The sequence below is a fragment of the Danaus plexippus genome (genome assembly GCF_018135715.1).
Source record: "Danaus plexippus chromosome 9 unlocalized genomic scaffold, MEX_DaPlex mxdp_26, whole genome shotgun sequence".
NCBI lineage: Eukaryota > Metazoa > Arthropoda > Insecta > Lepidoptera > Nymphalidae > Danaus > Danaus plexippus.
This window is the reverse complement of record NW_026869848.1, coordinates 3,684,618-3,756,706: the sequence shown is the minus strand read 5'-3', so window position 1 is coordinate 3,756,706 and position 72,089 is coordinate 3,684,618. Positions and strand designations below refer to the sequence as shown.

Below are 72,089 nucleotides of genomic sequence, written 5' to 3'. Positions count from 1 at the left end.
ATCTTTTGTTGTTAAAGAAAACAAAAATGTTTTTACTTACAAGAACAGAGCTGAGGATGGCAGGTCAAGGTTCAATTGGATCTTTCGTAGCCGTAATTGAGCTCAGTGGAGCGCAATCATTAGTTCGGAAGTTTTAATTAGCTGCTTAATCCTTATCATAACTTAAATTGATAATGCTCAGTAATCTTTGAGTATTTCTTTAGTGGTACGAATATTCTTTAAGTATTAGTTATTATTTTCCTAACCTTATATAGTGATGGCTTTATCTTATTTAGAATCATTAACAAACGTATATATTCTCGATACATATATACACAAATCTAAAGACGAGAATTGAAAATACTCCGGGTATTTCTATACTATTTGTAGCTCTATTACTTTTACTTACAAAAAAGACGATGAAGGTGGATATAGCGCGACCAGCTCGAGGCGCCAATGGTTGGTAGATATGAGTGCGCAACCATGCATGCACAACGCGATTCCAAGCACGATAGTAGTTTGAAAAGCGGGAGGTGGTCCACCAGTCCTAGAAATAATTATAGAAATTACTACTAAGTTAAAACAATGTTTAGGTAGTAGTAGTAAATTTAAAAGTACATTTTAAAAAGGTACATCCGGAATATGCTATAATATAAAATTACATTTAATTGCGTAATATTCATTTAATTACACTACACAATTAAATTCCATACAAAACTGATAGTCAAGATACCGAGGTTTTGTGTTAATTTACGCAGTAAGGTAATTAATATAAACATCTTGATCAAATTTCTGAGTTATAAGTTTCATTTAATACATTTACTTAGAAAGCCCTTAAAATGGATGACCTGAAAATAGTTATTCAAAAATGCTTTTCAATATATTCTTCCTATTAATCGTTAGTTTCTATAATTGCCATACTTATTTAGAAGGGTTTGAGATCTTTGAGACCTTTAAGATCTTTGCATTAGGCAGTTAGGCTTTAGTTAAGCTCAGCTCATTTAAATTAGATTTCGGGGAGTATTTAGAAAGCTTTACTGAAATTGCATTTACGTAGGTACATAGATGGTTTGTCCCCTTATGCCCCTTACTTATTAATTTAAATAAACTTTACAGTTAAATTTAAATAAACAATTGAAATGCGAATGAATAACAAATATTTTTACACACATCGTAAACCGAAACTGAAAAGAAATTTGGGTAAGCTACACTTACTTGCTAAATAAATAAGCACGTTTAAAAGTTTCCAAATTTCATGTGTAGTACCAAAAATTACTTTTGAATTAAATATCGCCTAGTCTCTTTTTAAACAGAGCGTTTTACATTTATAAAAGTGTTAAAAAAACGGCGCCGAAGAAAATTTTATCCTTAAAATTAACATAATAATATATTTCCTAGAACTATTTTTAAAGCTGTAAAAATTCTACTACGGATATCCTACCAGTAAGAGTCGAAAGGATGAGTCGGATGTAACCAATCCAAGAATAACCCATTCTCTGTCTGGCTAAAGACTTAGGGCAACGCTTTTATACACTTCCGCATTTCCATTAGCGAGTAAGTTTTTGGAACACAAGTCATCCCAAATTGCCTTCTTGATTTTTAGCCAAAGTGATAGATTCGACTTTAGATCACTTGATACATCACATTACTGTACATGTACCTAAACATTACGTGTATGTCACTAAATTTACTGTCTTAAGTTTAAAAGTTAAGTACCTCGTAAAACAGCCTGTCTCCGAATGTGAGCATTTCAGCAAACGCGTTATGCCAGGCGTGCAAGAGGAGATAAAAACCACAGAGGAACGATATCACTCCCGGCAGTATACAAGCGAACATACCTCGGACCACCAAACCAGCTTCCACCTAAACGTCATGAAACATTGATCTTTATATAAGTAATAATAATTTTCATACATTATAAATAATAAGCAAAATGTTACCGTTGGTTCCTTCCCGTAATTAGACCAATATGGTAATATAAATCGTTCCCATAGAAAACTATTGTAAAATATTATGGCCGTAACTTCTAAGAGGTGACCAACAACTACGCCCCATCTAACTTTTTTGGTTCTGAAAAAAATAATAATTGAATTTTACATTAAAACCAATTGAATTTCAGCCTAGGTTTTATGAAATAATAAAAAGCAACGTTATTTTTGGTGTTTGTATTATATGAAGAAAGTTTTTATGAACTTTGAAATGTAATCACGTGGTTTTATTGTTTGAGGCCTTTCATTTATCTTATACCTTTTGTTTTACTGTGTTCTGTTTCAGTAACGTTTTTCTGAAAATGGAGTGCTATTATTCTACTCAAGTCTTTCTAATACAGGTTTTAAATGTTGAAACTTAGAAAAGGTCTAATATTCCTAACAAAAGATGCAGTTGTCAGATTTCTAGGAACTAATAAGTGATAGTGTATGCAAGAATAATATAAAATATGCTTTTTTTTATGAGTTGCGTTAATAAATAATACGTTTTAACTTACCTGGGATAAACATCTTTGTAGATTAACGTTGGTGCGAATAAAAAGTAAACATAATGAGAAAAAGAAGGTACTGGTTTTATTCCGTTGTTACATCTTTCAGCCAATGCAACAGCTACAGAGCACATTTTCATAGCAAAGCGAAACTAAAATTAAAAAATACACATTGTACATATTTTTAAATAGTAATTTATAACTTAAGATTAGGTAGAGCTTTGAAACTATTTTATATCATCTGAGTTATGGGGTCGATTAAATAATCTTTTAATAAAAAAAAAAAATAGAAACTTAGCATTATCAGATATATTTTTACTTCGAATGTTGTCAAGCCAAAGCCTTTTAAGAAGTTCAGGTGCAAAAAACGAAGTATCTCTGGAGTTCTTTGTTAAAAGCCAGCTCGCAAGAACCAAAAAAAGTTCGATTCGAGTTGAAACACTTATTGCAATATTTCTTTTGAAGTTACTTATAAAGAATTATGGATTTATGAACTCGAATGTATAATGTATACATGATTAAATGTTTTTTCTTTAAAATATAAGAATTAATCAATAAACCAAATTATATCATTTATAACCGCTATAACCGAGTGGTTCATGTGGTGTAATTCAGCCAACGAAATTAGTGTCGGCTTGTAATCATTGCTCAGACATAAATCGCAAAAGCAGTGTTCATTAGGGCGACATTGTAATGAAATAAATGATGTAGGAGAAGGACGAGGGTGGTATCAGGTGGCTAGAAGGTGGTAGGTAATGGAATTTCGGTAGACCCAGCCGGCACGATGTCGTTATTTACAGGTCTAACTCGCGGCACTGACGAGGGTCGCTGATTTATGTAACATTTCACTTTCGACACCGTTTTGCTGTTTTATTCTACAATGCGTTTTTCTTAGACATTTTATTATAATTAAAATACATTTAAATTTATTTATCTTTATACGGGATTGTAATAATAACGAACTTGTTGTATATCGTGTGATGGTTGATATGAAATTAACTTCCGTTTGATTAGATTTTTTAGTTGCTTTCTCCTTATAATACAAATGTTAGGTTTATTTATGTTTAACAAAAAGAAAAGATTGACCTAAAAGATTATCTACATCCATGGTTCTGGTTTATTATTAACATTTGCCATTCAATCTTTTTAAATTCTAGGAAGCTAGTTAAATCCCTGCTATAAAACTCTCTCGTGATCCGTCGGTCACTTAATGCCGGGCGAATGGAGTCGTGACCTTAAAGCGTAATTAAAATTTGTATTCTTTTCTTGACGGGGTCATTAATATCCTACTCATACTGTAATTTATCATAGAAATATATTTTTCAAATCAAAACTTTAGAAGCAATAGCTGAGTGGCGTAATTATATTGGCTAACAAGTCACAAGTAGGTGCTTATCAATTTTATATGGGCTAATGAGTTTTAAGGTTAATAAAATGAATAGACAGACAAGTAAAAAAATCAGACGTAATTGGTAACCTTTAATGAGCTTAGGTTGTCGAATTGGAATAGAAAATTATTCAAATAAAAGTAGAAAGTAAAGTTTCATGAAACAAAAAGTTGATTTTGTTCCAATGTTATTGATCGACTAAAATACGAGAGTGCGCGGTAAAGTTCAAGCTTGGAAGACGTGCAATTAAGAAATATGGCTTATCAGTCTACCATTGAAGTTAAAAGTTTAAAAGTTAAAAAATATTGTGCTCTTTACCTTTGTTTACAGTTTTTTGACATTGAAGGAAGTCGTTGTACTTTCAAACCATTTACATATATAATTTAGAAGATTTTCATTTTTTAATACTTTAGTAAATATATTTTATGAAGCAGTTAATCAGATGAATTTTAGTAAACTTTGTAATTTGGAACACAAATTTTTCAACGAGGGTTTAAATCCTTAGTTATTCTTCTGGTCAAATTTTTGTTAAAATGTTTTTAGCACACAAATGGTATTTTTGTTAATAAAAACCTATTGCTTGTGGATATTGCACATGTATCGACTCTATTTAAATCTTTAATAGAATAACAAAATAAATAGTAACTTTAAAATTATATCATAATACTAACAAATATATTGCTGATTTCCACCGATGTAACAGTCGCGTTTTGGAGCTGTTAATAGAAAGGTAATATCTATTTTCGAAGACAACTTAATTTCATGTACTATATTTAAATAATCTACTAACGTGTTAGTCAGTACATACTATAATTTTTCTATACCTTTTTATGTAACACACCCTCTCATATTTGGTTTAAGCATTAAAGATTTTTTTACTCTCTAAATATTTTCTTATTAGTCATGCGTGTAACTAGAGTATAAATTTCAAATTTTCTGCATATAATATTATTTTTAGACTAGAAGCCCCGAGTCTACAGCAGACCCTGGAGCAGTAAAATAATGAATCTAAAGTAAATATAATCTAAAGATGTTTGGCCCTTTGCGCTCCGTTTATTCGCATATATCATGCTCGTATGGGAATCAAATCTTAAGGAGGATTCCCCATTGGACGAGATCAAGGGATTGATTGATTGTTGAAATGATATTTGACAAGAAACAAGCTAATGTAGCACGAGAGTAGGAAATATATATAGTTATTAATGTTTACATAAGATTATTTTCTTAGAAATACAAAGTCCGTCGTATTATAATGATATTATAACAAAAACTCTCAAATGTCACATTTTGTTATGACCTTATATTACAGTTGATAAGTACATTTAAAAATATATCTCTAAGTTTAGTCAGCAAGTAGAATATTGTTGGCCTTTAAGAAGTATACACAAAGTGCAATGACATATTGCAATAGTTTGTTATATCTAATAATCATGAAATAACTTTCTTAATAATATATCAACAGTATGTAGCGAAGTTGTAAACAATTACCAAATAAAATTAAAGCAATCGTATGAAAACTACCATTTAAATAACTGTAACTCACTTTAACTAACCATTTCACAGGTGACCACTGTTGACGAACCTAGTGCCAGGTGTTCTTTGGCCAGGTCCCACACAGGTACTCCGATGAGTAACAATTCCAGGAGTACTACACCAGTTATTCCAACTATTGACCATATTTTGCAAAGCACTATAACAAAAGATTCATTAAATTTTTCCCATGACACAATACATTAAAAATTTTTTGAGGATCCTAGATTACAATGATAAAAATTTCTTGTTTTCTATAGTTGGATATAACCAAAAACTTAAAAAATATCTGACTAAATAAAAAAAACATTACAATTTAATAAGATCACGTTCTCATGAAATTATGATTTTTAGTGGAATGTTGAATCAAAGTGTTTGTCAGGAAGACATGAAAGGCTTTGTTTTTATCACGTTTCATCAGGCCTTTCACATTTCAGGTTCAACACCCATGTATAATGTTTAATTAAAGGCCATGTTGAAACTGTATAAGCTCTTCAGTGGAGTGTGTTCTGTTAGGAGGCGTTGTATGGTCAACCAAGTGACTAATTGGATGCGAAGCGCAGTGGCCTCTTGCAACAAAAGGCCTCGAGCCCTGAGAGTGACCCTTGCATCCTACACTCAACACCCCTGTATGCTGTCGGACTCAGCGACGCGTAATTTCAAATATTTTTATGAATAATTTTCCTGTACAAAACGGAGATTTGTACATACGTTTGATGTATAAAATATTGAACATTCGTTTAATATTTAAAATATATTTTAATTACTCTGCACTTACTTTATCTTTTGCTATATTCTTTTTTGTATAAGTTGTATTTGGGTTATACTTATGAATAATAGAATTTGCTATAGTAGTGTAAGTTACAGAAATATTGATATTTTAACATGAGCTATCTACTTCGGCCTTTTCCGTAATTCCTTTTGTAGTAGAACATTATAAATAAAACTAGTGTATTAGCTTAGTACATTTGAGTACAATATGAACGATACTCATAGAAGCCAATTTATGAATCGATAGAAAATGCAAACTTTTAACATTAAGGTTTCCCTATAGCTATGAATATGTGAGTCCCTGTCTATTATATTATTATATTTACCACGAAAACATAAATGATAAGGAAAGTAATTTTGTCTTTATTTCCTCATAAAGTGATGTGCGAAGGATTTTCGGATACCTAATATAATAAAAAAGTATATAAAATTAATAATATTTTTTTAATCACTGTGATACAATTTCATGATTTCAAAGTTCGTAAATCTATCGTAAACACTTCTTATCGATCATGATTAGTATTTATTAATTCTATTTTGCTATGAAAATCTGTGTCAAAATAAATTTGATGATATTGATATTATCTCATTAATTAACTGTTAATCTACCTGTGTTATCTTTGATTATTTTTCGCACAGCTGCGTACAATCTGATCCCTGGATAGAAGATCAGGACGATGGCTAGTTGGAACAACCATAGCCTTGCTCCCCGACTTATATCGCCGAAGCCATATACCACCGACGACACTCCGATGTTGATTCTTAAAAAAATATGTATAAATTCTTATTAATTGTAATTAAAAAAGCAAGTCTTCCTAATTTTAATACCAACACTGCTACTGTCCAATTACGATGGATAATTTCTAAAAGTCCATTAGCCGTCGTAATTGGACAGATTGAAATTGTTATGTCAAAAACATTAGTATGTGTTTCCATATAAATTTAAGTATTGGAATAATGCTATTTTAATAAAAAATTCCTCTCGGACATTCCTCCCCAAGCTTTTAGGACCCTTATTGATCCTTTAAGCTTTTCATTAGCATACAGATGGGCAAGGGCGACAGATTTAAGTGGCTATTTAAAAAAATACGGAACAAATGAAAAACGTTATACAGAGTTTAAAACTAAGATAACGAGATTTATTTACAAGAAAGGTAAAATAAATTTTATTTCCTAGTCCATAGTCCATGTACAAGTTATAAGAAAGCTATTAAAGAGTTTTTATAATACATATGTATGTATGTAACACCTAATAAGTCATATTATACGTATAGCATATAAAAATCTCGTTATAAATTATAGTATATGTTTCAGATTTACCTAAAGAACCATAACATATAAAACTTTATCACATAATAGAATCAGTCAATTCGAAAAATCTAATCATTTTTGTATAAAATTAATAATGATAATGTTCTACTTGCTTTCCAGTTTCAATGAGATCGTATATGACCGTATCACACAACAGTATTAGGAGTATTACGACAAATATGTGGTAAATGGCTTGTATATGTAAAGACTGCTCGAAGAGGACCGTCAGCGGCGACTCCCGACACACAAAATCTGGATCTTTAGTCTTCTCATTATGTGATGAAACATTTTCTATGATATTTGGAACGTTCTTTGTTTTTCTTAAACTCATTCTTTATCTGTAACGAAGAAATGATATTAGATACATAGATATTTTATTTCTCGTAATTAATTAAAAGAAGTAATTGGTCATAAATCTTTACATAACAGATTAGATGAAACGGATTAATTGATTTAATAATTAACACAAGGCAAATATGAAATAAATTTGAAATATTTTATCAAAATCTCCTTATCCCATTATTCCCAAGTAGGGTTGTTGAAAGATTAATCAAGTGATATTAATCCCTTCATTGAATTTTGTGCTACAAAATAAGCTCTGGAGGAAAGATCGTAACTAGTTATTAAATAATCACATACCACTTGACGTCCTCACTTTTAATTAATTTGTAATGTTTTTTTAAGTTACCCAGAGACAATGTATCAAGCCCAAGTGAAAGAAGATTTTTTTTATTTCAATGTAATTTATCTCGCACAATTTATCACCAACCTTTTCGAGGTCAATTAAACAAATACAATATTTAATTATTTAACACATTGTTGTTCCCACTCTGAAGAATATCAAGCAAACAAAACGTGTTTGGAAAGCAAATTGAAAATTAATACATTTCATAAAACACGAGTCCGAATATACTCTGTTATTTTCATTGATGACCCAATTATACACGGCTAGTTACGAGTTGCGAATGAACTTTGTCTTTGCACTATTGCGGGTTGTCAGAGGTCATAACAATATATTATTATATTAATAAATTCACAGATATTTGTTCACTTGATATGACTGCTCTGACAATAATAAATCCTATTGGAATATTTATCACAATTCGACCAAATGTTTCCTTACTATCATTCTTCCCTACTCCAATAGATTACAAATTACGATAAATCTATGCTATCGACCGATTAAATAATCAATTTTTTTTTTAATTAACCATTAAATTTATTTTTGTACATATATTTTAATTACTTGTTAGAGTGAATTTATGAAGGGCTATTTCATTGTTTAAGTTGTTTTTTATTATTTATTATATAATAACAGTAAAAACAATGCCCAATATATCGTGTGTCATTTTAATTCTTAGTCTCTGTAATGTAGGTGTAACTTGTAAAACAAAAACAAGAGTCATTTTCCAGAGTAATATGTATGTAAGAATTATTAATTAATTTAATTAACTACATATTATGAATATTTAAAGACTTGAATTTCTTTAGGTTTAACGACAGTAACATAAATGAACAAATTAATGATTGTTTCCTCTGAGAAATTAAGCTTAAGAGCTGTTAACGTGTAAAGTAAGGATAACAAATAATATTCAATAAAAATTTTGACTAAAAGATGGTTTTAAAATGTTCTTAATGTCATTTAACATGTAACTGATAACTTCTTTGTGTATTGTTAGTATATATTAGAAAAGTCACCAAATAATATTTAGAGTCAATTGACCATAACATGAAACACAGGTCAAAGCTATCTCATTTGAAAATGAAAATTTGTAAAATTTCATTTATATAAACATTCAGTTTTTGTTATTGTCCAGCAGTTATGTCGGTAATAGTACTACAGATAACTTATAATAAATGATAGTTTAATAAATTTACTAGTATATTACATATTCCTTTGGGTAAACTAAGAACTGTTCGACCTATTCTATCACAGATTTCTTAATGATATTTTGACAGTACGTGATACTTTATGTACCTCTGTTTTTTATTGCATTCATATTTTCATAGATTTTTTAAAGTTTTTTTTATTTTTTTTATTTACTCATTTATAGTTTCACCATTTAAAATAACTATTCATATAGGTTTATAAAAAAATAAGGAAAGAACTTGGAACAGGCAGGAATACTATAACGTTTGTTAAAAATAAACTTATCATCTCTCTCTAAATCTGTCAAAGGAGACCACTTAGTTTACGTTTATTTCTCTCAAATAACTCTAAATTTTCACAATGACCTTCAATATTTTGAGTTCCATGAGCACTTATTTTTTAAACCCGGGAACTGCTTTTTAAATATGTCAATTTAATGGTTTTTGAATTGAAACTTCGTTATGCATTCTTAACTTAGGAGTAAGTTCATGAATACGTGACGTAGCATTATGAAATATTTAAAATATTACTAATTACATAATAACTTCAGACAGAAGGTCAATTAAGTAGGAATTGAATAAAGTTACTGACTTTTTGGAAGGTCTGAGTATCGCGTTTTTATAAGATATACTTAATGGCATTTCATTTTTTGTGTAGGTAGTTCTAAATTTTAACCTTTGTGAACAAAAGTATTTCTTAAAGGTCACTTTCAGTCTTAGGGGTTTCCCTTGGCTCTTTCCCCCATTATTTTTGAGCAATTTCACAGAGGGTTTTTTTAAAGGCTTTAGTGTCACAACTTTTGGCAAGTTTGTATTATTAATGTAATATATTGAGAATTCCTACACTTTACCACTTCCGAGGAACACAGCATTGTAACTTGTAACTCTTGAAAGTCTTACCAGTTAAATATGAATACTGCAGAAGCGACATCAATTATGGCATTATTTTGACTTGGGCCATGACTGTTCTATATAGTTCTAACATAGGCTACACCTATGGGAAACTGCTTGTTATGAACGTAAACTCCATTATAATTTCAAATTTGATTTTCATAAGACCAAGATCTTTTCATATGTAACGTATATTTTCCTAATAATTTTTGTTTTGTCCGGATCAACATTTACCATTTACATTACTGACAGCATTATTAACTAAATTAGGACTCACGTCAATATTTTCCCTCAACTTTTGCTGCTATTTTTTTATTACACCTCTTCCAGTGTAGCAACTACAGAAGCGACACATTTGATTTTTTCATACATTCACAATCTTTTTTTAGTTATCTATTTGCTACACCTGTACGGTTTAAGTTGGGAAATGGAAAGGGATGTAGGCAGGGTAATATTTAAAGATTTTTTGTAGGTAAAAAGTAAACTTTATCATCCGGTAGTTTTCTAAGCGTTTTTATTAATCCATTTTCACTTGAGTCGTATTTGATTTTTGTGTTATAATCTAGAGGGGAGTAAGTCGCGGTCTTTTCTTTAGTAATATCTAATCTTATTTCATTTGGTAACAAAATAAAGTCATGTTCATTTATGTTAATACATAGTAGGTTTAACGAATATGAACAGATCATCCTACGAATTCGGCACATTGAAGTAACCTATAAAATTGTTTTTTTCAATGTTTGACAGTTTTTTATAAAGCAAATTTTCCCTCTAAAGCGAAATCTGTAATGAAAATAAATACAAATAGTTACCAAATATAAAATATAAAATTTTGACTAAAAAATCGTAATTTTCATACTATAATATTACGCATCTTCCTTTTTTACGTAAATCAAATAAGACGTTGTTTTGTGTATAGCTGTGACAACGCATTAGGATCCGAAAATGAAAGTGAAAGCTACAGTTATAATTACAACGATTCATATTTCATATCCATTTAGTCTAATCAATATTTTTAAAGGATTGGAAATTGTACAACTTCGTATTTATAAGAAATATCCCATCCTTGTTTTTCCTTCCTTTGATCACCTTGGTGGAATTGGTATACAAAATATTTCAGTTTTACTAAGGTTTATACTCAAATTCTAATTGTGTTCTAAATTTGAATCTTCTATATCTGCTAGTGGTTTAGAGTTTTATTGGTCGTCAAGTCAGCGAGTGAGTGTTTGTCAAAGTTAAGGAAGTTTGCCTTGTTATAATTCTTAAATTACTGGTTTAATTTTAGTGATAATAAGTGGGTAGCAGGCATAGCAGGCATTGTTTAAACATGTTACCCGCACTGGTATTAGTACTGCTAAATTTTAAGAAGTTGTCAATTTTGTTATTATAAATTGCGTTGGAATAAGCATGGATTGCTTCGAAAAAATGATGGCCTAGCTTACTTTATGGCGAGAAGATTTAGTTCTCTGTCATATCGTTGCTTTTGATAAAGTGATTTTTTTGTTTTATCTTTGATATAGTTTTGTTTACTGAATACTCAGAAGTCAAGATAAAAAGAAATATATTCTGCTGTTATTCTCAATTCTGGATTAAACAGTTTGTGAAAGAACAGATTTGAAGTCAAAGAACTTTACACGTTTCGCTGAAAGCGGTTCCAACCACTGATATAAAATATGACGAGAGAGATTGATTCAGAATTGTAGTTCGATCTGCACAGTGGTTGGTATATCTGACTTATTTTCTCATGTCTTACTTAATTTCTTTTTAAAATCATAACAATTGTTCACAAAGCGTTGTAACTTGTAATAGAATTAAAATTAAAGACATACTTGACTTTGTCATATAAAATAAGTTAATTAATTCTCCATTTAGTTAGTTGCACATATTTTTATATAATTGGTTAAAAGCAAGTATATAAATCTTCAATAATTTTATCGTCTTGTTATCGACATGAACATTGACTTAAGTTGACTGCATGATATCGATAATTTAATTAGCATTTTTTTATAAACAATAAAAGATAATGGTGAAGACAGATGCTTTAAAATATTGTTCAAGAGTCAAATTAATTTTCACACTGTCTTAAAAATAAAACTATAACGGATTTTTTTTTTTAATTTTAATCTTTAGTTTATGTCGTAGGTATACCTACATGTTGTTTTAAAAAAATAGTTTGCATTAACATCTTTGTAATTTCCTCTTTGGTACAATAATTTTATTTGATTTTATAAATTGAACACAAACAATAGTAAAATCTTATAATTCCGATACAAATTATATTATAACCATCTACAAATTCTAATCTTAGGATGAGCACAAACGTTCTTAAAGATATCAATCGTAACTTTATATACATATGTACTAACTCGCTTTATTCTGCAGAATAAATAAATAATAATAAATAAATATACCGATCAAAATTTTACGGTTTCTTACGTCTCTTTTATCACCTTATATATGAAACACTCTTAGCCGAACCCGTGATATATTGTTTTTATTTTATGACTTCCTTTATATCACGCAATAACTAAATCACATCTGCTATAGGTCGTATTCTAGGTATTTATAACTAAACAATAGCTATGGTTCCTAAATCTGATTTTTATATATGCTATTAATTCTGTATTTAATACTAGGTTAGGGTTGGGTATTGAGCTAGGGTTTGATTAGCAGTATAAACACGGTATTTAATAAAAAACATAAATATTCATTGTATTATAATCGCAGGTAATATCGCTTGTAAATCTCTTCTCGAAAGACTGACACAAAACCGATGTAGTGACACATTTATACACAATAATCCGATTACTAGAATATTCCAACCATTCACGTTTGTTTTGCAACTTGTTTACAAACATTAAAGATAGGAATGTTCTATTAAACGTATAGTGAATAGTTTCGCCTACTCGTCATGAGATGGCGCTGCCGCCTCAATGTCAAGAATATTCAACAATATTCGCTAAGCCGCTCTTTAAGCAGGCACGATACTTCTCCCTTCACTACATGCTCGTCCTGCGCATCATTAGACACGTGGTAACCCGCCAGGCGATCCACGTAGACGATCTTCGTCTTGCTTCGGAAACTTTTCTGAATGGATAGGTTACGTCATAGATTCTAGTTACAATTTAGTACTGGCCAAAAAATTTTACTTTTAATTTAGGAGATTTCCTGTTGCCGCGAGCTAGGTTATGAAGCAGCACTAGCAATCCCTCATTGAATCGACTGGTATTCGTTTTCCCTACATAGCCATACATACGTAGCTTTAAATATTTAGAAAGTAATAGGGAATCAGTACAGTAAGTATGAAAATATATCTAACACTGTAACTATAGATCGGACGTTCGTTCCGTCAACCGCTCTTCCAACCGATCAACCAACAGTATATACAATATACAGAAAACACCAATAGTATTACAAGGGTTGATTGAAAAGTTCGCGGCCTCAAGAAGAAAACAAAATAATTTACTTACAAAAACATTTTTATTTCTCAACATAATCTCCACCTAAATCAATGCATTTCTTCCATCTGGTTTGCAAGGCTTCTAAACCGGTTTTTAAAAAAAATGATTCTTGAAGGTCTGCAAAATACTGGTTCACAGCGAGTTCAACTTCTTCATTTGAAGAAAATTTCTGCCCACCAAGGTGTTTTTTTAAGTTAGGAAGCAGATAAAAGTCGGAAGGTGCCAAATCAGGCGAATAAGCTGGGCGGGGCAGCAGTTCAAAACCACAGTCGCGAATTTGAGCCATCGTTTCGACAGACGTGTGAACGCGTGCATTATCCTGGTGAAACAACACTTTCTTTCTCAGTAATCCCGGACGTTTTTCCTTAATTTCTTCACGTAGACGACGCAATAAGGTGCAATAGTACGTTGAGTTTATTGTTTGGCCTTTTGAAAGATAGTCTACCATTATTATTCCACGAACATCCCAAAAAACAGACGCCATCACCTTGCCAGCCGATAAAATTGTCTTTGCTTTCTTTGGAGTCGGTTCATCTGATTTTTTCCACTGCTTGGACTGTTGTTTGGACTCTGGCGTATAGTGGTGAACCCAGGTTTCATCCATAGTGACAAAACGGTTCAAAAAGTTCTGCGGATCAGCTTCAAACATCTCTAAACAGTCGCGAGAAATTGTTAAACGAACTCGTTTTTGCTCGACTGAAAGCAGTCTAGGCACCCATCTAGCGGATACCTTAGAATATCCGAGTTCATTGATAATGATGTTTTGTGTTCGCTCATATGAAATGCCTATAATGTCTGCTATCTCCCTTATAGTCAATCTGCGGTTTTCCAATATGAGATCGCACACTTTATGGATGTTTTCTTCGGTCGTAGACGTTGTAGGGCGGCCGGAGCGAGGGTCATCTTCAACGCTCTCCCGTCCACATTTAAATTCTGCTACCCATTTTTTTACAGTGCTATACGATGGAGCAGATATTCCCCTAATGTTTTTGTCATATCATCATGAATCAGTTTTGGCGTTAATCCCTTCTTAAACAAATAATTGATCACCGCACGGTGCTCAATTTTGTCCATTTTCAAAAAACTGCACGTTTGGCTTCGTTTAGCACGTTATAACTTAGAAACCACGAATACTACGATAACAAATTTTTATACTGTGACAGCTAAAGAGTGTGTAGACCTAATGAGGGTAATATTGTAAATATAAAATACACGTAAGTATATCAGGCCGAGAACTTTTCGATCCACCCTCGTACTTATAGTATTGGTTAGTTAGTTCAATTACTTACCAATTTGACCAATATATTTGAACATCTTAACTATTTACCAACCGATCTAACAACTAGTCGAGCGACCGGTCGTCCAACTGATCTCCCAACCAATCTATCAACTAGTCGAGCGACCGGTTGTTCAACTAATCTTCCAACCGATCTACCAACTAGTCAAGCGACCGGTCGTCCAACTGATCTACTAACCGATCTATCAACTAGTCGAGCGACCGGTTGTTCAACTGATCTTCCAACCGATCTACCAACTAGTCCAGCGACCGGTTGTTCAACTGATCTACCAACCAATCTATCAATTAGTCGAGCGACCGGTTGTTCAACTAATCTACCTACTAGTCGAGCGACCGGTCGTCCAACTGATCTACCAACCGATCGAGCAATCAATCTATCAACTAGTCGAGCGACCGGTCGTCCAACTGATCTACCAACCGATCGACCAACATATACCCATAGTCGACCAACCTATCTTCCAACTATGTTGTCTCATAAAATCTAATCCCAGGATGCAATTATCAACGATATCAGCCGCGATGAGCTTTTGCTGGTATATGCTGTTGCTTAACTGCAGTTCTACCCTCTTCTCATTTAGGGCAGGTATGTGCTGACCAGAAGTTATTACTAAATTACAGTGGTCGTATCGGATCGTAGAGTTTAAAAGGAGCCGAATTGCTAGTTGGGAGCTAACAGCAGTTCTGGAAGCTTTAGTAGTCAATATCAGCCTCAGTGATGTTCCATTGACTGCGCCCTCGATGATCAAGATGTTTCCATCATGAGCCTGTGAGATTGATACTAGCTTCTCTTCGATCTGTTTCCGCTTTATTCAACTAAGTGACCCCTTTCCCCACAGCCGAAATATCTAGGAATATACTGTCTGATCTTTAAGTTGCGCCCGGAACACATGTTCGAGGTCTCGTCTCCATAGCTCACGTTTCCATAGCTAACCTCCAAAGCCTCGACCAGCTGCTCGTAGGTGACTTCTTTCCCTAATGCCTCTAGTATGGTCAAAGTTTCGTCTCGGGATCTAAGGGGAGTGCGGTCATTGCCTGAGTTTTGTTCCATCCGTTGGCTTTCATGACATCCCCAAACTGGTTTTTAAAGGCCAATAACGAAGATTTGCCGTCAAAAGGTGGCACCTTAAATCGACCTTAAACGATAGGAATGTTCTAGTAAACGTATAGCTAAAAGTTTTGTCCACTCGCCAAAAGATTGTGCTGCCGCCTCAACAAAATATCCGCTCATTAAGACTTAACAATAATTGTTTTTTTTTGATTCTCGAGGTATATTGTCTCCCTTCTAATATACACGAGTATGCTACTAGAAATAACATTTTTGTTATTATGTCGTGGACTAGTTAGATAATCAGAAAATCGACATAAATCAGCTGTGGCAGCTACATATGTTTCATTCGATAAGTAATAAGGAAGACATAAGTTTTGAGTCTTTGTCATTAATGCCTTACATTAGCTCCTAAATTAATAAGAGTGACGAGGTGTCATGATGATTTTTATAGATCATATTCTGTGGTATGTGATTTCCCTGAAATTCGTAAAAAGATCTTATTTTTGTTGAATAAGACATATTTTCTTTAAATAAACAGATTCCAATCATCTGTGACTTTTGTAAAGTAAAATTAAATATGTATTCAGGATCACGGAATTGTTCTCGAGAAAATATATTCTGCCACTGTTGGTTACGAATTGTAACCTGGTGACAATTCTTATTGGATTCGTGAGGGGATCTCAGAAGGTATTTTTAATATTAAAATATTTTCGATTTTACTATTTCTCAAATTTTTTCGGTAAAAACAAATATCTTAATATAATTTATTATTAAATAACAAAAAGCGAATGTACTTTATAAAGTATCATTTGGTTTCGTAATAGAAACTGAAAGAACAGACACAATAAAAGAGTTAAAGAAAAAGGATTAGCTGAATAATAAGAATGTTTATTTATTAAAATAATTATTAAGAATATTTATTGACAATATTCACTGTTTCTTCTCCCGTACAGATAAAAGGACTAGGAGTTAAAAAGATAGCAAAATACATATAAAAAGATCTTATTAGGTTACTATTTCGAATATTATTAAAAACGTGTTTTAATTAAACAAATGTTTGTGTACATAATTGAATACTTTAAGCAAAATTAACCTCTGGGAGCGACTTTAACGCAGACGCCACTGAGACACTTGAGGGGTTCTTTGCATACAGCTGACGGAGTCTCTCCCAGCTCTTTACTGTAAACCTTGCAAGCTGCTCCTTCAGCTAGAAAATACACAATATTGATATTTTAATATACCAAAAGTAGTATCATTTGTACTTTCCGTATTCCGTATTCAAGCGGGTTCATTTTTATTCTAAAATATATGTACATATTATCATGTTCAATGCGAATTAGATCCTTTCATGCAGTCATGATTATATGTCTATTCTAAAAGTTTTATTTTCAAACGATCACTCCAATTTAAATTTTGTGGAAAATACGATAAAAAATCACTCGTATATATATTAAATTTTCGACATAAACACATCACTAGGCTGCATCACCCCTCATAATATTCACTTACATAATAATGTTACGCAAGCAGGACAGCAAGCACATTTGCCAGCATGGTTGGCGCGGTACACGGAAGGCGAGCGGCAACTTGATGCTGCAATCTTATTAGAGCAGGGGTTCTGTTTGCAGTAACTAGAGCCGCATACTAGGTCACCATATGCAAGTGCCAAAAGGCATGAAAGAAACGCTAAAATGATAACTGGTTTCATCCTGAAACAGAAAACTTTGTTTAGACTTTCAAATATTAACTTTTAATCCATCTATATAAAACTAGAGAAAATACATAACTCATGTCTAGTGTATAGCTTTCAGTTGGTTATATTATAATAAGCCCACAAAACTATAACCAAGCTGACTTATAAAGCTGATGTTGAAAATAACTGGCTGTAGCACGTGGGTTGAGTAACATATCTTGTTTGGTACGTGGCTAACAAAATATTGTTAAGTAAACTAGCACATAATTACTTGAAAACAATTTGTACATATTTGCCAAATTATGTTTTAACCCAATTAGCCCTTAAAATGACACTTCGAAATCAACGAATCCTTAGAAAATTCTAAGTTTCTAATTGGCATATTAGTCAATTTTTAAAAATAAAATTCAACAGTAATATACATATGTATGTAAATAATTTTTCTGCCGACTGAGAATATTTATAAAATCATAATTAATTTTAAAGACTTACTTGAATAATTCTACAAAGGTTTTCGTGTGACCGACGATGAAACTTTCAAATTGAATGGCACAAGGAAAGAGTATTTAGCCAATTATATAAATATGTCTAGATAACCTCGAACCCCTGTTTACGTGTAAGTATAATGTCACGAACCCACTTTATCTTAATTTCTTAAGAATTCTGTACCTATAAGCTACATTTACTATCTATCTTCATCTTCTTAGATTTACAAATCATTCTCAACCAGTTTGTGATTCTACGAGAATATATTGTGTCTATGTTTTGATTAGGTAAATATAAAAAGATTTTAGTTAAATTTAATGTATTTATTAGTTTCTTCTTCTGTCCTTCGTTTAATACTTTTTATAGAATTCTCTCAAATTATCCTTCTTCATTCTTACTTATTTAATCTTAATTCCAATTCCCAATAACAATAACAATTTTAAAGTGAATTGCGTTCTTTGAATGTAAAAGAAAGTACGGGTAGGAAAAGCAAGGCAGTGCTTTAAAATTTTATAGTCCGTTACATTTAGAAACCTTTTTCACTTAGCAACATTGATATTATACATCAATAAATTTATACAGTTTACATAATACCTTTATCGATAAATAGACAAAATGTCTTTAAATCCACATATACATTTTCTCAATTTCGAAGAAGAATTGCGCATTGAATCACGGATCTTGTAAATTCCAATTATATAAAATAACATATTTCTTCGAAAGATATGATTATAAACCGTTGTTTATTATTCCTTTTTTAAATGTAGCCGGAACCGACGACTAGCTGACAAGTCGGGTTATCTTTTATCTTTAAATCAAATGTTTTTAAAATTTGAAACAACAATATAGCGATGGCATTGCAAATATTGTACATATACATATATATTTAAGTAAGATAAGTTTTATTTCAATATATGTATATAGATATATGTATATAGTATATTTATTAAATACAGTTGCTTTAAATACAGATAAATAAATTTAAAACAAATTTATTTACTTTATTTAATGTATTATATAAAAGAGTTCTTTAAAAAATAAATGCCGACTTTGTAAAGAAACTAAAAAGTAAAAAGTATATTCACTGGAAAAAAAATGGAGTTTAAAACACTAGGACAAAGTTCCATAGTTTTAGTCATTGTTCGTTCTATATCCTACATTGATACATATATGTTGTTTGAGATAACGGCGCCTTTGATCTTAATTGTAGTCAATAGTGGGTGAGCTTAATGACATCATAGCTTTACTTTTTTTTTTATTTGATAAATCTTTAAACTATTTTTCATTAAGGTACCGTCAGCCAATATCGCATTAACAATTTCATGTTATCTACAAGTGCAAACTTCTTATTTGTGTAATTTTATTCATTAAAGTGCTGTTTGCAGGAAAATCAACATTCTCTCTGTGATAGATTTAATTGAAAAGTAGTGTACGCGTATAAGTGGGAAATGTATTGAAACTGGACATGAGACAACTCAAGGATAAAATTATCAAAGGAAATAATATAAATATAGTTTATATATTAGAATAAAACATGCTTAAAGCGAGTGAAAAATGCTAATACTAATATCTAGAAAATTATAAAGAATTTTTTGATATTGTATCACAAAAAATCGATTGCCCAACTTAACAGCAGGTGCAACGGTTCTTGGCAGAGGAGTTCTTGGTTCTTGACAAAAGAACCGTTGAGGAAACTGTTGATTTTTTTTTACCTTTGACAATATTCTGACAATAGATAAAAGTTGCTTTTGAAATATATTAAAATAATCTTTGAATTTTGATTTAAACATCGACGGAGAATAAATTGAGTCAAAACAAGCCTCATACTGGCACTTTACTTATATTCGAGTAGTATTTTTAAATCACAATTATCGTCTTGTTCAGAGAGCATAATTAGAAATTGTTCACTATTCTGTTTTTATTTCAAGGGTATATGGAATTTTAATAGGAAAGGTAGATTTATAAAAATCAATGTGAATTGGATTTTTGAAAATTATAATTGCTAAATCTAAAATACCTACATTATTTTTACCCACCCGAGATAGTGACCTTAGGGGCATTGTATGGATATTTATCCATACACAATGCTAATTTTAGCATTTTACATGTGATGTTACTGATTCACTTACTTCACCTAGGGAACCAAACAACGAAGCAATCATTTAGGCTCACGTATAGGTTGTAAAGTTTACGTAGTTATGCCATTTGTACTATAATATACGTTTTAGTTGTCGTAGTTATCTTGGAAACTGTGGCGTGACCTGCATTTATATAACTTTGTTTTGTATTATGCTCTTAACATTTAATCATATTTTTTAATTAATTTAAGCCCATCAACGAAACACAGACTTTTATTTTCACTACGTAAATTAAACATTTAAATAATATTTACGGTTAGAACTCTTTAAAATGACTTAATGTCTTTAAAATGACAAATGGGTATATATCACCTGAGAATATACCTTTTTTGATAGGTTTTTTTTAAGAGTGATCTTCGTTTCGTATCTGATAACGCTAACACGAACTAGTCAAACATGAAGAAGATTAAAAGTTTCAGACTAAGAAGATTACAGCAAATCGGAAATCGTTGAACGTTAACGACTTTCGCAAGTCGTTAAATACATTTCGCGAACCTAATATACGGTGGGTAAACATAATAATTTTAACTGCAAAATGTTTTCACTAAATTGTTTTTGTCAGTCTTACTTAAGGAGTGTCATCAACGATTGGCTTCTTATACTATGAAGTCATTTATAATTTTACTAGATATATATTTAAGTAAAAAGTGTAACTTTTTCATGTACAATTTTTTTTTATTCGTATGTATTATATGAGATTTTTTTGTTTGCTTAGTTTATTCGACTTTAAAGGTAACATGAACCGCTGGTTACCAAGAGAAATATATATTATAAGTTATAAGTTAAATATATATTATAAGTTAAATATTTTATTCTTTTATGTACCGTACTCCTCTTTAGTAACTTGCATGATATTCTAGACAGCCAACTGTTTTAATAAAAGGTTTTGTAGAAACACCTGCAATAGTAATGAAGAGTGGCTACTGACAGTTATGAACATCTGTAGTCCCATATATGGTTTTGGGATAATGGAAAATTGGAAAGAAAAAATTTCTTCTTACAGCTTTCTCACCAAAAACAAAGCTAACAGAAATTTTAATATCTATTTCATGATGTACCATGCATAGCTAATATTTAATCAAAACATTATTCCTATTTTGTAAATCCTGTCAATGTTATAATATTCTGTTCTATTAGAGCATCTTTCAATCAAAAGTAATACGAGACAGGTACACGAAATAATCTAGCCATTAAAGTATTAAATTACGCATGAGTATAGCTTTATTACTTTGCAAGCAAGTCAATAGCGATGGCAACTTCCTTTGTTGGCATAGCTTCCCAAGAAGACGGAGTATTAGTTAATGGATAACCTAAATCAGTATATTCTTTAATGTTCTTAAAAATATTCTTTAAAAAAGACGTAACAATACATACTTTATCCCAATTAATTAATGATACAGTAGCTATTTCGAATTTGTTACCAAGACTGTTGTTTATGTTTATGCATTTCAATAAAATTATTCTTAATACACTTATGTTTTTATTGCTGCATTATATTAAGTTATTATGAATGACTGTATTATTTCTAAGACTTCAAGTATACTCGACAATGTCGTTAATATTAAAAGATTCAATTATTCAGTACAATGGCGTATAGGCGTAACCTTTGACATTCTCCTGCAGGTCTCGGGCCCTAATGGACTTTTATGTGTCATATAATAAAATTTGTGTAAAAGTCTGAGTGCCAATTGATAGATCGTGTTACAAGGAAAATATATGTCAATGGCCTAATGTTATCTGTATAAAGACATCAATAAAATACACCAAATCTGTTTTAGAAGAGCATGACCATCGGCCATTGAAACATTGACCTTATTCAAGGGCAGACATCAAACAAATACAAACGAAGGGCCGAATGTAATGCTAACCATAAAAAATTGCTAAATAATTAATTTAAAGAAATTTAACAAACTAAAAATAAGTGCGTGGTATAGGAAGATATATAATGAAGACTTTTAATAATAAAAAAAACATAATTGTAAGAAAATTTAATTCTTGAATGAAAACATTGGATTTGATGAAAATATTTTTTCGTGACTAAATAACAGAATTACTTAGGTCATATATAACAGTTATAATACATGTTAGATGAAGTCAATATAAAAAAGTATGAGTGATAAATTTTATAATAATTTATTATATAACATCATAAGTACGAGATTTCAATATATTTACCTAACTTTCAACGCTTTCTATTCATAAAACTTGGTCGATATACACAAAGATTTATGAAGGAAGGCCTAAAAAACAGCCGGTGTTGAAGAAGCTCAAGTTATAGTAAGTTACTGCTCAAAAAAGGTACGAATAATCTGTATTGTACAGATAAAGAGAAATCTTTCGGAGGCTTCAGTACGTCCTTTAGCTTTTATATGACAATACCATTATCACAGGTGTATGAAGGGTTTAGTTTCAGACTATATTCCCTTTCCTATTCCATGTATTTCCGTTGGTTTAATGACGTGGGTCTAATAGCCATACTTTTGATATTCTTTGTTTTTAATAGGATAAGGAAACTCTGTTCGATTTGAAATACAAAAATTGGCATTAAATTTTTATAATATGACTTGTATTCTCAACTTAATATAAATATGTATGTATTTATTATGATAAAGTTAACTATATTTGTATGAAAGTTATTATATTTCAATATTTATTAATTTAGTATTTCTCACTTTGAATAAACGTATATATTACTGTAAACTAGCTAACATTGGATTGTGTTTGAATATAAAACCTACGTGATTACTTTGAACTGTTCACAGGAAGACGAGATACTAATGTTTTGTTTGTATATTTTATTTACAACTACTACAAGTGTTAAATATGAATTGTTGAAAACTGTGTCTTGTTATATTTAATAGAGTATTTCATACAAAAGATTTGTGAAATATCTTTGTGATAGGTTTTTATGTACACACTTGGAATCCCTAATTCGCAGAATTTATACAAAATCCTTCATCTGTCTGACAGACTCGAATATCTCGAGATAAAAGGGATACGTAAGATGTACCGCATTTATAGTTTATTTCACGTCAGGAAAATATCAGTCACCTCAATATATTCCGAAAAGCGGTTTACGTCTTTGATTCCCCTTTTTGTTTATTCGAAAGCGAGATCTCTAAACCGATCTGTGTATTGACTGCTATGTATCATATCCCGTCTGAGACTTATTGATCAATCACTGCTTAAATAATGGTCTGGGAACAATTCAGATATGTTACATAAATATTTCAATCATCAACTTCTTTATTGTTTATAAATAATCTCATATTTGAAATAACGATATACGAATACAGGTGCGTACTACACGCGCGTGTTATTAATTAAGAACCGTAATTTGTGTAAATGTTGACATAAACTGATAGTCGCCGACGTCTTACTTTGATGACTTGGTTTTTTACTATCGCAATGGTAACCGACTTTTGTAATAAACTTTATTATATAAGTTCCATATTAATATATTATAAAACGACATAAGCTTCAGGAACAACAAACTTAATTTCATGGGGAATTTGAATATAAATTTGGATTGAAATATTATAAATTTAAGGAAGTATTTATATCGAGATAACTTTATATGTTTAATAGATTTCAGAATACACGGAGTTCAAGCTATATAGACATCAAACAGACCAAATTATTTGGTTTATTAAATCATAAAGATGTGTGAAAATGTGTCTTGGAGCCTGGCAAAAGTATTGTCACTGTCACAAATATGGCGTCGTCATTACAAATGTTTTATTTGTTAGATCTCTGTATTTACCACATTACTGTTACAGAGCAAGGTAAAGTAATGTACCTATGTCTTAGCATCTCGACGCACGCAAGTCTGTTTATGAATAGTTCATTTAATGAATCGTAATTGGATTTATAACATGTTGAGATTCTTACTGTGCCGTTTATATTTTAATAATGAATATTTAAAATGCTTCATAGCAGAATTCAATAAATTCAGTTAAATTGAAACTTCATTTCGTTATTAAATGCTTATATTATTACTTCGTTTAAGTATTTATTATGTGAATGTTTAAACTATAGCTATTAATAAGATTGTTAACACTTTGCCAAGACTAAATACAGTTTAATAACGGGACGAAATCTAATGCATTGTACAAATAACGAACTCGAATAGGTAGAGTTATATTCCATCTGAGCTTAAACGTATCGTATATCCGGTGGTGGATCCGATCCGGAAACACATTTAGATTTGATATCGAACGTGACACTTTGATAGGAAAATTTGAAAGCAATATTTTTGTTCCTCATAAATCATGATACAATTTCACATTCGGGCTAACGAAGGACGTGTTTCTTAAAAGTTTGTGTAATTTTTTACACGTTTAGTTTAAGTAAGTTTAGTTTACTACATAAAGGAACCACGCGAACATACAAACTTTATATTATTTAATTTTGATTCTGACACGACATCGGGTTTTTAGATTGCATGTCATTTGATAATTTAATAGAAAAAAATGTGTTACCGTGACCAGTTAATGGTATTTGTATATAAATTTAAAATTTTATTTAATAAGGTTATATTTTAATTTTATTCATCAAAGAGTAATCATATATATTTGCTTTAATGCACTTTATTTAATTGGAGATAGTTTCACCAATCAAAGGCACGTTTACACGAGAGAATTATAATACGTTTAAAGCGTTCATTGACGTAGCTATATTATATAAAATTAGAGCAATTTCTCTCATAATATTAACCCCTGTTTCACCTACTTCATCATATATCTCCCGAATAAACTTATGCGACACATTCAAAGTTTCACGCCTATAATATTAAGTCGTTTTAATCCGGACACGTGTGTGAGAAATTATGTATGAGTGTATTTATGTAACAATTTATGCTGCATCGTTTATGATGAAATACAACAAACAGATGACGCCATCCTCATCATAGCAGCGTTAACATAACACAAAGCAATAGTACAAAATTGTAGTTATCTTTATAAAATATGTACCTCCTTCATTCTTTATACAATAACTAAGAAAAAATTCTCTTTAACAATCGTTATCCGTGTTTTTAGAGAGTCAGATTAGGACTATGATACTAAGAAATAGAAAAAGATCATACAGACTGACGATGTTCATCAAAACCGTATTAAGCAAACCTCTTTAATGCTAAGTAGTAGTAGTCTTTGTATTTTTTATAACATATTGGTTTTTATATTACCTTTTATATACTACCTTGTCATTTAGTTCTGTAATCCGAATAAGATAGAATTTGAAATGAAACCAGTATAGTGTAATGAATTGTTGATTTTTATATTTCAACCACTTCAAGCTGAAAATATTTAAAAAATGTACATTTATGAAGTATTTTGTATGACAAATAATGATAAGTATTTTTTTTAAATAACGTTATACATTCAAACGATTTTCAAATAATCGCTACATGTTTCAAATAATTAAAAAATCAAATATTAAACCGAGATCACAAAGCATTTGCTAATATTTTATACATCGATGTAATTACGAATAGAGCATTTCAAGCCATTTCGTGTTCATGGCTAAATGGAAAATCATATAAACTGACATTAAAATGTCACCCGAGGTACTTTATGTTACAGATTTATGTATAGTCAATCCAATATTTGTGCTAGAACTCATCACCCAATCTACGTTCAAAATATATATATATATATATGATAGCTACCGTAGCTAGTCGTTGGCCATCTAAAGAAATTGGGTGCAATTTATTTATTCATGGATAAAATTCAGAAAATTCTCTATGTATTCATTTTTATAAAGCATTTCTTCTCTCAGAAAGGTAAAGAGTCCCAATAGAAATTTGTTCAGGTGCAAGTTTTAGATTTCATTATTTATGTCTCTATTTTATAATGATATAACACATGTGTCCTCTCCGATGAGAATGTTACAAACATACAAAGGGAATAGGAAATAGAAATTCATATTATAGTACATTCTTTATGTTATGTATGACTATTCTTTCTCTCGAAAGATTTTTCCTTGTATGACGTCTTTGTGTTTAGTAGAAACCCTTAGTTTTCATTTTTCGTCTCCAAGAGAAAGCTTTCTTCAATTTTCATGTCTCTAGGTTTATATAATTATATTTTTGTCATTACTTAAAGTGGTTTCACTCTTAAAAATAATTGCTTAAATCATAGATGAATACGTTTTTCAATAATTTATAGCAGATAGACGTTATTTACTTAAAGTTTAAAGAAAAGGGGAGCTGAAAATCTCTTTTTGAACTAAACATTCATTACGATATGTTACTTTTGTATTATGAGATATAACAAATGAACAGAATTACATAAAATAAGATTAAAATTTCTTATCTGCTAAATTGATCCCATATGTGAAACGATTTCCATGAATAAATCATTTTCTACTTATGTCTTGAAATCATAGTGTAATTGGAACCGGGTGTCGCTAATTTGAATTTCCTATTATGGCAGCCAATTAACGTCATTCTAGATTCTCCATCCTTTGTCTTACATAATATGTAATTTAATGTAATCCTGAATTTCTAATAGCTCTATTGTTGTGAGGTTTTGCCACAGGAAATGTGTATTAATCATCGCGAACTATTTAGGTTGTATTACAACCATTACTTATTTTGCTTTAATAATGACGTAAAGGATGAAAGAGAGATATATTTAAGATCCGAGCAGAAGAATGTAAAAATTCAGACTATTTTTAAAATTGAACGATTACAAGTAACCCAAAAAGGGATTAGCAGACATATGCGGTTAATTCTGGAACAAGGAGTTTCAAATTATAACAGTTCGAAATTGGTTTTATATGTTTTAAATATAGTTAGAACGATAGAAAGGTAGAGTTAACACTAAAAGCGCAAGTTTTACACTTGGGTATCACTCAAAGATCATGCGGAAAGCAAGCAACTTCTGAAATTACGTTCCGGCAGCGTTCGAAGATTATTATTTATATATAGTAGGGAATAACTAGATAATGAAGGCCTGATTACAAATTTTACTGCCATAATGTTTTCGACAATTATGGTAACAGATATTGCCACATCCAAACATAAAGAAAAATATGCTTACGCAGTAAACAGTCTTTCCTAGCCGGCGATGTGCTCGATTATGTTATTTGATAAACCAAAATTATTTTTATAAGACTGTACTGAAAGATATATTTGCAATTTTATGAACTTTATTATATATGTAGAGTGTTACTGCAAAACTAATCGACCAGTTTTGTATTCGAAAATGAAAAATTGCATTAAAATTCTGTTGTAGAGACTACATTGTTTATAAATTACCATAAGCCGTCAACAAATAAGAAACTACGCTGAAAATATAGAAAAGTCTATGAAGTTAAGACAAAAAGATTATCTTAACGGTATTTTCTAGAGCTCTCCTTTTATAAATATTTAAATCTCTGCTAGAAATTCCTTTTTCTTCTATTAAAGATTTGATAACGATGCATCGTTTACATTTTTTGTAATCCTTGTTTTTTATATGTATTGTTGTATTACTTCTAAAGAAAAATCTCTAAATATGAATGAGGTGGATAGATAACCATCTTTTAAGTAGGCCGAAGAGCTAAGTATTTTCCATTTATCTACATGTCTCTAGATGGTACCTACAATTTAACTTACGAAGAATATTTTGTTCTGATTTACAGTACTAAGTAGGAATTTATTAAATCAGTGATCAAGGAACAAAGAGGGTTAAACCCCTCAATTAAACCGCAATCTTTTTTCATTGTGCGAAAACTGAAGCTCTGACTTTCTGATAAGAAAGTGAAGAAAATGCTGCTGTTGTCATCTTTTGCTTAGTATAAAAAGAACAATAACTGGAAGTCCACAAAAGACGTATGATAAAATAGTGAATTGTTAAGTATTTCCTAATTAAAATTCCATTCAGCGTTTTTCTTTTGTTATATAAACAAATGATTGTAGTGCAGTGAATGTTTTTATGTTCGAAATAATAAACAAGAATGTATATATGTAAATATGAATTAAAACTTGTTTCATAAATCTAATATTTTTTTCCTAGACTGTTGTTACCATTATTAAACGAATGTTAATCTGTTCAATTCTTATATAGACAGCCTTATACGAGTTAAATTGTATTTGAGTAAAGTTAGCTTTATGTTTGCTATTAAGAGGATAGAAATGGAAAAAAGGAACTGACTTTTATATTATGTTTTTATACCTTATTACGTGAATTAGCAATGGTGCCGTATAGTCAAACAGTCCTCTAGAAAATAGGGTGCAGTTTGAAGAAGTCTTATTTGAATGAAGAAAAATTGTAGTTACAGTTATTGCAAGCAAGGTTTTTTGAGATCATTTATTGTATAAAAAATCAATCACCTCTAGAAAATATTGTATCACTCTTAAATTATCAGTCATTGAGTGGTTCGACTAATAAAATAATAGTTTGTTGGGAGAGTTGTACCTATGTTTTTTACTCTTTTTTATTTTAATTTAGAATTTTCTTGGCTAAAATTTAAAGAAATATTATTCATATAGTCATATAATCTACTAAAATGACGTGGTTGAGGAAGCAAGCCGGCCGCTGAATATCTAATATTTCTATCATATATTTTGTTTCAGTATCGTATGAAATTAAATCGAAAGCCTCGTAGCCTCTGAATCCTCGCCGGAGCATGTATCATATAGGTATAGAAGTATTCTTAATTTGCGTTATTATAAAATTGGTTCTCATACAAGTTAAAACTCACATAGTTATATATATATATACATATAATCGAGCAGTTGTAGTGTTTTAGTTGGAAATGTAATTTTGTTTAATGTAATTTTATTTTTGAGACGAAGATTACTTTAAAGTAAAACCACATTAATTAATATGGGAACCTATTCGACATAACAATACCCATACGTAAACCCTTTAATCCCACCATGAATCCTTTCAAAGCAAACTATATGCCGTTTGAGGAAAAGGGCCTGTTTGGATTTCGACAATAAATTAAGCTTTTACCAATATATTACATTTCCTGATTTTCAACAATGTAACTATAGAAGCATTGTCAAATTGTAAGTATCCAAAACTATATGACTTTTTCAATAACACCAAATTGTCGAAAGAACAGTGTGATTAAGTCAATGTGGAAAAAATACATATTTTGTAATTTACATGAAAATAAATAAAAGATTTGGAAAATTCGCTTAGAAATAGAGTGCGATTTTATTTTCAGATCTAATAAACGAACGCCGTACTTATTTTATTAAGTTAGTTTTATAAGTTGTTCCTCTTTTGATTTCCAGTCAGACGTAAAAAATAAATGAAAATATTTGTAAGAGAAGAATATTAAAAACATTAGCCTTATATTCTATTTTTATAATACAAATATTAAGTTTCTTATAAATAAATTACCTGCACTTATAACTGAAAGGCTTACCAAGATTTTTTTTTCAATACAAATAATATATAATGTTTCACTATAAATAATAGTGGTAATTCCTATTTGTATCACGCATTTACTGTTATGGAGAAAATACAGCGATAACAAAAACGTCAGTCAATACAAATATGCCTGTAGAATGTGATATGGCGTCTTTCCTTATAAATCATAGTGACGTATTTTATAATATTAATATTACAAATATGGAATGCTTCTACGTTTTAAAAAAGTTAATTAGGTCTTGCATAAAATAACGAACCTATTGTTACAAATAGTAAATTATACTGAAAATTAATAACCAAGTTTTTAAAGGGAAAAGGCAGTTTGATTCTGTCGAATTATTGAAATATTAAATTGAACATTAGAAATTAAGACATCACGTTCAGATGAAATAAGTATACAAAAATGTTTCCTAATCACTGAATACTGTTAGAAACAATTGGGATGAGAATGTCGTCGTGATTAATTATTAGAAAATGTAAAACCTTATCAGTAATTAATTCTAAATAACTTTATTACCTACAGTTACATTTAAGATTTGTAAAATGATCTAATATCTGAACCTATATGAAATGATTCTAGAATGGAGAACCTGAAAATAGATCGAAAAAGAGATTTAGTAACGTTAAACCTAGAGATTTATCGCCTTCAAGCCGAAATACAAAATAACGAATCAGTTGAATCTTGTGTAATATTCTAGTTATGTACTAGTATGTAGTAACGGATTTACAAGCATTTTAAATCTAAGTTCTCTTGCTGAAATTTAATGCAGTAACAATGTTTCCGAAATGTTTTTTAAGAAAGAAGTAATCTTGTTAATTTTATTGACATCAAAACAAAGACTTATCTGCCACTAGTACTATAAATAGAAAATTATTATTTTCATAATGAAAACTGACGACTGTATTTGACATATAGATGATTGACGGTCGCAAGTTTGGTCTACGTAACATTTAATACTTTTCTCGTGTATATAAAACTACATTAGTTTAAAATGATTAATACGAGCAAAAATTCACTAAAGAATTGTTATCAATCAACACGCATAAGTCTAGGTAAAATATAGTTTGAGCCAGAGAGGAAGTTCCGAAGCTTCCATTAAACTTTATATATATTTTCTTTAAAAATACACTGCCGAATAAACTGCATTAAAACTTCATTTCCATCTTGGATATAGTTTTGAAACTAAAACTTCGTATTTTAATTAAATTTTACAATGATATTCAAAAATATGGAGCTAGGACAAAAACTTAATTTTAATTTTACTTAAGATATTTCTGGAATACTAATTTTATATGCGTCTGGAAGGTGGCTTATCAAATCAATTGTTAGAGATACCAATTAAGAAAGCAATAACAGTTACCATTCATTAAATTTTTATCTACATTTATTCCCGTTTTACTTGTGTTTTAATTTCAGATAAAAAATTAAAAGTTTCTGATTTATTTCTATATTATTATTAACAATATATATATATATATATATCATTTCAATATTTTCGTTTCATGAACTCAAAAGTTAGTATATATTTAGGTATACCTAAGCACTATAATATAAGAATTATTACAGTACAATAGTCGTAACACATTTGTGTTTACTGTTATTTATTAAAGTTTTAGTTCCGTGATTTATATCCACGGACTCATACAGAAACATTCATTTCAACTTGCACGTTCAAAACAATAATATATTAGTTAGAAATAAATGTATTTAGTTTAGTTGTTATTCAGAAATCTGATGTTATGAATGAATGTATATAAGACTTTTGTTTTATGTCACTATTTTATAACAATACTTGTAGCAGCTAAGACGAATTACAAAATCAAGTTTGTGAGCCGTGACCAAGATCATGAGGAGAGTATGGAGCCGTGAAATTTGATGCTTTGTGAGGGTTAAAAATCTTTCAAAGTAATCCTCCTTTTACATCATAATTTTAGAACTATGCGATTATATTAAACTAAACTCTTTCAGGCTGCAAGATTCCTGTGAACGTGTGATGTTTTTCAAAAAGTATGTTTGTGTAGCCTTCTTCAAAGTTCTTTTTATTTTCATAATATACATGTTCTAATTTGATCACAGTGAAAAGTTTACTGGCAAACAGAGTACTACTGTTTTGGCGTTTATAATTTCACTATGTATATGGACTTTATTAACATTTATACTAATGTATTAAGATATGTATTATAATATGAAATTTACATAAAACCAAGATATAATTTTGCATCACAAATAATCTATTATTAAACATGAATATCACTCTTCGGTAATGTAAAATGGGGTTTGTCTGCAAAATGTCATATGAAATTTGATAAATGAATAATGTTGTGGCTTCTCGTACCGAAGATAGATTAAAAAGCTTTTTTCCTTACCGAAAATTATAACCTAATTTAGCTCTTATCGGTTTTCGATTTATCATTACCGTCTTATTTGAGATATAGCTATCATTCCTTCTCCTCAAGGGTCTGTATGAGAGTCTTCCACAAATGAAAACGCTAAGTACTTAGTGCTCAATAATTCAAGGGAACTGCTACCGAGGTTAGCTTTGTTTCCTGCGATTAATGCCAAAGGTCGCATTACGCTCCTCTCGATTTTATAAAGTTTTTATAATACAAGTTATTATGCTATTCATCACTTCCATTGCTATTATGGATTACAGTTTCGTTGTTCTGCTTAATGTTTGACCTTGACATTAGTTATACAGATTGCCAAAAATAGGTTAAATTACTTAGCGATTCATACCATAATTTTACAAGTAACTTATTGTAAATAAATAGGACTAGCTTAAATTATATTTAAAAAAAATGTTTTCCTTTTAAATTTAAGCTAGAGCATTATAAATCATGCACTAATCCTATTAAAAGCACAGATCTGAGACTACATGAGAAGTTAGTAACTTAATGCTCTATCGGTCTTTTCAAGCGGAGTTCGTATATAAAAAAAAATGGAAATCATGAAAACAAGGAAAAACTTAGACTTACATATTTCAATGAAAACAGCTTTGTATTCCTTAACATCCATAAAATATGTTTTATTAAGGTTTTTTTTTTTTCTGTAAAATGCAAAAATATATTTTAAAGTAAATTTGATTATAAAATTATGATAAATCATGTCCCCATAATTCATTAACATTCTTGGAAATTAAATAAATATATTTTTTTTTGCTGGAAAGAAATATGCTGAATAAGACAATATCACTTTAATACGGCCACGATCTGAAATCTTTTTAGCTATATTTGTTAGAATATCTGAAGTGCTACGATACTATATGAGAAGTGTCTTGTGTACTAATTGTTTCTTTATTTTATAACAAATTTCATATCACATTACATTTTCATCAATAAAACATTACGTAAATTGGTATTCAATTGTAAATTACTTGTTCTAAATAAGACTATTTTAAGCATCGGCCTTAAAATACTTAGACAAACACACACTTCAGTGAATGTCAAAGCCTTCACGGTTCCTGACTTTCTCTTAAAATATTAATGTCACTTGAAAACGTTGGGTTCGCGATGTTTCACGACTATATTAAAATGTAGGTACTTTGGACGAGGTATTCAGTAACTTCGGTACTTATTTGCTTTGAAATTTCATTAAAAATGTCTACTATATTTGAAATAAAAAAAAGAATTAACATGAGAATTGCAATAAACGTATCACATTCTTTGTTTCGTTTTATATCGGGTAATATTAAAATAAACTAGTAAAAAGTTTATCGAAATATAATATGGAAATTAAGTTACAAAAGCTTTGCTCTGTGTTCGGTTATAATAGTTGTCATTACAATAAGACTTTAATTGAGTATACATATAGAGAAGAATTAAGAAGAATTCAGTATACATATACAATTTTAACACATAACCAACTTAGAATTACTTTTAAATGTCAGAATTTTAAATCAGAACATTGGAGCAATTAAAATAATCGTGTTATATATGATAATGCAAGTTGAAATAATAAAATATAAAAGAATTCTACCATTAAAATGAACAATACGAATTGATCATATTATTATATAAAAACATACATGTTTAGCGACACGATGTTATACCAATACAAATGTTATTAGTCGCACGCAATATGAACATTTGAATGTATAAAAATATCATTCATTTATATAATAATATTTATAAATAGAATTAAGTATCTGCTGGTGATTTCGTAATAGCTTCGTTGGCCTAAGTGCTTATAATTGGTGAAATGATATTTTGCTTTTTAAAAAAATTGTGCTTTCTGTTATTTCGCTGCAATTCTTTGAACATCTGAAAAGTTTTGATAAGGTCTCGTTGGGCGAGAAATGAGTATTTAAGGCCACGTACAGGCTGTATAAAACCAAGTAACTTACCTTGAATGCCACACAAAAACAACAAATAGGAACAAAGTTATAAGGTAAGATTAGTTAGTGTTTCAAATTATAGTTAGAGCACAATTTTATAGGTTGACGTTGATATTTTCTAAGTAATATAACTTATATACTCGTATATTGGGAAAATATTCAGAGAATTACAAATAGTATTTTTGTTAAAACACGGTTTTTGTAACAGTTTTTGGAAATATTATATCTATAATGATTATTGGCCTTTGTTAATATATTAATAACATTAAAATCACTTTTTAAGAAAGGCAGAATCATTGCGTATGATTTTTACCATTGTTAAGACACTTTTATAAAAATAAAAAACTTTCAAAACGTTTTTAAAAATTCGCATTGAAATTTTATATTAATGCTAGTATTATTTGTCTATTGCACTATTGCTTGGTATATAATGAGGTACGTTGTTGATGACAATCATGCAATGAATAATTTAACATGACACCGTTAGAATTAACATGCAATTAGTTTGTCAACCATTTCGATTAGTTGCGGGTGTAGTTAGACATACATCAATATATATAGCCAATTCAATTTGACTAATTGTTTTCGTCCTTCATAATACATCCAAAGGATAATAATAATAGTTTAACGTTTGATTATTTGATCTGTATCCGCCCAAAGGTTTATAGAATAGCTGTAACAATACAACGATCACTCGTGAGAATTTCGGAGGTTTCTAGCTATGACGTCAGGAGGGGGAGGTCGGTAGGGCGATGGAGTGGCGCGCGCCGGCATCCCGGCAGCCCGAGACGACCATACACCCGCGTACCTATCTGTTGATCTGTTACGCTCCGAGCGCTAAGGTCGTGTCACACCATTCTGACTGAGCTGAACGCCGCCCGTCATGAGACGTCGGTAAACAAAACACGCAGATCTAGTCCGAACCTTTAGAAGATATTCAAATTTCATTCTGAATTTATGTGATAAAAGTGTAATCCGTGCGTGTCGTGAGTGGGGTAAACGGCCCGCCGTCTGCCACCCACGGACTATAGTACTAGTGCTCTACGTAGTATTTGCACCACCAGTGCTCATCAGAGTAACTGAAAATTCGCGCCATTTTGGTATGTTTAAGTATAAATATTATCGCTATTAAAATAATAATAATGATTAATAGTTTATATAATTAAACATAAATTATATTAACAACAAATAATATTAAACGTAAAATGTATATAAAATTTCATTTAATTAATATAATTTATTGTAAAGATTTAATTTTGGAAACATTGTTCTTTCGATCATTTTCTTGTTTCTCTTCGAATACTAAAAGCTAATCAAAGATTTAGGAAAAATATTTAAAATATAAAGATCAGTGAATATTATCGGATAAACGATTTTTTTGTCTGTCATATAATAATGAAAAAGATAAATTTAAAAAACACTGCTCGTTTTATTGATACAATTATTTTTAATATCTTAATGAAAGGGGATCTAAGCATAAAAGGACTTTATTCTTCCAAACCCGAAATTAAGTAAGAGCATTTAATACAAATAGGATATTTAGTTAAAAACTTTAGTAAAAAATTTGTGCGTATATAGTTTTCTATGAAGTTATAATTAATGCAATAATCATTGTTACAATTAATTTTGATAAATAAATTTTTATTTCAAGCTAGATGTGCTTTACTGATAAGATAATGCACTAAGCATTTTTTAAAATTAATGTAAGTTACAAAATGCTTTTAACAGGAACAAAGAAGAGTTAGCACGAAATAATTATGTTCTAACGTTCTGTTCGTCTTCTTTATAAGGTTTCCCTTAATTATATTTATTTTTGGAAAAAAAGAAAATGTTGTATGCTTTATTTTTCTTATTTCCATGGTAAATAAGTTTCGATATTTTACAGTAAAATAAATAATCAATAGGATTTCCAAAATTTCATCATCCGAGGGTATGAAATTAGATATGAATGTGATTTAAAAATTAATGTTGTTAGTGAGGGAAGTGTGGGGTAATAACAAGATATTATGTTGAATTCTGATAAAATAAAAATCAAGTACTTTGGGTTAGGGCTTAGTAATGGTTTTAGATTATACGTATCAAAAAATCTAGATTTTTAAAAGTCTATTGCAGTTGTTTTCGAGAAATATACATTTATTGAGTGAAGCGAGCGAAGCGAACGGAACGCTGTACTGGCGATACAGATCATTCATCCACGTAGATGATCTCGACAACCGAATGTCCGATTAAGTCGAGTTTTTTTCTATTCGATAGCCCAGTTGTCTGGGTTGGTTTTTATCTGAAAAAAATTTAGATCGGACCACCTATTTCAATTTTAGGGCCGGAAAACGAAACCAATGTCCAAAAAAAAGGTTCGGTACCGAAACACTGAGGTCGCTTCACCCAACTTGCACCAAGAGCTTTTTTCAAGCGAAGCAAGAAATAAAAGCGACGGTTCATCTACTAGTAAGAACGTTAATTAAAAGCAATACATGTAAAACGTTACATGTCCTTACTTTCAAGGATTTTTGGACTAAAAGTAAAAATATCTTATTTTTTTTCAAGTAACGCAGACGTCGTATAGTGAAATATGGTTGACGTATTTTGAAGTGTTTCAAACGATGTTACGGAACTAAATCAATAAAAATCAAAGGAATATGATATATAGAAAAAGAATTCCATTATTATTATTCCATAATTTAGAATAATTCATATGGAATTTATGTATTGTTAAAAAAATATCTATAGTCTTAAAAACAACACATGTTCTTTGTGCGTGTTTGTTATTATTTCAAACAAAACTATCGAGCCGGTTACATTCTGTGTGTAGGCAGCTCCAACTCTGAAATAATCGAAGCAATTTTGCTGAAGCATCGCGAATAAACTTGTGTTTATATAAATGACAAAAGTGAGTTCTGTAAAAAACACACGAACGTTTATTCTCTGTCCCTAATACTGTCTATCTCCATTCAAGGGGCAAAAAGATCGTTATGGCATTATATATATCTTGTCTTCGTGATTAATAGACATCAGTATATCATTTTCGGAAGATATAATAAATTGTTGTTGAAGTAGCTAAAATTGCTATTTTGTTATATTTGGAACAAACGAATAACATATCGTTTTCCATGCGTTAGCAATAGCAGTGAGTTGTAAAGTAAATTATTAACGTTTGTTTCATTTGGATATTCTCCTCAAATTAAATAAATAAGTTTTTCATATTCACTAAATGAATAAACATTTTAATTTTAATCAAATGAAAATATACAACAGAAAAAAACCTTCTTATTTTTATATTAACTTTCATAACGAGTTGATTTTGAATGATTATGATTTTATCGTTAACAAATTCAATGATTCTCAGTCTAGTTATTTTTAGGTAATGTGTACTTGACATGACATTCAGAATGTTGTCTTAATCATCGTTACCAGCTGTTTATACCGACATTTTTAAGATAAATGAAATGATAACGCAATTTTCTTTCTCCCGACACTCGTTTTCTTTACGTTTTTAATTCATTTTTTGTTGAACAAAATAAAAATAAAATATTTGATTGATTTATTGGTAATAAAAATTAGAAATACATATATTCAGGCTTAAAGGAAGAATTACATATGAGGATTCACGTGCTGTTTATATTTCCTATAATAGTTAATAATGGACATATATATTCAAGTACAAACTTACTACACTGCATAAGCTGTCTTTTGCAGTAAAATCCGCGTGGATGCCATATAGTTAAATTACACAATTGCCGTTTAAACTTTAATACTGCAGTATCACTGCTTTCAAACGTTAATAGTAGTTTTTACATTATGAAATAATAATTTCACGAGGTCAAGTTAAAAAGCATATAGCGTAAACAAAAATATTTATAAATCTCACCAGACATCATACAAAACGATCGGTTTCATTAAAATATTAATATATAATGTAAGCAATACCAGTAACGTGGCCATTTTGTAATTTATGACTTCAAAGATATTACTTCTAAGTAACTATAAATTAAGATTATTTTAATTTCAAGTCTACCAAAAAATATTATTCAATCAGTCCACTCCATTTAAGAATGAAATTGCCCTAAAAAAAGGTCAATCTGCCCAGTTTAGTTTTTCATTAAAACATTTATATATATTAATATCAATATTTGGAAACGAATAAGCACTTTCGTAACATTTGAATCAAGTCAACAACAAATTGTTTTGTGTGTGTTTTTTGTGAAAATCAAATTGGTGAGTTTGTATCGCGTGTTAGGGCACTGTTAAATCTTTTGACAACTGAAAACAGTAGGTGCCATATGAAGTATAGTGGAAATTATGAGTTGATAAACATGGTATGCGCTGAGAAAAATAAGACTTAATTAACCTTGAGACGTTTAGAGAATAAAACGAAATATATTTTAATGCAAAAAAACTTTACTTTAAATTTTTCAAAGATTATGTTCGTGTTGCGATTGTTCACGATTATTTCAGTATGTTATTGGAAAACTGAAATTATTGGTTTCAATTACGAGTAAAATGAAACATACTCTTACCCGTAAGCTTTATATCCTCTAGCTCGTTTTATCCGATCCAGCTACATGTACTACAAATCTATCCAATAATAACTTGGATAGATGTCTTTCGATTGAAAGATAAATATGATAAAAAATATTTTGCTACATTTATTCATGTAATTGAATAAATGTCAAGATATTTGTTCATTCATCTCGTAACAATTATATACTCCACTAGATTTGTAATGTAGTCTTAGAAGATTGCTTCAGAAAGGTATTGAAAACGTTTTATTTTTTATTACCGTTAATAGATTTTACTAATTAATATATTTAAAAGTTACCTTATTGGAACTTTACCTGATCAATAATCTGATATATAATGGGTTATGTATTTGTATTTAAGATATTTAATATATGTATGTATACATTATTTAAGATGCGCAAATTTCTTCGCGGATGTAAGTGATATAGCCAATATAATTTATACTCTTATAAGAAAATATTAAATAACTAATAAAAATGAAAATAAATACATCCAGATTAATAAATAAGATTAAAATATTTTTCCTGTCAGTTCGCTTTTCACGCAAAAAATATCTCTTTGATGTTTAATATCTTTGAAAAAGACATTTAGGTGAAGTGGTAAAAAAAAAAACCTTTTTGAAATGAATCTTTCAAATGAGACTTTCTATTTGATAGCTTACATAAAAATTAATTATTTTTACCGTAAATATTGAGGACAAATATTTATTTTTGGTCAAGTATTTTTGTACAAGACCAAAATATTCCAGTTTTAAATGTTATGAGATCAAGTACTTTCTAAGGACTAAAGTATTTATCAATTAGTTTTTATTGGAAATCGTAATAGACGCAATATGTGGGAGATTTGAATACAAAAATTAGTTATCAATATGCGATAACTGAAGACAGATAAACTAATAGACCTTTGTAGGTTGTAATCTTGCTAACAATATAAATTCCTAAATTTAAATATGTATACATATCTTTAAGACACACAAAGTTAATGAACATATATAAATTACTATCTTATTCGGATTTAATTGGTGTATTTACATATATTTTTTTATTTTAAAGTTAATTTCAATCTTCCCTTACTAAGGTTATTGCTAAGCAAGATTTTAAGCCAGATATATTTTATTCTTTATGTTAAATATATATGAGCTTAGTTCAAAAACACAGTAGGTACTAAAATTTATATGATATAAAGTATTTTTTTTGTTTTTCTATTCTATTAAAGAAATAAGAAATACTTTTATCTTACACTTTTTATGCCCATACTTTTATCTTTCAAATCCCTGAAAGTAGTTACTTTATAGCAGACATTCGACTGGAACCTTACTACGAAAGCGTTTATAAAATTATTTATTTGGAAAATTCCTTTACATAAGAAACCGAATTAAAAAACGAAAATATCTTTATTCAATATATTTATTTATATTTAACATTCGATCGTATTTCATGAATTTTTTCGTATCATAGGCTATTACTCTTATTAAATGGTTTGATTGAAAACGGATTAATATGAATATAGATTCTTCAATCAATGATGTCCATTTATATCGATAGTAACACAATCTAACCGTCATTAATTGATAGAATTACAGGCAATGCGATCAGTCTACGAACGGAATCACATACACGATCATAAAGCGATAACTTCTTTAACTATGATTGAAATATTATTGGCATCACAAAATACAAACTAAATTTAAATTATTTTACACATTAATTTTAATCTTTTATGAAACTAATTTATTCATGGAACGTTATTCTAACGTTAATTATAATTACGTTTAAGCTGTGTATGGTATCAAGCGAAGGTAACAAGCACTTTGATCTCGCTAACAATAGTTTATGTGCAACACCTACGTCATTTTACAGTGACAGTTTGATATAACATATACTTAGGTATGTAGGTGACATAATCCATGTAATTAATACCCAAAGTGTAAGTTATGTTTCAGATTTGCTTGTATCTAATACATTTAATATTTTAAGTTGGTTTTAAACCGAATATAACATTTCAACTTAGGTTGTATACCATAAGTAGAGACTAGAAAGAGAACATTGCCAGAACCTATAAATAAGTTTAAGATCTCTGAAATGTAAAAGTTACAAATTTTTGCTATAATTCATAGTTGATCTTTCTCTCATATGTATGTAATCAAGTATTAAAATTTATTATAGCTCACTACTATTAGGCGTATAGTAATAGATAAGATCGTGTAATATCAGCAAAAAGTAATTCATCGTGTGATAGCAGCAACAAGGATTTAAGAAAATAAGTGACTTTTTTTTTATTTAATGCTGTTAAAAATTACCTCCGAAATCAGCGGAGTAAATGGAATAAGCTGTCAGAAACATAGAAACGTTTACGTTAGAGCAATAAAATGAGACGCGTTCTGTCTTAACGGCTTAAAGATTAAAAATTTTTAATCAGTTATTTATTTTACACCAAAAGTTTTTTGAAATTGTACACTATTTAATATATCAACTTTAAATTTCGTTATACTTTTGACGCTCTTAACTAGAATCATATTTTCTCAGTTCAATGATTTGCTTCTTTATTCTTCTTTTATTCTAGATTATTCTCCATTGGCTTATGATTTTCCTTAACATGATGTGTAAAGTGTTATATATCTATATACAGATGCTGTCTAAACTTTATTTTTATGGAAACTAGTCGAATATATTTGCGACATTACTAACCAAACAATAAAAGACGGTTTTTTTAATTCATATAATCACAGGTTTGTGTATTTAATTTTGAAATCAATTGGTGACTTCCCTCTTTTATTGTGTGAAAAGTCTTAATATAAGATTTACAGGGTGACAAAATTAGGGTTATCGCAGTTCCATTCAGCTGCTGAGATCAAAGAAATACTTTAAGAGATGCAGAATTTATTGTGAAATAGTCTCACGTTTCTACAATAAAACCAAAATAATGGTTTGTTGTCAACGAAATAAAGTTGATACGACTTTCATAAAACTATCTTTTGTTTTAAAATATCTAGAGAAGCTAGAACTAGATAGAGACTGCTATTTACATAAGCCATTTCGTCACCAATAAAATTCGAAAATTTTATGTACCAACAAAATATTTATTTTCCATATACCATATACTTATACTAAAGAACGTCATTTCAAATTAAGGATTAGAAAGTGAGTTATTGAAATCCTTTTGTAGGCGTCTGATCTTTTTATATGTTTAATAACTTAAGTTTTATGTTTTATAATAAAGTTAGATTTGAAGTATATTTTACCAAAATACGAATCTGCAGCTATAATTTAAAGAAGATTTTACATAACTTAGTAATTATACTATATCTTTGACAATTAGTTTCGTTGTTGTTTAGTGTTCCGATGTACCGAGAAAGATGATTTCAAATTTCATGAAAATAGGAAGTCATGGGAGCAAGCCCGACAACAAAATCTAGTATAATTTACTACACTTCAATATGACATTCTTTCAGGTCCCAACACCTTTGAGAATTCGTTGAGAGCACGTAGATTTCATCGTCTCTTATATCAGAGATAATCGATATTACTTCGCTTAATGAGTACACGATTACATTACCCAATTTTTTTTAAACCTCCATAAATATTTCAACTTTTCAAGTTACTTTATTTCATACAAAATCTTAGTAATAATAAATGAGTTTTCAGTGGATGGTCATCAAAATGAGCAATTATAATGTGGGGGATTATGTAACGAACTTACATTTAGCGTGTTATAACTATTAGCAAATGGTATAATAATGATAAAATTATATAGAATAGCAAAATATTTGTTATTTATAGATTGGCATGTTGTCAAATATTGAATATGAAAATAAAAATTATTAATTTGGATCTCATAAAAACTATAACTATTTGTTTTATACTTGTATCATCAAGTCATTGTGGACATCTGATCTCGCGACAAGTTGTGTATATTTTTGCTCTAAGATCCCATATATCAAACTATGTTAGTAAAAATGATTCAATGGACATAGTAAAATGAATGGACGTTAACTTTTATAATATCAGTATAGATAACCCGATGTTTCTTTTTCTGGTCGGGAACGATGCTTGGCACAATTGCAAACTAGTATGACAAAGGAAATCATCTTTTTTAACCAAGTACACTATTTATTACTTACAAAGATCTCGATATCGGATTGATCTGTATTTATAATGTTTAAAAATTAGGGAAAACACGAATTCACTCAGGAAAGGTATACGTTAACACCTACTCCTACTTGTTTAGTTCTCAACATCTGGCCATATCAACTCTAATCTTTACTTTGGTCATCTAGTCGCATAATCCTATTTGTAAGTCGATAAATTCTATAGGAGAACTATTTTTCGCAACCAACTCAAGACCATCTTACAGACAAGGCTTACTGCTAAACTTCCGCCTTCTCTGTTATAATACAGATTAACAAATTAATTAATAATTTCAATGATGTATGCAGTACTCCAAGGCCTTATCCCACTGGTTACTACCTATCTTATCGACTAACAGAGAGCAGCTTCCTTAAAAATTAAAACAACTTTGGATCCAGTATAAATGTATAAGCTTGTGCCAGTATTTTATTCTTACTTAATGTTTGGATTGCCTCTGGAGCATTTGCATCTGATGTCGCAAGCCAGTTAAAACTTGAAGGCGTTTTGAATTTAAACGAATATTATACACGTGCCTTTAAAACTATTTTTCTATATTAGCACTTACTAATATAATATATATTATTATATATATATATATTTAATGAGCTGTTAGGAATATCCAGAAATATTTTTTTTTATATTTCGTTAAACTTGATATAAGTGTGTGTAGTGTGTGTCTATCCTTTAAAAAAAATGTAACAGTTTTAATCCCAGGGTAAAGACGGTTAAGAGTTAGGGTGGGCTTGATGGAGACGTGACGCAACTTTTTAGCATACCATGGTGAGGGTGCCGGGTCCATCGCGTTGTAGGGACATGAGCTTTAACATTGCCTGGGACTCCGACCCAGCCGTAGATTTAGGGGATCCCTATCTGACACGGTGTACGGTCACCTCCACCGTCTAAGTTCCTCTTTCTACCTAACCAAAATAAAAACGTACCTATTAGGGCTACCTTCGAAGTACGTTCTAAGGATGAATTGATTTTAGTTCTGGACAGTTACAGGATTTTTAGTTGGTTATAGAGAGATTTAGCTGTTATATCTCTCGCTCCCACTTCTGCCACGTACAAATTTGAATTCGTCAGTGAGTTCCTTAGTGAGATCGTAATCCTTATTGTGCTTAATGGCATGGCCTTCGGGGATGTTGGTTTCCCGAGGAACTGTAAGCTATATTAATACAACGCACTTTAAAATTCTGGACTAAAATTCGTTCTGAAACACGAATATCCTCTGGGTTTTTATATTGTTTCTCATACGTATCCTTCATTATTGTTCAATGCGGAGCCGCTTTAAGAATATAGTGAGAATGGTGTTTAATTTTATAGTCCTAGTGCCTCCTCTGCCTTATTACTAGTTAATTTGATATGAAAAAAAAAGTACATTTAACCTCCACTTCAATAACAAAAGGGTGTTTTAAATGTATGTATTTTTGTATCTTTATATGCTGTTGATTGTATACACCTAGTCCATTTATAAAGTGACTTTATGAATACAATAAAAAAATCTTTGGTAGTAAACAGTAATGAATTCATATTTAAGAGTTATCACAATTTCATATGATATCTAACTGCACTGAACATTTTATTAAATTTACAATTTCTTTTAACAAAGTTAGTAGAATCAAAATGATTAAGCATACAATTAGAATAAAGAGAAAACAAAGGATAATTGGGAGAATGATCGATTACGAGCTTTATTATGTAACAAAGCCATTATAGAATTCGTAAATTTCTTAGCAAATTAAGATATAAGTATTACTTTACTTTCTCATAACAATGTTAATTAATCCGTGGAGGAACCATTTCCAAAAACTTCTGCGAGGGGTGCATGATTTATGAAGGCGGTTCGTATAATGCTACTGTTATAATTGTTGTATATATAAAAAAAATGGTTGTAAAATGTATTTTGTTAATCACAAACATTTTATCATACATGGATTCTAATCAATCAAGTCATACACACGTATAAATAAAGAAATGCTTTTAATTATAAAATGAATACTTTAAGAAGAATGCAAAGAAATCATTTGTATAGAAATGTGATTTTGAAAACGTCGTTTCGAACGGGTTTGAAAGTGTCAGAAATGTGTGGTTGTATAAATACATTTTAGTAGTTAGGTAGGTAAGTCTTTCGTTTTTTAAATACCGTGGTATAATCAACAGATATCTCACGTTAGACATTTAGCAATATTAAAATTAAAAACTTATGTATAAATATATTTTTGTAAAAAACGTTAAAAATTTAATAACGAAACAATTTATTTCTATTATTATTTTTCAATAATTGCAAGAACGTAAAGAAATTAAGCAATTGATCGTCAGCGACGCAATTAAACATTTTTTTAATTCACACGAGTTTTAAAATATTAAATCCAAACAAGTAATTCCGCAAATAAATTCTTATAAAATATAAGTGTTACGTGTGAATATAAAGAACAACAAAAATAAAAATCATTTAATTAATATATCATACAAACTGTTTTTTTGTTTTATATTATGAACGAAGTGATTCGATGAGATCTTAAACGGATTTTCGAAGCTTGTTTTAAAGCGGACTTACTTTACGAGGTCTAACAGATTTCTTTTCAATGCCAAATCATAAAACTGCATCAATAAACAATCTTCATATCAATTGGCCATAATCAAGGTTATAAAATACTTTACATGTCCTATTGTGACAGTATAAAGATGTATATAATACTATTAAATTTTATAGCTAGCAACATTACGTTGTATTGTTTAAGAGTCAGAAGTTTTGCCTTTAATTTTTCACATAACATCTTTACTTTATATACAAAATTTTAATATACATGTCGTGGTTATAATTACAATATATTGATTGATATATTGATCAGGATTGTGTTCGTACTTGAAAGGCAGTGATGAGGGTCAAGGTGATTCGGTTTAAAGACGTTCCTTGTTAGACAATTATATTGCATAATGTACGATATCTATCTGACATTGACTAAATCATTGTTTTTAAAAATTAAGCTCAAAATACAAATTTGGTCTACTCGAGTTGCGTTGTATAAAATATTTTTAAGTCACATTTCCATTACAATAGAAATATTCATAATGTGTTATATTTATGTTGTATTGTATTTTTACTAAAATGGTTTTTTTGTTAGTTTTTTATTCTATTGTGAGTTAAAATTCGTCTTCAACATTCTTATTTTCTGCAAAAAAATATAAAATCTAATAGAGGCCAAAATAGATACAACAGGGAGACATTCCAAGATTAAGTGTAGGTCAAGAACCTACTTAAAGTAATCGGGGAAGAAATATATGAGATTTGATACAAAGACAAGTACAACATAACAAGTAACTATGTCGCCACCTACCTTGGACCTGACATACTTTGCTCTATACCAGACATATATGTTTCGTACATTCGTCATTCTATTCAAGCGAATATCAAAAGCTTTCTTCCTAAAGGACAAATGTTAAGAGATAAATCTTCACTGTTGACACGTGGCCCATTTTCAGTATAATTGAAACAAAATTGTAAAATCTAAATGAAAATTTAATAATACATTGGCTTAACGAAACCGTAAATCTATCTGCTGATATTTTTAGTAGGCTGCAATGAATTATTGTTACGACTTTTCAAGATTTAATAAAAAGTTTTATATTCAATACTAAAGATACTTTACCTTGATGTTACGTTCGTTCGTACATTTTTCTTTATCACGGTGTTATACGTTTTGATAGTTTTTGTAGTTTTTACTCCAGAGTACCATTTGTAATATTACTTAAGTTAAAAAGTATTTTAAGAAACAAGACATCCATTTTTGATATGAAATACATTTTACAAATACTTAGATATACTATCTCGATAAAACATGACTGAACAATCCTAAGAGAAAATATTTGTCACTTTATTATATAGAATTATTGTAATTAATGTAATGAGGGATATAAAAATGAAATAAAATATAATAACATAACATAACATACTATTAATAAGTCATGTATTTATTAAAATAATTGTTGATGTAATTATAAATATTTGACACATTTCAAGTAAGAAAAAACACTATTTGTGCAGAACTATGAAATATGTTAAAAATGTATATAAATTATTATTTCATTTCTTATTCACTAAGTATTCAATTTTATTATCTGAATGCTTTTCATTTAATATAACTCAAGTGTCGCAAATGTTTCACATTTCTTCCATCAAGGATTATTTACAATTTAAAGAGAATAAAATTATCAGAAAGCTTACACAGTTTGTAAAGTATAACAAATATTTGTGAAATGAAAGAGTTCCATAAATAAGTATTCTTGACTTGCCTTTGATGTCAATATAATATTTGTGAATCAGATAACCTTTTTCTTTGCTTCATCTTGAAACTTGTAAATTTAAAAAAATAGCCTCGAAGATAAATAAAGTATAGAAGCTTAAATATCAAATAGCAGTGTGTAATTTTTTCGTCAAATTATATATACTACACGTAATTACGTAGTTTAATACTACCTATATTAAAGCATCTTATACTTTTTTGAATAAGATTCGCTTATATATTTATATACTTATTTTTAACCCAACCTTTTCACTAGTTTTTAGCTAACGCTATCACGATAAAACACGATGAAAAGTTCTGTCATCTTCTCGTATTATTTGTTATGTATCACAAATATTTTTAAAATTTTCTTGTCTATCTACAGCTCTGGATGCATATAGAAAGTGTCACACGTATCTCGAGGTCCCGCGGTAGGATCACGGTCTTTGGATATAATATGTTGGATGAATAAGGTGTCCGGCAAATATCTTTTCTCAACTAATTATTGTCTGTATTTTAATAAAATTGATGAAATATTTTGGATCTCCACTCCATGTCAGACACCGTCACAATGACGTCAAATTCCTTTTTAAAATAATTATGTTGACTACGATTCTGAAAAAAAAAAAACAAAAATGACTTATAAATAATTTATAATTAATATTTAATGCTACTTACAACTGTACCTTGCAAGAGTTATCGAAGAAGTGATTTTAAAGTTAGCGATTGATTCGGGTCGAAATGTTTGCAAAACCTATTTCTCATTCCCCCCGATTCTGCGGCGTCAGCGCTTCGTAGTTAACATTGCTGTTTTGCTATAAGGTTTTGATGTGGCTATACTCCTGTAAAATACAACAAGGTTTTGATATCGTTATGCTTGCGAAACAATATCTATTATAACTTTGTATGTCTGTTTTGTTTTGACAAGCTACAGTCAATGTTAATTTTACACACATCCCTTTCTGTAAAATATTCATTAATATTGATTAATTAGTCTAAAAATTTTTTTAATGAAACCAATATTTTTCAGATATACTACGCTAGCTTTATTTTTGTAAAAAACTACATACTCACGACGTTTCGATTACTTTTCGTCACGTCTCGTCTGCCCGTAATCAAGTTTGCTAAAAAGTAATCGAAACGTCGGGTGGATGTAGTTTTTTACTAAAATAAATCACGCGTATTTTATCCGAAAAATATTAGTTTCATTTGAATGAATAAAACTCGCGAAAGTCTTAGATCTCATTACAAAAAAATTTGCTTATTATTCTATTTCATTTATTTTGGTAGTCAGAATATGCTTGACAGGCTGAAGCTCGTGTTTTAGGTGCGTCTGAAAGGTGTTTGGCTCTGTAAAACAAAAAAAATAGTCAAGGTTTAATTGGTCACATTGGTGATATTATTTTCCTAGAGATACAAATTGAACCTGTGAAGTGAATTTCACAAAACCATTAGTTCCAATACATTTTAAAGAAGCCTAATATCTTTACTATTACAATATCGTAAAAATTTTGAAGTATTTAATTTACAATATATCATCGTCAGTGAAAACAGATATAAAAAAAAATCAAACCACTATATTTTAAATGAAAATTTCAAAAATTTTGATATTATTTAGGTCAAATTACAAACAACAAGACATCCTAATCAAGGTCGTTGAAAGCAATCGAAAAGTCGGAATAAAAATAAATGTGTACGCAAGCCTTATCCGACAATCGAGTTTTATTTAACATATGTAATACAAATGGAAATAATCAAGAATTTACATATAAAACAATATCATCAATTTAATTTATTGATATACCCCAAAAATTATTAATCATGACTATATAATCTTCTTATTGAACGTATTGTATAAATGCTTGGCAAATTATAAAAGCTTTTGACTATTAAGTTACGAAACAAATTAAATATTTAAATAAGGATTCATTTATAAAAGGGATAAAGCAGATTAATTTCCTAAATCCTTTAATTGAAGGTCCACGTTACTTTCACGAAGAAAAAAACTTTTGATTAGTTGAAAGGAATGTTTCAAAAGTATTACATTGATTTTTCTATGTGCTTCCTTTTGTGTTGGACTTATTAATTAAAAAAGCAATTTACACTTCTGATAGGAAAGTACTGAAATGATTTTATATAGTAGGCACTTTTGTGTAACTTATTGATGGCATAAACCTGGTAGTCCACTTTGTATTATATGTACAGTACATTAGTTTGTAGTAATTTGATCTGGCCAAATTTGTATCTTTTGTGTGGCATGTAAAACTATTTTAATTTAAAACAATAATGAAATATATTAATGATCATTTATTTAAAAATTTAATGGCATATAAAAAAATATTTTTTATTTGACATTAAAGAAGAAATATTACAACACTACGATAAATTATACAAAATGTATACAGAATATTTAACTTCGCTTTATGACGTGGAAAGCGTTATAAATGGTATTTTGAAAAGTTTAATAAACTTGCTCAGTTCTTGATAAGACCACGATTTAGGAGAGTTTCTGGTAGGTTCTCGCTTACATCCATGTCCGTTTTGAAATCTTAAATATATAAACTAATATATTTTTTTAATATCTAGTACGTAAAACAGTCAATGACAATAAAATCGTTATTGCTACGTACGTAAGTGATATTAAATTGCTAGCAAATTGGTGCATTTAATGTTTATAGGACCCATTATAGTAACCTTCTGGAAAACCTTTAGAAGGTTTTTCCACATATTGCACATCAGAAGAAGAATCGTAACGCAGGTAATATAAATACAACACCTATAAATATCGTAATAAAGCAATAATAATTTTTCTACATCTTCTATGGTGTTTCAAAATTGTTGAAATGTACAGTGACTATCATGCAATTTTAAAATTATAAATATTTTGCAATGGATAGAAAATACAAATGAAATGAAGTGGATGCTTTATACCTAGTAAAAACAATACATTAATTTTAAATAAATCAATTTTTAAATCTCTATGTAAAAATCCACTTTTTTATGAGCGCTATTAATTCTCAATCTGTTAGCTTATACCGACATAAAGCTTTGTAAATATATGATATAATATGTTTATTATTCTTATAACATTCCTATTTTTATTACCATACTAACTACATCTTTTATTGTTGCTATGTTACTCTGATAATATATAAATATAAAATTTACAAATGTTATCTTATGTTATTGACGTTTTCCATTCATCCGTGAAATAACGTGAACAGTGCTATTCATAAGTACACACGGATACTATATATACTTGGATATTGAAATATCATTGCAATAAACGTTCATATTCGTTAGTTGATAGGTTGTTTCAAGTATATTGAATAGATAAATACACCACAATTTGATTTAAATTGATACATTTGATATCGCAGTGATCTTTAAAGGAGATGAAAGCGTCTGTCTTAAATCTTCTATGTTACATGACGATACTGTGAAACCTCAAATTGCTACTGGTACGTCTGCGTGAATCGTTACGCTAGAAAATTAAGCAACCGTTTGCGGTAGACGACAAATGTCATGGTTCACTGATTCTCATCTTGTCTTCTCATTTGTAACTACTATAAAATAAACGAAATTCAGACTCTGCAAACTTATTTTGATTGTTAGTGAGTTGATAATTGTTTATTTAAAGAACTAAAAGATCTTCTATATTCAAATACAAAATGTTTATCTTTTTAATTAACATTTTCCTTCTTCATAATAGAAATTGAGAAACTCTAGAATATTCTACGAAGTGTTTTTTATTTAGTTCTCTATTTGTTCTTTCTTAATTTTTATGTAGATTTTATCAACAATCATATTAAATTAGCAACCTATTATACTCTGTGTGTGTGGGAGCAGGTGGGTGTAATTCGCTTAGTATTAGTGATTTTTAAAATTTTAACAAAAATATTTTTAATATTTATATATTAATAAAATCTATAAAACGTTTATAAACATTTACTTAATTCTAAACAAAATAGTGTTTTCAAATCCCGTCAGAGTAAACTACATATACAAGCAATGTCATTTATTCCATCAGAATGTCGACTTCAAAATTGAAGAGGAAATGGATTCTCAAAAATTTGCACTACAAACGTGTGTCCGCTTTGACACTTAAATAATTAAGGTGTAATACAGATACTATTATATAAAATCTTGAATGTATTTATATTGTACGGTGAGAGACGGTCCTAATTTTAATGTTTCAAAGGTATTGGGATGTATTTTCGAATAATTAATTATTCGTTACTACGCTTATATACTACCAGTTTTCAAAAACATTTTATACATTCCATTCAAATTATAAGTATGATTATAATTTCATCTTTGTTAATTTTCACAGTTGAATTGCTGAACCTAGTTAAATAAACTTTGCATAGCAACCGTATTCTGCATTTTTCTTGTTTCGAAATATCGCCGTGAGTACGTTTAGAGTATACTATAGAGTTTCACAAACCAAATCCTCTTGTAATAGAAACCGGGTCTTTTACGTAAATAGAGAGAATTTCCGACACCGGACACTCGCCCCAACACTAATTCACATTCAATATCGACGCTATGATAGTCACTGTGCAATACATTCTCCGATAGAAAAGCGATTTCTAACGGAGCTTGCTGCGGTGTTCTGAAACTATTATAATTAAATTTTGTCATTAAACTTTAATACACCGTTCGCGTTCAATTCTGTTGTACTGCTATTTCTATTTTCTTTTATATAACTCTATAATCAGCACCAGAGCTATGAAAAAATTTATGGTCCTTAATTCGAATTATTGTTATTACATCTTTTTATTAGATGTCTTGACAGATTTCAACAATTTCCAGAAAACTTAAAATGGATACAGATGTAATTTTTCATACGTAATCCGAATGCTGCTAATCTCATAAAATTAACAATATATTTACTTTATGGTCAGGCCCAGAAGAAGACTAAGTTTCTGTGGAAATCTCAAGCTGCTCCCCTCCCCCCCAAAATTTTGTACTTCATGGGAATCAAATGCATGTTTCAGTAATTATCTGATCGTAGCAAGTTTGAACGATCACCGCCCCAAAAAAGAGGCTCCGTGTAATAAAGGAGACAGCTCTTTGTCAAAAAAACTTCTTCAGCCACGAGAATATTCAGTCTTCTACCTTAACCATCTCTCATCAAAATCTCAATGCCCAATAAAAAATCATTTTCTAATTAACAAGAATGTCGAAGGGATAAACGTTTTCGATACACCTCCATATAAAGTCACCCAACTGACTCGGATATAATAAGATGAATGGAAGAGATATTCGTCATTCGAAACAAAGCTGACAGAGAAGGTATGAGTATGAAGCTATCAGTTAACCCTAGAAAAGCGGAAACGGCACGTCAACCGCAAAAATTTCCTTCTAATGTTCCAATGAACGAAATGCATCGTAAAACCACTTGACGCTTATTTTCTGTGAGAGTTTAGTATTTTATTTATTTGTTTATTCATAAAGAAATCCTCATTAAAACGAGTTACAGTTTGTAGACTTAAACGTCGTATAAATGTTTTGCGAAAATTATTAAAGTCAAGACATATAATATAATAATGAAACTCGTTTGTCGCATTTGTTTTTCTGTCCCCCTTTATTTTATTTTCAGCTTTATGAGAATCAGTCACATGAGAATATTTATGAGTTGGTCTCGCAAATGGATTATTTGCCTTCTATTTGTCATTTCGTGAGGCTTAATGTCATTTTGTTTTGTTTTGTATTCACCTAGTAATAACAAACCAACTATATGTTATACAACATATGCACATCATAACAGTACAATAAAATGTATATACCGCAATGACATGGTATTATACACAGCTTACTAATAGAGGTCTGTTAAGTGTGGAAGTAAATTTTATCTCAATGATGTAATGACTGTTACTAGGAATGATGAATAGGTTAATAATACGTGGGTAGACATTAAAACAGACCGTTTCAACCATAACATATTAGACCCTCGTGAACTTGGAAACTGTTCGACTATTGTGAATCACCTAAAAGATGAAAAAGGTATGTAAATGGTAAATTAACGTCTAATGTAAGCACATAATAACAAATAATAGGACTATGGTATACACCAAATTTTTATCAATACCTACTCTTTGCAAAACCCACAAATCTACGTGTCGATGTGCCTTATCTCAAAATGTTCATGTTACTTTCAAGATAATATATTCCAACATGCTGTGGTGCACGTACAAATCACATTCTCTCAAGCAAATTTACTGCACATACATAATTTTATGGAGAGTTCAGAAGTATGGTTACACTTTCTTGGAGCGTTTAGAAATAAAATGTTATGATGTTCAAATACCTTTTACATTTTTATAACCACTCCCACGAAGGTCGCAATGATAATCTGGTTGGTAATTAAATTAAAAAAAATCTATGAAAATCATAAGTAAGTGGTATACTGTTACATTTTAAGTTGCCTTCATGATTGACTGGCGTTTTAACAAAGACAGATTGCACTTCCTTATTGAATTATCTCTATTGAGCTAAAAGAGAACATGCGTATGTATTCTAAATAAAGTTGCCATATAAAAATCACCGAGAAAGTTACAATTTTCCGGTCGTTTAGTAATAAAAAAACTACACGGATACATCCCTTCTGCCCGTAATCAAGGTTGCTGCAAAGTAACCGAAACGTTGGGAGTAAGTAATTTTTAAAAAAATAATAAGATACGCGTAGTAATCCGAGAAATGTTAGTTTCATTTAAATTAATACTCGCGAAACTTTTTAGATCTCATTTTTAACCAATGATAGAAGTGTTATGTTTTTTTTTGCAGAGATAATAACTAATTGCTCCTGACCTTACTAATTTTATAATAACTTTCCTGAACACTTTCTGATGCTTTCTGGAGATAAATGATAGAGAGAACAAATGGATTTTTTACTCTTATTTTATGTATTTGCTATAAAGACAACATGTAATGTTACGCTTTCAATGTATGTGTACATTAAAACTTAAACAATTCAGGATAATAGTTCCTTTCTTTACAAATTTACTTATAAAAAAACAAAAATGTGTTTAAAACCGTATAAAAACGAAAATCTGAAGATTTTTTATAGAACTACATTGGATGTAGAAATATTTTTAGAACTCAGCCATTTGAAGGAGAAACGTTGAAAAATAACTCAATTGAGTAGACTAAACTCGCGTTTTTAGACTTAATTATAAGAAAATGAAAATCATCATGTTATTTCAATGGTAAACCAGATATTTAACTGTAATTAAAACTTCAATTTGCCTATTATATGTTTATATAAAAGGAAGTACCATATTTATTTCAATAACACATCCAAGGACACAGAAACCGAAGGGGTTAATACTAATGAGTGAGGTTATAAATGCTACACGGTCAGCTGATGCGAGCCATTGGCGCAGTGATATTGACCTTGGCTATTTTGCCGACCGCTTTCCACTTTACCCCTCCAGGAACATGGAAGGAATATAACGGGAACAAGCAAAGCGTTATCCCTTCGACTGTCATTATGTTTATAAATCATAATGAAAAATACCAATCTCACAATTTTTTCAAAGACTTTCAAGGTTTAAATGTATAAATTGCGCTAATAGCTCTTTTATGGAAAGGAATAAATGTTGAATTAATTTTGATAGCACATACTAGCAAAATACAAAATTTCTACATACTACATAAATACAAAAGCAACAGAACATTCTAAAGTCCCAGGCACAATGTTATGAAAATACCCATAATAAACGAATATGAACGAAACAAACATTGTGCTACTGTATCGGACACACGACTCCAATTTAAAATAAAACAAAATGATGTTTAAACAGAAATATAAATCCTACGAGATAGTCTGTTGTTTCAACAGACTTTAATCTGTGCAATGCGTATATCATTGTATGCATATATAACTCATGAAAAACGATGTTGGTGCCTCAAGCACGTATGGTGACATATTTAAAAGATTTCTTTTTATACTTCATTGTGTACGTTGTCAATGTTCAAACAAAATTATACATTTCAGGTATTGTTTGTAACTTTGATTAACTAATTTAATAATTTCTAAAACACAACCAATGTATATTACGAATAAGAGAGCTTTTCCATATACACTATTTAATAACGAGTAATGAGCGTACTATGAAGCAATTTATTTTTGGATCTGGCCAGCTGTGTTTATAATCAATATAGTTGGGATTGTGGTTAAAAGACAGCTCTCCGCAGCAGAATGGCATTCAGAAAACGCTGACAATTTGCTACACAACCGTGGATTCCGACGTTTTACATATTTTAGAGCTTTCTGATCATTTAATATCTTTATTATCCAGCCATATAAACTCTATACAAATAAGTATAGGATTGGATATGCAAGTTCAAAGTTTTATCGTACATTACATTACAGTACATTATATAGTACATTATATATATAATCATACGGGGCGGGCAAAAATTATGGTTGGCCAAGCTACAGCTATGAAACAACTCTTTCTCCTCAGTCATATTCAAGTATCTTTCCAAACACGATCAGCTACACAGGTATTTCGGTTAAACGTGCTTTGAATTAAAATTTTATATAAATATATGACTTATTACGAGAAGAATATACCGGGAAATATTATAAACTTAATAGTATTTAAAGATTGTAGACTCATCAAATATTTTTTTAACAAAGTATATATTACTGCACCTTATAACTATATGACCTAATTACCACAATTGGTGATTAACGGTGGCCGTGGTTAATGGAGTATACCTCTTATTAGAGCTGAGTCAGATGAGTTATCAATGGTATAATGCCGGAATCCTAGTCTTTTAGACTTAGAGGTTCAATCGTTGTAGCGGTGTAGTTGGCCAACCTTCGTCTATTTCATAATGTATATCATTTGCTCCCTGCATCCAAAGTCACTATGTTTATTTGCAAACCTTTACAAGCACAAAATTCAAAATAAACGCTCAGAAGACACGTAAATATATATCATAACATATATTAATATTTTTATTTATTTCTCACAATGGTTGCATTGTAAATTATTATTATCAACATATCGGGGACACACCAGATCCAGGATACCAGAAACAAAAACTATTATACTCTTATATAATAGCTTTAGTTTAATCTCTGAACCATCTAATAAATAAAGAAAATCTGGTGGTAAAATATCGATAAGCAGATATCGCTTGTCCATCGAAAAAATTTGAAACAAAACAATACAGATCGAAGATCTATACTGGGCTACAGCTGAAAAAATATTACTCTCGAATATTGAAGATAGCAAAAATAATAAATATACAATTCACTCTGAGAATTTGTAATATCTATAATTAATTTCCAAAATTGTATGCTCGATAAAACCGCGATTAAAGAGAAATTCAGCGCTTCTATGATAACATATCAATTGAGCTGCTGATTAAATAATAATCTGTACCTGGTGATTGAAAATATTGATAACCCTATAATGCATCGGAAAAAAGAAAATGACTACAGTATACAAGTTTTTTACAACGCGGAGTGTTTATTTTTAATTCTTCTGAAGGGTGATGTTATTGCAATGTTTAATAAAACTACAGAGACCAGGACTGTTTTTTTAACGTAAACAGAAGCTTTGAGGAATATTTAATGAAATCAATAGAATATTCAGTCTTATTGTTTGCTTAAAAGGTAAAGTAGCAATTGAAGAAAATTTTAATATCATTTTAAAATTGTTTTGATATTTCAAAATGAATACATCTAAAATGGGAAAGTATACCCTAATAAAAATACCCCGTCGGCGATTCGGACTGCTATCAATAACAGAAAAAACCTGTCTATACGAATAAATCGGCAACTGGGAATTAAAATTACGAAAATAGACATTCATCTGCTTAATGCACGTTTCGATATCTTGTTGTTAGTGCTTTCCCAGATTTATTAAATATAGCAACCCTCTGAAAACGACACCTCTTAATTAAAAAGTTTAAAATTATATAATAATTAATCTTACCCATATAATTTCAAAACTTAATTTCTCATATTTTCTCGATTCTGATGGTGCAAGGTTATAACATCGAATCATATTTCTTTTTTCCATTTTACGTGATCTAATTCCTCCTTTCTCTAAGTTGAAGAATGGTGTTATGAGAAAGTGAAGTTGTTGTTTTTGGCTTCTCTATATCTGTTGCAAAATTATGTCAGCTCTCGGTTTGTAATAAAATAGTAAATAGCAGTACTGCTTGTAACTTTTGGAAATACGTTAAAATCATATCACCTGTACCTAGACAACATGTTAGACTCGTTATCTGATTATCGACCGCTTTTTTTTATGTTAGGCTCTGATCGTCTCTTATATATAAACGTAGTCTTTGAAATATCTTTAAATCCAGGTTTCGGCGTAATGTTATAATATTTGTTTAAATAACAGATGGTACACAAAAAGGCATATACAACGGATTACGGTATTGGATTGCCTTCTGACCTCTTTTCTCTTACTTTTTTTTTCAGAGAATACTTAAATTGGGTCCTTCAGTAAATTCATTTTAAATTTGTAATGTGAATCCCAACAAAGATTTTCTGCCAAATATTTATTAATGTTAACATTTTATTAAAACCGTCTCATTATAAGGCTAATTATTGTCTCCTTTTTTCATTAACAAAAGAAAAAATGTTCCTTTCACCATTTGTTTATGTTTACAGATAATATACAATTTAAATATACAGAATACCAATGTTATTCTCGTAGAGCTCCCACAAGCTATTAGATTGGATTAGCTAGTAAAAAACTGTGTACAGCAATTTAGAAAACGTTACTTTTAATTCAATATTAAAAGATGTGGACTACTTCATCATGTAATGTATAAAATTCAACAACCTTACCATCCTTTTAATTTAAAATTGAAGAATATTTTGGATTTTACATTTAAACGTGTAAATCATTATCCAGAGAAATTGCTTTTGAATAAAGCTTTATATAAATTTTTTCTCGTTTTTTCAATATTTTATTGAAGGAATGCAAAAAAAATATTGTATACACCAGGATTTTTGTTTTCAATATTGTTATGTAATTTGATAGTATTACGGGGATCAAATATTGTCTTTTTGTTGGCTGTGTAATAATCACATACTCCTTATTTTGTAATAAACTAATCTTTCTTGTATTAAATGTACGCATGCAGACATACATATGTACATATTCAATTTTATTTCAAATTTCACAAAGACATCTTTAGCTCTGTCCAAAAAAGTATTCAGATTCATTTCCCTGGACACTTTTTAACTACTTATGCGTATGAAACTACTTCACGATAAAAGTAAAAAGATACACTAGCTGTTAATGTATCTTTTTGTATTTTTCGTTTATAATGAATTTATATAGAAATATATTAAAATCCACTATTGTTTTTAAACGATAGAAGTGTTTTAAGGAAATTGTTATCGAAGGTGACAGTAATTAGTAGTACCGATTAAGTATTATGACTTCGATGACGAGATTTATAGTTTAACATTAATAATAAGCACACTAAATTAAGATGCACTACATTTACAACCAAAAAACAAACTAACAGTGACACAATTTTTTTGTATACCTTACCTTTAATACCTTAAAATGAGTTATTACTGTATTGTCATAAAGAATTTTTCGAACTACAAACTATGTTATGTAAAACTTTCCCGTAACTCTTAAAACAAAATAACATAAAATAAATCTATAATAATATTTACGTAGTATTTATTTAATCATGACATATGTATTTTATCAATTCTGACCCGGGATTTACATCCGCATACGAGTCGCGAAACGAGGCACGAGCCGACGCACAAGGTGACAGTTATAATAGTCGATCGAGAGTTTAAAACGATGAATACAAACGATTCCAGTCTCAATACACTCGTAATAAGAACGGTCACTTACACTTCGGTATAGTCAATATTGATTGTCGATTTTCGATTCAGACTTTTCCCTTACAGCAATTGAAAAAAATTCAATACTTCTACAATATTTTAAATTGATTAATATAGTAGTATTCTGTGATGACTTTAATTTTTTACGAAGCATGCCATTATAAAAAGAAAGAACCTTTCTTTATAAATTGCGTTATTAAAAAAAAGCAATCACTTCAGAGCAGTACTGCACAGAACTAAAACTAATTAGGTAACGTAAAAATCAAATATGTTATTCCAATAAATAACACATACAGAAACAAAAATTTTTAGTTGTCTTAGGACATCTAGTGTGAAATGTAAAACAGCGAAAATATTTTGTTCAGATCAAGCACATTGTTAAAATTATTGTTTTATCAAACATACGCGTGGAGTATAACATATGATAAACAACACTTCATGGTTCATAAACTAGAAGTATTGAAGCAAAATGTGCGAGAGATATAGGGTGGTGAAGCATGGTGTGGGGTGACCACGCGAACAGTCGCTCTGGTCTAACGCATTGGTTATTCCACATTTATTGGAAAAACTTCTGCCAAAAAAAAAAACAAGAAATTGCTGTATTCGTCATTCATTTTACGATATTGTAACTAACTTATATGTTTTTTAAAGTAAGGGGTGTTGATAGACATACGTATAGATAAACTAATAAAGAAATTAGATAATTATAAGCGAATTACTTATGAGGAACAAAATTCTAAAAATTGAAATATGTTTCGGATCAGTTTTAAAGAACATTTCTTGAAAGTATTTCAGCAAAATTATTTTACTGAAATACATTGAAAATACACAGCGAACTTATTATATAAATTTATATTAATAACAAATTCGTTTTTGAACTTGTTTAATGAACTGAAAATCTATTATTAATTTAGAAAAATGACAATTTTAGCATGTCACTATATTTGTCTATATAATCAGGTATATAGGAAACCAGACTCATATTATTCAAAATTAATATCTCACGCCTGTCCACATTTTTGCTTTTAATTAACAAAATCTTATTACTTTAAACTAAAGTATGGTGAATTCAAGTGGAATCACAAGATTAGTTTGCAAAATTATTCATATGAAACGCTCCGATCGCCGCACTTCATCTATAAAACATTAGAAACGCTTTCACTTCATACTATTTGTACGACAAAATGTATGTAAATAATTACAGTTTACTGCAAAATCATATTTATGTTATATTCAAAGGTTGAATAATTCAATTAACATATATTAAGAGTTTAATCCTTCTTCAACATAAATAAAAAAAATATTCAGGGTATATGAGCCGAAAAAATATTATGAAAAAGCTCCAAATTCAATGTTAAGTAAGTAAGTGTAAAATGTTTTTAAAACAACTATGACATGGAGGAAATTGTGTTACAAACGCTTATCTTTTCAAATTTGTATGATGAAAATAATATTCGTCGGTCAATAAAACTAGTGTCACATCGCAATTTACAGAATCATCTCTGTCAACGGGTTAACACCATTATATACATTAATTCTATTAACGCTGGAGTTTGTACAAATAAGATAACCCAAAAGGTATTTGCTTTATGTTGTATTTTGCAGAGGTAAAGTTGTCACGAACCCTTGTCACGTACTAAGCCTCATTTTGAAAAAAAAAAATTTGCACAAAAATTGAGCATTTGATCGTATCATTTCAAAAGATATTACAAACGCCAGACACAATGATACATTAATAATCTCTACAGCTTTGGATGATACAAGTTGAAAATCAATATATTGCTACGGTACCGCAATACAACGTTTACAAGACAATTCAAAAAGATAATACTAGAAGCAATGACCTAGAAATACTTTAAAATTGAAGTTGTATCATACATTTGAATTTGAATAGTAAGTAAAATAAAAGAATGACTACAGAATAAGCACAGACATCAAAATAAAAACTTATTAGTTTAAATTAAACAACTATTCTGTGCTTCGTATTTACAAGTTATATGTATGTAGCGAGATGTTTTCATGTATTAATTCATAGTTAAAAAAAAAGAACCGGTTTCAGCAATTATAGCTTACAAACTGATATTAGTTAAATAACGTACATACTTTTTCACTCTAGAAATACGTAATCACAAAAGTCAAATTTTATAGTCAATTTATGGACAGCATCCCCAAAAACATATAAGAAACTTTTTTATGCTAATACTTTTAAGGAACTCTAAAATTATATTGACACCTTTAAATAAATTAAATTCAATGAAAATTCCATTTATTTCGCAAGCAGCAAATTCAAAAGAGATTATCTCGAAATAAATACAGATACTCATGTTTTCAAATTAATATGTTGGTTTGCTCTGAAAGTTACATATAAAATTAATTAATTATTGCTTCTTCTTATAAAAAAAAGTAGTGCTCCTTATATTGTTAACAATATATATTTTATTATATAACTTATATTGCAGGTTTCTGGCTCACTCGTAAAAGTCAAAACAATGAAGGCTACATCATTGATTTTTCTTCTCCAGAAATACATTTCTGAATGTAAGTAATAGCAAATAACAGATAATTGTTTTATTTATATGTTATTAGAACTAAAGTCTGTCTTTACTAAAATGTCTGAATATATTTATACTCCGAAATTTATTTATAAACGTAGTCTAGTCTAGTTTTTTTTCGTAACGTGTTGGGTAAATAATGTTTGTGTCATTTAAGTGTATTTATTTGTATAATGAAGTAGAAATGAGAAAAATAACAAATAATAGTCGTATTTGTTTCGTAATAGTATCATGTTTTATTTTTTATTTCTATTGATTAGACAGTGTGGAAGTGTCGCGGTGAGGAATTATGGAGGGCGCGGACGGAAGCGAAGAGTTGTTGGATTGGGAGGCTTTGTATCGGTCCCCGGTACAGAATAGTTCTTTTAACACCACGGAGTGGGTTCCCAGTACATGGAACACATCAGTGGCAAATACCTCCTGGCTGGATGAGTCCGCGCCCTTCGATTCAGCATCTGCTCTGCTGCGGGCCGCTGCCAAAGCTGTGCTACTGGGATTACTCATCTTGGCAACTGTAGTTGGTAGGATATTTATATTACAGTGACTAACTCTTTGAAATACTTACATCAGGATATGTGAAAATAAACAAATCTATTAGTATCAGAAATATTTAGGAACTAGGTTAAACGACCGCAGATGTTAGATCTCATTATACTTGCAGTTCCATAACATCGGTAAGATATTGTTTTTATGTTAATAAATTATCATATAAATAATTTATGTAGAACTTGAGGCTTCACCTTACTATTCGTTACTGTGGGTTTGTTATTTAAAAGTTGACATTCATATTATATATATATATATTATATTATGAATTTTAACGCTTGTTATATCTTCTTTTAAACATTAATTCATTTACGCAGGTAATGTGTTCGTGATAGCAGCAATACTTCTGGAAAGACATCTACGCAGCGCTGCTAATCATCTTATCCTCTCGCTAGCAGTGGCGGATCTTTTAGTGGCTTGCTTGGTAATGCCACTTGGAGCTGTGTACGAGGTTGCACAACGCTGGACCTTAGGCCCAGAGCTGTGTGACATGTGGACTTCCGGAGACGTTTTATGCTGCACAGCGTCCATTCTGCACCTAGTTGCAATCGCGCTTGACAGGTATGTAATAAAATTATTTTGTTTGATGTTCATTACTCGTGGTTACACAAAACACTGAATACGTCTGGAACGCACCAGGATTTAAGTCTTCAATATTGTTATAAACCAGACATAGCTGTTATATAAATCAGATACTGTTACGAAATTAGAAACTGGTTTAGAATTTATCGTTAAGAAATTGTACAATAATTATATTTTTGGCATCAATAAATATTAATCTTTCAAGAAATTGTTTTCATATTCTATTTTATTTTAAGTCAATGAACTGTGGTTAACTTATTAAATAAGAACGGTTGCCAATCCATTTCGATATACTTTTATTTATTAAAGGTACTGGGCTGTGACTAACATCGACTACATTCACGCGCGAACTGCACGTCGTGTGGGATATATGATTGTATGCGTCTGGGCTGTGAGTTTCCTGGTCTGTATCGCACCGTTGCTGGGTTGGAAAGACCCTGACTGGGATCGTCGCGTCTCCGAAGATTTGCGGTGTGTTGTAAGCCAAGATGTGGGCTATCAAATATTTGCAACTGCTTCATCGTTTTACGTGCCAGTACTCGTGATCTTAATACTATATTGGCGAATATATCAAACTGCTAGAAAAAGGATAAGACGACGCCATGGTACAACGACTAGAGGTGTAGGCCCACCCCCAGTCCCAGCGGGTGGAGCATTAGTTGCTGCTGGGGGAAGTGGAGGGATCGCTGCAGCTGTGGTTGCAGTCATCGGCCGCCCTCTCCCAACTATTTCTGAAACTACTACAACGGGTATTACTAATGTCTCGTCTAACAATACAAGCCCAGAGAAACAGTCGTGCGCAAATGGGTTGGAAGCAGATCCACCCACCACAGGATATGGAGCTGTTGCCGCAGCGTACTACCCGACATTGATTCGTCGAAAACCAAAAGAAGCGGCTGATTCGAAAAGAGAGAGGAAAGCGGCTAAGACACTAGCAATAATTACTGGCGCGTTCGTAGCGTGCTGGCTTCCTTTTTTCGTGTTAGCTATTTTAGTGCCAACTTGCAATTGCGAAGTGAGCCCAGTGCTTACATCACTTTCGTTGTGGCTGGGTTATTTTAATTCAACACTAAATCCGGTAATATATACAGTATTCAGTCCGGAATTTCGTCACGCGTTCCAAAGGCTCCTTTGCGGTCGCCGCGTGCGCCGCCGTCGCGCTCCTCCTTAACAATAGAATTCTCCGTGTTCCTCGCTCCAACCCGACTGACCTCATTTAGATTCATACATATTGTGTTAATTTATTACATTTTCAGAGATATATTTACAACCCTTATTTGTACATCGTGGATGTAAATGTAAAATATTTTGAAAGTATTACGAAAATATCCTATATTATATAATAAAGTATCAACAAGCTAGTATCGTAATTATTACACTATTATATTCAATAATTAGAAACAATAGAACTTACTGTGATCAATGATTGTAGTCATGAAAATAATTTAGAAATTTATTTTTAGGAATAAAATATGAGTAAGTATAAAATTTTCGAATGTTTTTTTTATTAACCTGTGTATTTTTAAGTTTTTAATTAAATTTGTACGTTTACCTAAACCTTGGTAAACGAACAATCAAACCAATTGACGGTTAGAGAGTTGACTTTGATATTAAACTAAACCATTGACCTGGAAATCAATTAACTATTTAATTAATTACTTTTCATTAATCAAGAAAACTGAATAGCTGAACGAGAATAATGGCTTTAAAGTGGTTTGCGAACTAAGAAAGTATTTTATATTTGTAAAATTTTCTTTAAGGGTGTATTAATAAAATTGAATATTGAAAATGAAATTTTAAATCCTATATAAATTAAGTATTTAAATTTGATAAACAAAGAAAGTTCTTTGATAATAAAAGAGACCTCAGCTTATAACATTCTTATTAAATTTTCTACTTCGCAATTTATTAACCGAGAGTGTAAATAAATGACGCTTGAAAATCTTATATTAATATGTGTCTGCGGTTTTAATAATTTATCTTGATAATTAATTTTATTTCGCTTGTTTGTCGTATACATAACATAATTTATAAACATGTCTTACATGAAATATTTCAAATAAATGGAGAATGGAATTTTTATTTAAAATATCAACAATTACAAATACTTACTATTGATAAACAATTATAATATTAACACATAATTTTTATCATTTTTTATATAACGCGACACAACGACATAATTCACATCATACACACGACATATGTACTATTGTAACACAAATGTATTAATGTAAGCAACGAATGGACATGTATACATATAATTACGTGAGAGGGATCAAAGACAGGTATAACGAGAACACTATTACATTTAAACGTTACAGCAATCTCACTGTAAATGCAACTCTCACTGATATTTAAGTTTAATTAGTCAAAGCAAATTTTGCTATAGGTAAACAGTCGCTTCCTTCGTTGGTTGTCACAATTGATTAAATCAAAACTAAAATCTATGAACGCTTTTATGTGTTATTAAATTGTATGTACATCTGTTTTATTCATTAGAAGGGAAAAATCGGCAGAAAATGTAACTTGAAGAAAGAGAATTTTTCCAACAAATGGATGCAAAAACTACAATATCGGAAAATTGTCCAGGCAGGTCAAAATTCAACAACCTCAAATAGAGGGTAAAAGCTGTCGGTATCATTTGATAGAGGTTTTCATAGTTTACATTTTTAATGTACCTTCGCCTCCCTTCGTTCTTTATAAGTCTGAAATAACATTTTTCATTATTACGTGGAACATAAAATATCTTAAAGACATATAGAAATATGACAAAATATCTTCAATTGAACGTCGTGTTTATTTTATTTAAGTAAGTATCTTTTAAAGTTTGACAAAATCGCAGGACATAATAATTAACAACATAAATTTGCACTATCTGTGAAAAGCAAATTTTGCTATAATATCACACACTTTATATAAGTAAAAGAAAAAAACAGGATTACGTATCGTCCATGAAATAAATAAAAAAATAAATATATTACTTTTATTTCAACATAGAAAATGTTTATTCGTACTATAAAAGACACAATATTTCAAAATAAAACAAAACTAATATAACCTCCGCACGTTTTCTCTAAATATTTCAATGTAAAATTATGTTTTCCTCCATTTTATTTGCGCAACTGCTGTCTAGATTAATAGTTCATACTTTATCTCTTACAACGTTAAAGTAATCTTATATTTCATCAAATAATTTCTGCATTTTGTATCTTATTTTGTAATGTTAACGTTATACTTTAAAAAGGATCATATTCATTCAAAGTTATAACTACTTAAATAAAAATTTATATATATTTACACAGTTCATAACATAAGTTGCGAGTATATGATAGGGTACAAGCTTTTTAGACACGTAAGCATCTGTGCTTACAATTTTATATATTTCATACAAAAACTAACTATTGGAATATCAATGATGTCTGTAAAACGTAGCTGACGTCACCTTAATACCACAAAAAATAAATTATCATCAAATACAACTTTTTGCAAATAGTCCATGAAGTGAAAACTATTAAATTTCTATAAATAAAATTGTAAGAATGTCTACTCTTATAAAATGCTAGAAAAATTTAATAATGTTTACTAATTGTACTTATTGTGTTAAATCGTTTAATATTTTACTCGGGTACAAAAGCACTTTATCTCGCTTGGTTATAAAGTAAATCCCGAACAGCAGTTTCGCTGAATAAAAAATAGTTCGTAACCATCTAGATATTTTACAATGTGAAATTAAAATTAAGACTGCTTTAATATACTGCACTGTTTTTGCATCCATTATATCAAAACAAATAATATCACCAAATACTAATCAAAATATGTAAGCTTGACATTATTCAAAAATCAGTGTTGAAGATTGTTCTAATAATATCTTACTCGGGCGTTAGTTACACAAAACTGTAAGTACTGGGTCTTATAATTTGTCAAAAATATAATTTTAATAAAAAAAATAGGGTTTTTTAATATTTCTTAAACTTCGAGTCAGTATATGAAAATATTAAAAATAATTGAATCATCAACCAATTATGAAAGTAGAACTGACAATACGAGATCCATCATTATTTATTTTTTTTATGCTAAAAGAGGCAAACGAGCAGGTGGCCTATAAGATGGTAGTATCGTCTCCCTTCGACATACAAAACCTCAATTTGCGGATGTATTGCCACCCTTGATTGGGGAAGAAGAGGAGGAAAAGGTGGAGAAGGGAGGGAAAAGGGAAGGGCAATCGGCTCTCTCACTAATCGGACAAAACGCAGCTATTAAAGACTACTTCATGCCGATCTTCTGTGAGAGGGTGGTACTTCCCCGGTCGAGCCAGCTCATCTTCGAGCTGCAATAACTTGACCACAGCTAGGCTCTACCACCATCATTAATTATATTATCAACACCACTGATTTAACAGTTACAAATGGTGTGTTAGTGATTTTTTTTGGATAATTTCTTCCCATTAATAACATATATATTTTCTTTCCCTTTCGTCTGTTCTGAACGCTCTCACTAATTAAATATTCTACTACTTCACTATACAAGAACGATACAAAAAAAAAATATTTTTTACATCCCTAGGCTAGGCTTTAAGTCGGACTGACTATGTATTTGTGTGTGTGTGTGTGTGTGTGTGTGTGTGTATGTGAGTGCTTGTGTGCGTGCGGGCTTGGTGCGCGTGTATATTTGTAGTATTATGCATTATTTATGAAACATGTCTCATATTTAGAATTAGATTGGTAGCCCAGCTGTGAAAGGTATGTAACTTTACTCTCTTTAAATATAGCACATGCTTATAAAACCATTTTTTTTAAATATTCAGTCGGTACTTATATACCAACACATACATGTACCCTCACCTACATATGAACCATGATTTTTTATTAGACAGTTTATCAAAATAATAAAAAGATTTTTTTATACATTACAAATTAACTTATAAATTAATAAAATTAATTTTAGTTTCGCAACTATAAAGTACATTATGAGAACTTTATCTGGACAACTATACGAAAGATAGGAAGCCTCGTAACTATGAAGATGTAGCAGTACAGGAGAACAAGGAGTTCTGAAACAATGGTGAGATGGAACAAAATTGACTGCTCGAAAATTATAACAGAGCGTTACAAAACACTTGAGAAGGAAAGTTAGGAAGCTTGGAAATATGACGAGTTTGTGTGTGTGTTTTTTGTGTTACTCATTACCTCGGCCAATACTTAAATATAATCAGATTGTATTATTATCTTATGGAAACAGAAGAGTGGTATTTGAAGGTAATGTAACTAGTATTGCTATTGTAGCAACTAGTTCAGACAATCTGCCATCGAAATACATTCAACCGACTTAGATTATTTTATTGGAGTTCTTGGCAAACGAATAACAATCTTACCTTATTTTTACTTCAAAATACTAGGTGTTGTAAACTGTTTGTTATAAATCGCTTAAAGTCGACTGCTTATTAAATTATTATGTCTATAACTATATAAAGTATAATGAGAGCTAAGATTTTCGCGAGTATTCATTTAAATGAAACTAGTATTATTCGGATTTACTACGCGGATTTTATTATTTAAAAACTACATAATCCCGACGTTTCGGTTACTTTGCAGCAACCGTGATCACGTAAAATCCGCGTAAAAAATCCGAATAATATTAGTGTCATTTATATAAAGTATTATATAAGTCAAATATAAATAAAAGCCATCAACAATTAGAAACGTAATACAAAGGAATATTCTCAACTCATTGTTTTTTATGGCTTATTGTGTTCGTTCAGGTTTTTCTTTTAATATTATATGAGGAACACGAATGAATATACTTCCTTGTTCATTTCACTCTCTACTGTTTACAATCGTAAACCTATTGTGCCAAACGTATAAGATTTTATCTGTTTATTATATTTAGAAGTATACTAATATTATCACTTTATATTACACCGCTTTAAATAATAAAATATAATTTATGCCTGGTGATGCCCAGCACCATGAATTTAAATTAAGTTTGAAATTATATCGTAAAGAGAGTTATGGTACAGAGGTAACAAGCGTATAGTTCTCATTTTGAAAACGTTAGTTTAAATATGCATTAAACTCATTTTAAGTTTTAGTTCAGCCTTTTAGTGATTAACATAAATCTGCTTTGACTGAAATAGGAAACAGAAACCAAATGAATAAAATTTTATGGTCACAGTTTTTAAAGAGAATTTCGTCTACTTTTATTATACAATCTATTAATGTTATAAAAAATATAATTCAATCCATATAACACTTTTCGTGAACTAAGTGTTAGGTACATTTAACTTAATTTATTTAGTTAAAAAATACTATTCAAAAATTTTGCCTAGACAAAGAATAATAAGTGAAAGTTTAGCAAACCAAAATTTTATTCTTGAGTCTATGTGAACAAGATTTTTTACCGGAAACGTTAGAGTTAAATAAAAGAAAGTCTAAAGCCTACTTTTACAGAGCTGTCATACATTACTTAGTGGACTCATCAAAGGGATAGTAGAGCAATAATAGACAATAAGTTAATAATTATTAACTATCCACAAAAAATCTTATTTGATTTATCTATACAGTATAAAAAAACACTCTAATCAATATCTACCGTACAAAAATTTCTCAACACTTTGATTCTAGAACACCACGAAAATCATATATTGATAATGATCTCCCCAATATTTTATTTTTCTGTTTGAGATTTGATTGACAGCTTTGACAAAGAAGGTTCGCTAAGCATTTATCGTCTTTACTAACTTCGCAATTTGAGCCACTTACTCTCTGCTGTTTCATTTAATGTGACTTAGTGAAGTCGTACACATATTCGATAGGGGATAAACTTATACATTGTAAATTATTATACACATTAATGATTAATGATACAACAAGCTTTATTTGCGGTCAGAATATCATGCGCGATGAGAATGGTTCCACTAATGATAAATGAACAGTCAATAGGAGTAGCAATAATTTCTAATATAATTATTTTTTATTCGTTTGTAATAATTTAGATAACTGGCTGCAAAATTAAAGTGAAAAACATGATAGTAAAAAAATATTTTACTCCTATATTCTTTTTTTTTCAAGAACCGATCGAGTGTTTTACAGGTTCAGCTCTTGAATCAAGAACGTGTATATGTACAAAGTCATATATTATAATATATAAAAAAATTTAAAGTAATAAATCTATTTATATTTTTTAAATATTTTATATATATAATATAACAATAAGGGCTTTTGTGCTTATTACATATATGTATATATTTCGGAGAGAGACGTTCACATCTCATCTGCCCGTAGTCACGGTTGCTGCAAAGTAACCGAAACGTCGGTAGTATATAGTTTTTTAAAACAATAAAATACGCGTAGTAGTCTGAAAATATTAGTTTAATTTAGTTTGGAATAAAGTAGATAATGTTCTCAGTATTATTTCGAACTTCATTTTCTTTCAAAACTTTATTTTCGGTATTGTTAGATTAAGAGCTTAAATTGAGAACGTAATCCAGGAAGTTCCTTTTATCTAATCAGGACAAGGAAAAGACGAAAAAAGTACTTTTAATTATTTGAATTACTTGACGTGATTTAAACAAAAACTATTATTTACCTAATTCATAATACCTTTTTTATCACCATAATACAACTAAATACTAAATATAGACCAAGAACTGTTTTATGTATTAAAATTAATTTAACTGCTATCAATAAAAGCATCCTCAAATCCTGTATCAAAGAATAATCCTACCTTTCACCACTATGAACATAGATATCGTGTACGTATATATCGGATTTAATACAAATTCGTTTTCAAAGAGCGGGACGTCAGCATTGCTGACATTATTTTCTCTCTAATTTCATTAAATTCCATGATCCCTCAAAATAAAACTCCAATTTTACTAAATATCCTTGCATTTCTTGAAGTTTCTTTATTCTTCATCGATCCGCACTGAACTGTAGTGCTCCTAATAGTCGTATTTATACCATAATTCAAAAATAGTTCTACTATCCTTTTAAATATATTTGAATTTTGTTTTACTTATAACGATATTTATAAGAAACACTAAGTTTCTATAAAAATTAAATAACTTATGACAGCCACAATCTATTGTTTATGTTGCATGTTATTTTAGTACTGATTGTGCCGATATATAGGTAAAATATAAAACTGTGAAATAAAAGTGAAAAAAACTCTATCATTCCTTGCAATCTTCTTCAATCCATTCATTCTGTGAATAGGAAAGTTTATTAACACAGAAAATCCATTTAGATTCCTTTAGTTTTAGAGTAGCCACTCTTCATGACATTCGATTTAAATTGATCACTGTAAATCTTTAAATTGAAAATGCAATGAAAGGCTCATTGAAAATGCAACTTATTTCATTTAAAAGAACAATAATGAATTTTGTTTTAAACACATTTAAAAATATTTACTATTAGGTGGTCTAAATATATACAGTTACATACATACGAACCTAACTTTTTAGTGACATTCATTATGTTACTTTCGGATAAAAGATGAAAGTCACCTATATAAAAAATGGAAGCTCCACTGATTAAACCTTGGTTTTAAATTTCTGTTGTCTAATGTCCATAAAAATAAATCATCAAAAGGTTTTCAAACGGAAAAAAAATATATATAATATATTTTAATTAAAATACATAATATCTATTATATCATATTTACCGTAGTAAATCCTAAGCACATTAAAGTGATTTAGAATAATGAGGATGTATTTTATCATAAGATGATATATGTCTGCTTTGAACAATATTTTATTTTAATAAAACACTAACAAAAATTTACGGTTCGAAAATATATATCATTTATGAGTTTCGACATAGCCAATCTTTTTGTTTATATTACATAAATGCTTTGGGACTTTGCCGAGAGTGATGAGGGTATAAAAATATAAACTATCTTAAATCGATATAGAGAAACTTCGTTAAAAAGCTTGTAAATGTTATTACACACACGAACGCTATTATGCAAGGTATTAACAAGTGAGAAACCAAACTCATGTGCTTTTTCATTGCGCGTATTTATTGAGTATATATTGGTATATAACTGAATTGAAATCTAACTATACATAAATCTGATCATCACATAATATAAAATGGAAAAGTCTAGCCTTTTTATATTGTCTATTTCGCTACTTATTGATTTTGAAATCGTATGTAGAGATTCACTAAGCCTTCTAAATATGTTCTAAGTATTTAAATTAATATTTTAATATAATAAATTTTACTTATTAATACAAAAAAAAAAACTTTAATCACAAGTTTTATTTTTTTAATTTCGCCTTAGCAATTTAAAGTGTTACATTGCTAAAAATATAAGTCTACGTTTTCTTTAACTATTTCCTTTAGTTGCGGAGTTCCCTCACTCATTCGGTCTCCCAAAACAATATAACAGGCACCGCTTTATAAGAAAAAAAAAACTGTATATAACAATAAAAATATTCGATCGAAGTTAAGAGGTTTCTTTTTCCCTTTTGAAATATATAATAATAATATTTTATAAACATTCATAAGTATGTCCTCCCTTCCGCTTATAATTTCAGTGTCTTAAAAGCTAGCAGCTATTACTGAGACAGTAAGCGTATCATT

The 72,089-nt window shown here is 29.8% G+C and overlaps 3 protein-coding genes across 5 annotated transcripts in view; 1 reads left to right on the top strand and 2 right to left on the bottom strand.

Annotated features, from left to right (window-relative positions):
- LOC116767430 (sterol O-acyltransferase 2) overlaps window positions 1-8,527 on the bottom strand; it is a 10,210-nt gene extending 1,683 nt beyond the window's left edge. Inside the window, exons 1-8 of one of the 2 annotated variants that reach the window (XM_032657750.2) lie at window positions 8,225-8,527; window positions 7,569-7,793; window positions 6,754-6,905; window positions 5,397-5,533; window positions 2,465-2,607; window positions 1,920-2,049; window positions 1,696-1,842; window positions 389-526 (exon numbers count right to left, since the gene is read on the bottom strand). In XM_032657750.2, the coding sequence (XP_032513641.2) occupies window positions 389-526; window positions 1,696-1,842; window positions 1,920-2,049; window positions 2,465-2,607; window positions 5,397-5,533; window positions 6,754-6,905; window positions 7,569-7,786 (1,065 nt within the window). In that variant the 5' untranslated portion in view covers window positions 7,787-7,793; window positions 8,225-8,527. Of the gene's footprint in view, window positions 1-388; window positions 527-1,695; window positions 1,843-1,919; window positions 2,050-2,464; window positions 2,608-5,396; window positions 5,534-6,753; window positions 6,906-7,568; window positions 7,794-8,094 lie in introns of both variants that reach the window. The other variant, XM_061527381.1, reaches the window with a different exon arrangement.
- An 8,363-nt stretch (window positions 8,528-16,890) lies between these two features.
- On the bottom strand, window positions 16,891-18,364 carry LOC116767760 (fungal protease inhibitor-1-like). The gene is made up of 3 exons (XM_032658230.2): window positions 18,204-18,364; window positions 17,528-17,727; window positions 16,891-17,225 (listed from the first exon to the last, which is right to left on the bottom strand). The coding sequence occupies exons 2-3, from the start codon at window positions 17,724-17,726 to the stop codon at window positions 17,107-17,109; spliced, it is 318 nt and encodes a 105-aa protein (XP_032514121.1). The 5' UTR covers window position 17,727; window positions 18,204-18,364; the 3' UTR covers window positions 16,891-17,106.
- Window positions 18,365-34,830: 16,466 nt separating this feature from the next.
- On the top strand, window positions 34,831-63,990 carry LOC116767718 (5-hydroxytryptamine receptor). 2 transcript variants are annotated; one of them, XM_061527491.1, is made up of 5 exons: window positions 34,831-35,140; window positions 61,282-61,360; window positions 61,635-61,895; window positions 62,238-62,481; window positions 62,812-63,990. In XM_061527491.1, exons 3-5 carry the CDS (start codon window positions 61,664-61,666, stop codon window positions 63,671-63,673), a joined length of 1,338 nt encoding a protein of 445 aa, XP_061383475.1. In that variant the 5' UTR covers window positions 34,831-35,140; window positions 61,282-61,360; window positions 61,635-61,663; the 3' UTR covers window positions 63,674-63,990. The 2 variants fall into 2 exon arrangements, with proteins under 2 accessions (XP_061383475.1, XP_061383476.1); XM_061527492.1 differs by lacking the exon at window positions 34,831-35,140 and adding an exon at window positions 56,387-56,605.
- Window positions 63,991-72,089: the final 8,099 nt, after the last annotated feature.

Bases quoted from the DNA above. Each gene is read 5' to 3' on its own strand.
- LOC116767760 (XM_032658230.2), bottom strand. From the start codon at position 17,726: ATGAAACCAGTTATCATTTTAGCGTTTCTTTCATGCCTTTTGGCACTT. The intron at 17,226-17,527 runs GTAAGTGAATAT...TGTATTTTCTAG, and splicing joins TGCTTGCGTAACATTATTAT to CTGAAGGAGCAGCTTGCAAG.
- LOC116767718 (XM_061527491.1), top strand. From the start codon at position 61,664: ATGGAGGGCGCGGACGGAAGCGAAGAGTTGTTGGATTGGGAGGCTTTG. The intron at 61,896-62,237 runs GTAGGATATTTA...TCATTTACGCAG, and splicing joins CATCTTGGCAACTGTAGTTG to GTAATGTGTTCGTGATAGCA. The intron at 62,482-62,811 runs GTATGTAATAAA...TATTTATTAAAG, and splicing joins GTTGCAATCGCGCTTGACAG to GTACTGGGCTGTGACTAACA.